Source organism: Salarias fasciatus, chromosome 3, assembly GCF_902148845.1.
Source record: "Salarias fasciatus chromosome 3, fSalaFa1.1, whole genome shotgun sequence".
NCBI lineage: Eukaryota > Metazoa > Chordata > Actinopteri > Blenniiformes > Blenniidae > Salarias > Salarias fasciatus.
The window spans coordinates 23592204-23661445 of record NC_043747.1 but is presented as its reverse complement, the minus strand read 5'-3'; the positions used below and the strand labels follow the sequence as shown (position 1 = coordinate 23661445).

At 46.3% G+C, this 69242-nt stretch overlaps 4 protein-coding genes across 5 annotated transcripts in view; all 4 read left to right on the top strand.

Annotated features, from left to right (window-relative positions):
- The window catches only part of LOC115385957 (tripartite motif-containing protein 16-like), a 10374-nt gene extending 382 nt beyond the window's left edge, over positions 1-9992 (top strand). Inside the window, exon 2 of the mRNA XM_030088086.1 lies at positions 7186-9992. Within this exon, the coding sequence (XP_029943946.1) occupies positions 7320-8966 (1647 nt within the window). The 5' untranslated portion in view covers positions 7186-7319 and the 3' untranslated portion in view covers positions 8967-9992. The remainder of the gene's footprint in view (positions 1-7185) is intronic.
- A 6348-nt stretch (positions 9993-16340) lies between these two features.
- Positions 16341-54114, top strand: LOC115385956 (tripartite motif-containing protein 16-like). Of its 2 annotated transcripts, XM_030088085.1 has the most exons (3): positions 16341-16438; positions 51373-52845; positions 53073-54114. In XM_030088085.1, the coding sequence occupies exons 2-3, from the start codon at positions 51547-51549 to the stop codon at positions 53121-53123; spliced, it is 1350 nt and encodes a 449-aa protein (XP_029943945.1). In that variant the 5' UTR covers positions 16341-16438; positions 51373-51546; the 3' UTR covers positions 53124-54114. The 2 variants fall into 2 exon arrangements, with proteins under 2 accessions (XP_029943945.1, XP_029943944.1); XM_030088084.1 differs by having other exon boundaries at positions 51373-54114.
- LOC115382525 (tripartite motif-containing protein 16-like) lies at positions 27884-29720 on the top strand. Its single transcript, XM_030084295.1, has one exon. It carries the CDS (start codon positions 28038-28040, stop codon positions 29718-29720), a length of 1683 nt encoding a protein of 560 aa, XP_029940155.1. The 5' UTR covers positions 27884-28037.
- Positions 54115-59895: 5781 nt separating the features above from the next.
- Positions 59896-62693, top strand: LOC115385964 (E3 ubiquitin/ISG15 ligase TRIM25-like). Its single transcript, XM_030088094.1, has 2 exons — positions 59896-59943; positions 61269-62693. The coding sequence occupies exon 2, from the start codon at positions 61440-61442 to the stop codon at positions 62622-62624; it is 1185 nt and encodes a 394-aa protein (XP_029943954.1). The 5' UTR covers positions 59896-59943; positions 61269-61439; the 3' UTR covers positions 62625-62693.
- Positions 62694-69242: the final 6549 nt, after the last annotated feature.

The following is a 69242-nucleotide window of genomic DNA, read 5'->3' as shown; positions in this document are numbered from 1 at the left end:
TAGATTTGACTTAAACGAGCAACGCTCTGACAAACCTGCTGCTTCGGCCTCCAAATCTGGCCCTTACCGCGACTGGAGGCCGCCATCTTCAGCCTGTGGTTATAGACTGCCATTGGCTGCGCTCCGTCACGTGACCGCGTGACGTCACGACGCACTGTGCCGGAGGAATAACTTTTTAATGAGGAAAACCAAGGGAGAAAGGGCTTTTCTCACCTGGGTTACAAATAACTGAACATTGATTCTTTTTTATTGGAGGTTTTATAGTAAAAGCAGATTCCCTGACGTGTGTTAAAACTCATGACAGACTGAGTTCAAATGAAGGCGACAAACTGATTCTAGTGAAACATCACTGGGAACCTCTAAGTTGGTAGGTGCGTTCACGATGGCAAAGCCAGAGGTAGACGGAGCTAGACGAAGCAGACGGCGCAGCCGTGGGGCGGAGTTATCAGTCTGCCTCCAACTCGGACAACGCGATGTTCTCCATGTTCGTGTTTCTCATGACTCCCACCGTGGGGGGGTGTTTACAGGCCCGTCGTCCGGGGTGTCAATTAGGGGGGCAATGCCCCCCGCCTGTGCCTCCTTGCCCCCCCCCCCACACCCCTCCCCCCCACACCCCTCCCTGGCTGTCAGAGGGGTAATTTATTTTTCTTATTAAAAACAAAAGAATTCATCATTTCTTTCGTGTGTCACATTGTGTTAATTCATATTCAGTTAACTGAAATAAATAAAATTTTAAAAAACAAAATAATTTTAAGTTACATGTGACACTTGCGTGCTGCTGCAAGTGCGGACCAGGCGTCAAGGGGGGGCAGACTGCCTCGCCCCCTCAGTCAAAATATAGTATTTCATTAAAAACATTAAGTTTTCAGTCTATTGTGTCCTTAAAAAACAACAGCAAACTCTGCTGGCTTGCTCAGATCAATATGAAGTGTTGTGCTATTCAAAATTCAAAAAAAGAGGAGACTCCAGCTCTGCTAAAGGTGAGAGCTGCATTCTATCATTTGTTTTTTTACTATTTGTGCTTTTTAGCAGTGTGGTTAATGATCATACAGCGCCTCTGATCTGTGGATTCTGTTTTTGTGTTGCTCCGTTACTTTTTCGGCACCGATGCGTCGCCCCCCCCCCCCCCCCCCCCCCCCCCCCCCCCCCCCGGGTTTAAGCCGCCGCCCCCCCCGACCCCCGTCTACACTGGGCTGGAGCCGGGACTGGGTGTTTATTTATGCAAATAAAGCGCGTTGTCATCACACTGATGACGAGTGGGCTGGGGTCCAATCCCCTGCCTGTATGAAGCAGAGAGGTGGGCCAGGTAGTCGCGGTGAGTTGCTCTGGAGCAGCTCACAGCGGCTCCCTCTGTGACTGATCTCGCGAGTTTTCGATGCCCTACGTAGGTCCTACGTGTCAGTGACGCCGGGCCAAATGTGGGCGGGGCGGCTCGAAAGTCTCAAAAGTCTGCCTCTGGCTTTCTCATGTCGAACGCACCTGGTGATTTCCACCTGGGCGAGCCTGATGTAATGTGATGTATTGACAGAAATACCTTTTCATTTTCAGTGTAAAATTAACTTTTTTGACTCATAAATACAATCAGTCATGTAAACTACATTTTCATTCCCTCATTTTTCACATTTTATCACAGCTAAAAATTATTTATTTACTTTATTCATCTCAATGCCCACTCCGCAATAAATGGTGCAAAATCTAAATGACTTGACGAACTCAAGCGGTGCAGGAGAGGGACTTCAGTGGAGACTCTTCTTCTGACTGTAGTGCATGTCTATAGAAAAGGTGTGTGTGTTGCAGTTCAGCTTTTTTTAATCATATCGAACTCCAGAGAAGCGGGTGTAGGAATCCTCCCTCTCAAGCAGGAAAGCTGGCCAGAGTGAGAGCTGAGCATATAGCAGGCATTCGGCTGGGAAGGAAGGCCGAACAGCAGGCAGAGTGGGTCTGAAGACTAGAAACAAGAAACTCGGTTAGCGAGGCACCGACGGCTGAAAACAATCACAAACTCTCAAAACTAACTGTTGGTGTGTTACGGTCCAGTGCTGATTGAGGACTGGGCCTCGCTTAAATAGAGGAGCCTCAGCAGACTCATTGTTTCCTTCACTCTTTATCTATCTTTCTGTCTTTTTGTCCCCCTGTCACGTCCAGCAATGTCATGTTCCAGTATCAAGAGGAGTTTCATACTATCACTCATTATACCAACACACACTGCCGGATATCCTGGATTCCAATAGGCACTCACATTTATAAAGTCTGGAGTGAGAAAATGTGGATAAAACTGATGAAATAGACAACATACACACTTGTTGAAAATGTATTCAGTTTGCACTCATTAGTCGCAGAAGTGAAATAGTTGAGTGTTAGGACTCGTGGTTACTTTGCCGTGACTGCTGTGTGTGTGCTCTTAGACACAGACTACGTTCACATGCAGCTAAAATTCGGGTTCAGGTCAATATCTGGGTTTCTGAAACATTAGGAAAACCAACTTAACCAAGTTTATGAGACTGATTACAACAAATTGGCTATTCTTGCAGACGGAGTCGCGTCATAGGTCATGTGACCGCCCATAGCAACCGTCCGCCATTTAGCTCAAGGGGGAAAACAACAGCCTCACGCAGTTCATTGTGCCTTGTGCGTTGCGGTTTTAGGTGTTATTGTATTGTAATTTTACATTTGTTCAGTGTGTGGAAGGTCTTGTCGGCTATAGATGGCCTACACATACCACGACGAGCTTTTTGGGGATAGTTTGGCCCGATATAGGACAAAATTGGACATCGTGGGTTTAAAAGTGTGCCCCTTCAGACTCCCTGCTGACGAGTATGACGGTATGTGGGAATTTTTTTTAGCAATTCTTCTGTGAAGCGGCACTGTCTGAACAGCCCTGTCTGCTCCGCTCCATCTGTTTGTGTACCTTGTGCAACAAAGTAGTATCATAGTATTGTGTACAAAGCGCCGGTCAATTTACGTTCACGTATAATTGTGCTATAAAAAACAGTGAACACAAGACATTTTCCTGAATTTATAAAACCTCCCCGGACAGGACGTAAAAAGTGGACATGTCCGGGAAAAAGAGGACACTCGGTCACCGTATCTATACAGCCCAGGTTAGAGGAGGAGAGAGTGCAGGAGGAAGAGGAGGACAGGGTTTGCAGCAGCTTGCAACCACAGTCGGGGCCTTTCTGGTTGCGCACACTGACTCGGTATCATATAAAATGATAGAGTAGGATTTTTCCTTTTATTGTTGGTGCAGCCGACCACACAACAACTTTTAACCATCTTAGAACTTCCCTCGTATTGTACGTCTTTACTCTGTCTCAGTGAGCGGAGACGATGGCTTTCCCCTTAGCACTGGTTGCTATAGGCGACGGACCCGGATGTTGGCCAAATGCCCGGATGTCTGTCTGTATGAATCGTGGGTGGTGCCTCAAGGTTTTCCGATGAAATCAGATCCAAAATTATTTAATAGTTATCTTTGATAATCATTAATTATTACTGATAGCCAAATGTATTAAGTTGAAATTCCAACATTATCGGTGTGGCCCGTGTGAGGCGGAAGAGCAAAAATGGTACTGCCCTTTTGAAGACAGCCAAGTTGACTTTCATTTGTATTTGTGTGATATAAACACACATTTTGATCCCAGGGTAAAACTTAAAGGGATACTTCAACATTTTGGCAAATTGGCCCATTTAGCACAATTCCTTAGTCATTTCAAACAGCATACTTACTTTTTGTGTGAGGGCGAGCTGTTGTTTATTCAGAGGTGAGTCGGGGAAGGTTTTCGGGACGGACACAATGGAAGTGAATGGTATTTTTGTTCCCCCTCGTCAAACTCATCAAATACACAATCCAACAACCCCCAAACACTTTGGTGGACACGTTATAATCCGCGCATTCACTACACTGTGGAACACCAACAAATAATATTGTAGCGTTACAACACTGAAGCAAATACTGGGAACTACTTTTTCTTTTGAAATCACTACGCCCAGATGCCATGTTTAGTAAGTAGTTCTTCCGTCTCAGCAATCTTCGCATAAACAACTCAATCTCGTAATTTTGCATTAATATTTCACAGCGTAGTGAATGTGCGGATTATAACGTGTCCACCAAAGTGTTTTGGGGTTGTTGGATTTTGTATTTGATGAGTTTGATGAGGGGGAACCAAAAATACCATTCAATTCCATTGTGTCCGTCCCGAAAACCTTCCCCGACTCACCCCTGAATAAACATTGGAGTCGTTTGACTTTCCTGCAGTGACGAGGTACAAAACTGTTAATTCTTCTAATGCGCATAATGACTACATCACGTTGTTTGTTCTGGATTCTACCAGAAGAAGTAGAATTAAAGCCGCAAGCGGCATTGGGCGGGACCGAGCCTACCCGCTGGCCCACAACTGAGACGTCAACCCACTTACATGGAGTTGTTAGCGTCTCCCATCCACTGACATGTAGCTGTTCGCATCTGTCATCCACTAACATAGAGTTGTTACCATTTCACTTCCACTAACATGTAGCTGTTAGCTTCTCCCATCCACTAACATATAGCTGTTAGCATCTGTCATCCAGTAACATGGAGTTGTTTGCATTTCCCATCCATTAACATGTAGCTGTTAGCATCTGTCATGCACTAACATGGAGTTGTTAGCATGTCCCATCCATTAACATGTAGCTGTTAGCTTCTTCCATCCACTAACATAAAGCTGTTAGCATCTGTCACCCACTAACATGGAGTTGTTAGCATGTCCCATCCACTAACATGGTGCTGTTAGCATCTGTCATCCACTAACATGGATGTGTTAGAATGTCCCATCCACTAACATGCAGCTGTCAGCATCTGCCATCCACTAACATGGAGTTGTTGGCATGTCCCATCCACTAACATGCAGCTGTTAGCATCTGTCATCCACTAACATGGAGTTGTTGGCATGTCCCATCCACTAACATGTAGCTGTTAGCTTCTCCCATCCACTAACATATAGCTTTTAGCATCTGTCATCCTCCAGCCTTGAGTTGTAAGCATGTCCTATCCAATAACATGGAGCTGTTAGCATCTGTCATCCACTAACATGAAGATGTTAGCATGTCCCATCCACTAACCTGGAGCTGTTGGCATCTGTCATCCACTAACATGGAGTTTTTAGCATTTCCCATCCACTAACATGTAGCTGTTAGCATCTGTCATCCAGTAACATGGAGTTGTTAGCTTCTCTCATCTGCTTTTGACAGTCACTGAATGAAGGCACTGAGTATGAGTTTGATTGACAGCTGCTGTCAGCTGTGTAACTGCACTGGACGCCCATATATGGTCATGTCAGTTAGAGTGGAGAGAGGAGAAAATAAAAGGTTCTGTTTGCGAAACAACTGCTCCTTGTTCCTTTCCTGTTTGGCAAAACTGAACAAAAAAATTTCACGTTTGACAGAAAAATTAGTTGTCTTTCAGTTGGTGAGGCTTTCAGAGCAGTCAGACTTTTAGTTTGGACCGTAGAGGCCTCAGTTTGTGAGAAGCGCCAGATTTTTCCCCATCCGGCTCCATTATAACTGAGAGCCAAAAAATGCAGAGCGCACACCTTTTCATACCTGTGAAAACGTACATATATCTTGATATTTTCCCTACTTATGTTACATCATCTTGTTCGGGAGAACCTGGTGAGGCTTTACGTGTGCTCGGTTTGTTGATAGGAGTCACGGTATAGCCACAATCTCCAGTTGTTCGAGGTGCTGAAAAAAGGCGACTTTTTTCCCCATTACGGGGAAACGGATGAGGGCCGGAGCAAGATAGGATTTCAGACTTCCAACTTTGAGCGCTAATAAAATCCACACCGTGAGACTTTTGACAAAGTTGTTCACAACTTTTGTAGAGAAATGTGTCCTCTATCACATCGTGTGACTCTTCTGTCTGTACAACAAACGGTCTCGGAGGAGATAATTTTTTCGTGAGGAGTGATTTTGAGCAAAATTTTACTTTGAAAGGGAAATGGTGGACTTCCTGTTGGATTTAGGTCAGGGGTGTCAGTGCGTGAAATGTAGATCTTGATGAGACGAACGTGTGAGTGTTGGTTTGATCTCTCTACGACATCCGTGCGGGCCGTAGTGACTGTTTTAGACGTGGGGGGTGGGCCGACTCGGGAGCAGGTGGGGAGCATAGGACACAGGAACCGGTGTGCTGCGCTCCTAGCAGCCAGCAGCAACAGGAATGGGAACAGGGCTGCACGCCAAACAAGCAACAAATGGTTTTGCATTTTATTTTGGTAAACAGACACATGAAGGAGCAGAAGAAGTACATCCAGTTAGCAAAATGGCCGCCATCAGCGTGCTAATGTTTTCTAGGATGGAAAAGGGATCTAAATCGTAACTGAAGACCGACTTTGGGATCTGTATCATGAACCAATTGGACACAGGTGCAAAAAACACACCTCTGTTCCAGGAGATGTATCTCATTTCAGGAATATTTAACTTATTGATGACTCTTCACTTTTAGAGTTGAAGACAAAGATTTGTGCTTTCTCCTGCTTCCATTCTCCAAACTGTCTCATTCCTTGTTTCAGTCTCTATGAGGGCTCATGGTTACACGAAAGAAACTGTTCATTTGCTGTGACTGCTGGGTGTGTCTTGGAGCGGGCGCGCGCGCGCACACACACACACACACACACACACGACTTGAATAGACACCCAGACAGAATTGTGTGTTTGGTTTTGCTTTATCGTTAATAAGCATAATTTTTGGAATCTTTTGTGTCGTTAATGTTTCACAATCATGAATGGAAAGTTGACCTCCTCTGTTCAAGAACTCCAGAATCCTTCAGGTTTTACTGTCAAAATCTGGCAATTGTTAATAATCTAATTATGAATCCAAATTAATAGTTTACCAACTTTATTAGACTGATTATAACAAATTGGCTCTTCTAGTAAAATGTAGATGGTGCCCCGAAATTCTTTACTTAATAGTTATCTTTGATAATCATTAATTATTAATGTTAGTCAATTTTATTTAGTTGAAATTCCAACATTAATGGTGCGAAAGCCCAACATGAGAATCAATGAGATGAAACTCAGTTTTATACCTGAGGAAGCAGCTGAATGTTTACTGGAAACTGAAGTGATGCTGCTTGATTTCCTGCAATGAAAACCAACTCTGACAGCCCCTCCCTTCTCTCCCACACTGAGTCACTGCCTCTTTCTCTTTCACAGATCTCACAGCTGAGGGATCACTGTCGTCTCTGAGCTGCAGAGGACAGCATCTGACAAGCAGAACCAGTGAGGATCAGCGGCCCGGAAGCCGGAAGAGGGAGAAACTATTCAGTCGCTGTTGTTGAGAGGAGAAAATGGCAAAGAGAGGAGCTCAGCTGGACGCAGAAAAGTTCTCTTGCTCCATCTGTCTGGATCTCCTGAAGGATCCGGTGGCAGTTCCCTGTGGACACAGCTACTGCAGTGACTGTATTAAAAGACACTGGGATGAACAGGAGGACAGCGGATTCTACAGCTGCCCTCAGTGCAGGAAGAGGTTCAGGCGACGGCCAAAACTGAAGAAAAACATCCTGTTGGCAGAGTTAGTGGAGGATCTTAAGAAGACTGAACTCCAAGTTGCTGGACCTCAAGATGTGTCCTGTGATGTTTGCTTTGGGAGGAAGCTGAAAGCCGTCAAGTCCTGTCTGGTCTGTTTGGCCTCTTACTGTGAGGAACACCTCCAACCTCACTATCGATCTGCTGCTTTTAAGAAACACAGGCTGCTGGAGCCCTGCATGAAAATCCAGGAGAAGATCTGCTCTCTTCATGATGAAGAGACGGAGATTTTCTGTCTCACCGATCAGCAGAGTATCTGTTACCTCTGCACCATGGACCAACACAGAGGCCATGAAACAGTCCCAGCTGCAGCAGAGAGGAGGCAGAAGCAGAAGGAGCTGGAGGAGAGTCGACTAAACGTCCAGCAGGGAATCCGGGAGCGAGAGGAAGCTGTGAAGCGGCTTGAGGGGCGGATGGAAGCCGTCAATTTGGAAGCTGATGAAGCAGTGGAGGAGAGCGAGTTGCACTTCAACGACATGATCCGTCTCATCCAGGATAAGAGTAGTGAGGTGAAACAGCAGCTCAGATCCCAGCAGCAAACTGCAGTGAGTGAACTCAAAGAGCTTCAGGGGAAAATAGAGCGAGAGCTCAGTGAGCTGAAGAGGAAAGACGTCCAGATGGAGCAGCTGGTTCACACAGAGGACCACACCCAGTTTCTGATCAGCTACCCCTCAGTGTCAGTACTCAGTGAGCTCACACACTCCTACAGCATAAAGACTGCTTATCTAGAAAACTTTATGGATGTGCCAGTAGGTGTGTCAAACACCGTGGACGAACTACAGGAAATCCTCCTACAGAACATCACAGTGAAAACCACTAAACAGCAGTTGGTACCGCTACGCCCACAGCCAGAGACCAGAGAAGACTTCTTACAATACTCACAGAAGATCACACTGGATCCAAAATCTGCACACAGAGAGCTGTTATTATCTGACAAGAAGAGAAAAGTAACTTATACGGAAGAAGCTCAGCCTTATTCTTATCATCCACAAAGGTTCAGGAGGTACCTTCAGGTTCTGAGCAGAGAGAGTCTGAATAACCGTCATTACTGGGAGGTGGAGGTGAGAGGAGAAGGAGTTTTTGTCGCAGTAACTTACAAGGACACCAGCACAGCAGGGGGCTACACTGAATGTGGGTTTGGATCAAATTCCAAATCTTGGGCTTTATTTTGTGATGCTGCCAGTTTTAAATTTCAGCACAACAATAAACTAACTCCCGTCTCAGGTCCCTGGTCCTCCAGAGTGGGAGTGTACCTGGATCACACAGCAGGTGTTCTGTCTTTCTTCAGCGTCTCTGAAACCATGACTCTCCTCCACAAAGTCCAGACCGCCTTCACTGAGCCGCTACACGCTGGAGTTTGGCTTTATCCTGAAGAAGGAGATTGTGTAGAGTTCCTGAAGCCTCAGTAGAGGACTTCCATCAGATCTCCTTGTTTTCTGAAGGAGCCTCCACATTTTCTGAGCTGAGACGTTGAACAAACAGATGGTCGGCCGTCTTCTCAGAGACTTTCTACATAGACAAAAGGATGTGAGACAAGTGTGGAGAGACAGAAAGGATCTGAATTAGTGGAGACAATCATGGAGCTGCAGCCATCAGTCTCCTTACTGATGCTTTTCTAACAGTTGGACTCATTTTTAAAGCTGTCTCCACCTTTTACCACAGGATTTTCTTCTTCATGGACGTTGCAGCTTTTCCAGCTTTGGGGGACGTTTAACAAAGATTTGGGGCTTTTTACATGATTGTGTTGATGAATCTTTCTGTTTTGCTGATTTTGTTTTTTCTGTGGATTTACTAGTGACAAGGAAGCTGATAGTTTTGGGTTTTGGGATCTTCTTCTGGCACCAAGTTGCAGTGAATTTGATTCGATTAGCTGGAAATGTTTGATCAACTACAAAAACATATTAAGCACATTAAGGGTCTTCATTTTTGCCAATTGAGTTTTAAACTGTTTAAATACTAACCTTGTTCACAGTTAAAGAACAGTTGAAGTTTTCATTCAGTTTTTAATAGTTAGAATTGGTTTATTGGTGTAAATTAAATTCATCTCTGTGTTTTGATTTTGAAGTATTTCACTTATGATCACAGGTTTTCCTTCATTTATTATTTTCTCAACGATGAGAACAGTTCAGAGCTTGACAGTTTTGTTCATGAAGCTCATGGAGAAAATGTTCAGTATTTACAAAAACATGAAGAAAACATTGGCTGAGAAGATGTATCCACACTTTTGACGGGTACTGTTTATATTCATTTGCTTATGTTTGTCTTTGAGCCTCATGGTGTAAATGAGAACCGGTTCTCAGCTGACCTACCTGGTACATTCAAGGTGAAGTAAAAATTGTGAATTTTCACAAAAGATTTTGATCAAGTTTAAGAACTCATCCTGAAACTGCTCATGAAGACAATTTTTCATCAGTTTTTATAATAAAAATATTGGAACAATCATCTTCTGTCTCTGTCTTAATTCTCTGACAGCTGATAGTTTGAAGTTTCAGTGTTTGCGGCCTCAAGAAGACACAGCTCCACCTCCCCCATCCCCCAGGCCTCCCTGTTGTTACCATGGCAACCAGTGCAGGTGTGCTTCAACTCGGGTTGTAAATCTCTTTCAGATAATAATAATAATAATAATAGATTTTATTTGTAATGCACTTTACATTTAAAATCAAATCTCAAAGTGCTACATGAGACACAGGGTTTAAAAACAAGCGCAGGGTAAAAACATTACAATACAGCACACTTTAAGCAACATTATTGCTGGTATGCCTTTCTGAAAAGGAAGGTCTTCAGTCCTTTTTTAAAAGTGCCCACCGTCTGTGGGGCCCTAAGGTGGTCTGGGAGCGCGTTCCACAGACGGGGAGCTGCGGCTTCAAAGGCCCGGTCCCCCATGGTTTTGAGCCGTGTCCTGGGCTGAACCAGACGATGCAGTTGGCCTGACCGGGTCCGGGCAGAGGTGTGTGGTGTGAGCAATTCAGTGAGGTAGGTGGGGGCCGCACCGTGTAGACAGTGATGGGTGTGTAGGAGGATCTTATACTCTATACGGGCCTGAATGGGAAGCCAGTGGAGAGTGTGAAGGATGGGAGTGATGTGCTCATATTTCCGCACCCTCATCAGGACTCTGGCAGCGCTGTTCTGTACATACTGGAGCTTTTGGAGGCTCCTGCCAGAGATCCCAATGAGGAGTGCATTACAGTAGTCCAGCCTGGAGGAAACAAAGGCGTGGACAATTCGATACACATCTAGATACACAGTTTACGATCCGATTCAAACACGATATATTTAACACCAGAACGATTCGATGCAGTTCGATAGTGTAGGGACGATACGATTCGATGTGATTACATACAACTCTACAGTTGACATTTGTTGACGTATACATATATCTTATTTTGTAAAAGAAAGAATTCTATGAAAATAACCTTTTTTTAAGAATTTTCAACTTTGTAAAAGACCACATATATCCCCACGGATGCAGTAGACTCAGTTCTTAAACATTAATAGCCAAACACCTGTTATTAACTGTGGAAGATTTAGAGGTTAACACCTCTCTCCCACCTAACAAGTACACATGGAATAATCATTTAGAATCTTTCAGATTCTCTCCTAGTTGAAACCACTAGGTTAGGACACTACATCATGACTCACACAGTCAGACATGTCCACTCCTCACTTCAGGCGACATCTGAGCATTGCACCTCATCCATTCACACGACTCAAGCCAGGTTTACACTTGCACGATTCTGTGTCACGCATTGGCACGAATCGAGTCGCAAACAGTCGCAAACCACTCGTAAAGTGGCGTGGAGTGTGCGTAAACCCACCGTGACTGCGTGTCATGTCGGGACGAGAATTATGAAATGTTCAAAATTTTGGGCACGACAAAATATCGCAACCGGGCCGTGAACTATGCGCCAACTGTCCGTTAACTCGTTGGAACAATGTGGGAGGATGTGTGCCAGTCATGGCCTCCGGCGAGTACCCGGAAAATGGCCCCATGCGGGGGAATTTTGACACACTGTCGTTGCAGCATCAAGTGTAGCGCCTTTAATTTGTCATTGAAATTGACTGATGTCAGCCGTCCGTCGGGGCCCCCTTCAGCTCGGGGCCCTAGGCAGCGCCTTTTCTGCTGGTCTTCAACACAGAGCAGCTGCCAGGTACAGGCATCTTCTCTTCTCTGCAATGACGGTGTCTCTGGCATTCAGCATGTTGTCTGTTCCACAGCGCATCCAAAAATGACCCGGGGTTGGGGAAGCCCCCTTTTTATATGACGTGCGTAATTGCAGGCGCAACCACATCGTGCCAATGCGGGAAGCTCGTAAACTATGCGCAAACTATGCGTGAATGCGTCGTGCCAGTTCGCGACACTGACGGGCGCATTCGTGAACTATTCGTGAACTGTGCGTGAACTAGTCATGAACAGTGCGGGAGCCTGCCGGTTCGTGACTCCAGATTGGCACGCCTTGCCACTACAACATCATGGGAAAAAGTCATGCAAGAGTAAACCTGGCTTAAGGCACTGGTAAGTACCGTATTGGCCCGAATATAGTCAAAGTCAAAGGCTCCCTTGCAAGTGCGTTGGGCGGCGCCTATTAGCCTGGCATGCCAGACTGACCTCATATGTTACACACAGAGACAGTCTGGTACCGCGCCATTGGGGCTTCATTTCAAATAGGCTGATGAGAGGCGGGACTATTGAGCGGAGAGAACCAATCCAAGAAACGAGGCTGTGACACAACGACAATGCAACGTACACAGTGCTCCGTTGTAGTAGTTTTGTAGTCCAAAACATGGGATCATGGCATGGAGTTTTACATCCGTTTTACCCCCAAATTCAACTGGACGCTTAAGCGCTGCGTCACGCCGGCATCTTGTTCCTGAAGTCAATGCACACCGGGAGCGCAGCGCCGCGCCGTTTAGAAGCGGCGACCTGAAGCGAATCACCAGCGCTGTGGTGCGCGCCTCCATTCTGGTGATCTGTTGTAACACTGGTGCTTCTGGGACGCGGCGCAGTGCTTTGGCGTCCGGTGGAATTTGGGGTTAAAGAAAAGCCTTCAGAGCAGATTCCTGCTGTGGTTTCAGCGCCAAATTCAGTTCGTTCAAAACTTCAAACAGAGCCGTGGTAAAGCCTCGCTGTGTTGCGTCCACCACCATGATTGTTTGGGGGGGGGGGGGGGGGGGGGGGGGGGGGTGTATACTATGATGCATCGCTAACTCCCGCCTCTCGTGGACTGTGATTCGCCCGGCAGAAGTTTGCCGGGCAGAAGTCAGATGCAATTGGCGCGGTACCAGACTGTATCTCCGTGTATTCCTGAGCATGGAGAGATGGTCTGGCGTGCCAGGCTAGGCGCCTATCTCCGTTTCGTAACCCCAGGCCACACAGCTACTGTGAGTAGTGAAAGCTACAGTGGGGGGGGGTTAGACCTCTGGTAGCTCTGTGAGTCTGTGTACCGGAGTGATGGGCGTGACCTGGGGTGCTACCTTGGGAACAATAGTGTCACAATAGTCTGTCTAGGGGGGGAAGGGAAAAGAAGAAGAAGAAGGAAAAAAAGGAGAATTGGCAGCTTCTTTCAATTTTGCTCACCTTTTTCCTGCCTTTATGATCTACTTAGATCCAATTTCTTCCTGAAATTTCAAGTATATGGGGAAAATCTGTCGTTGACTGTGTTTGATGAGGAAGATGTGGCTCCAAAGGTCGCCGGTTCGAGCCCCGTTGACGACCCAAATATGTGAACTACTTCTAAGTGGATATTGTTAAACTTTGACATAAAACTAAGTTTGTCATGAAAATATTGTTCAAAACCGGAGTTGCCCTTTAAGTCTAAAAGTGACCAGCCTCATTTGCTCCGTCCATGGATGCCACAACAACTTTAAGAAGATGAAGCTTTCGCTTTCTCAAAATTGTTTAGAGCATGGGAAGCCCATATTTGAATGCTGCGGGCCAGCGTTCAGCCGAGAGGAGTGCTTCAGAGACACACAGGCAAGTGGTGTTTGTACTATCTACTACTAGACGTTGGAAAACATCATTCATAATCACAGTGAAATAAGCAATAACCAATTGATCGTATCATGTTTTTATATAATCTTAGTTGTACAAATTAATAAAATCAGCAACATAACAGGCTTCAGACTCACATTCTCATGGCTATGTCATGAATATATACTAAGTGGTGCATGGCAGTGCTGCTACAGCTACTCTGGCAATTCCTGCTTCCTCAACAAATCTAACTATGTCTTCTGGGAGGTAAAACAAATGTATATGTCTATGTTGTGTTTAAAACTCAAGGTTTTAGGTTAACAGTAGCTTGCAACCACCACAGGCTAACATGCTAAGCTATCGAACATCTACAGTGCAAGGACTTCATTCATAAATAAAAACCTTACCTTGTTCTGAATTTTGCAAATTAGCCATTTTCAGAAAATACAGCAGTTACAGGCTCAACTTGTAGCTTTAGCTGTAGCTCCCACAATAATTCAGTTGTTCTAAAAATATTGTCAATCGCAAATCTTTTTTTATAATCGTTAGACAAACTGTCATTATCACTTTACAAACAACCATGCACTACATTACAAAATTCTTATACACGTTTTTATACACCATTCACACACATCCCACCTTACAATATATGCAATGTACATTCCACCACCAGACAAGACAGATTATGTAAATGATTAACTGGTGGCCTGAATGATTTAGTTTTCTAAAAGTATAAAATGTAAAATGACTTATGACACATTGTTTGTCCTCAGATGCATCAACCAGTGATGTGGCCAGAAGTCCTGTGCCGCATCTTCATGTCGACCTACCAGCTGAACCTCCTGTTTCCGGTCTGCCTCTGTCTGATCAGGACTCTGCTGAAAGTCCTGTATCAGCCCCTCCAGTGTCATAAAGCCACACAGTGTTCAGGGCCATCAGTACTGCTCATCACTCTCCTACGCTCCGACCGTCTCAGCCTCCTGTACACTGGTCTCCCGCTGGAGTCTTAATTTTTTGGCTGATCAGCTGACAAAAGATTACATTAACACCTTTCAGCTTGATGTCCGAGATCAGGTCCTGATGATCCTCATGAAGCTCCGGCTGAACCTGCTGCAGGAAGACCTGGCTGAGAGGTTCAGTGTGTCCCAGTCTGGAGTCAGCAGGATCATCACTACATGGTTGGACATCATGGAGGAGAAGATCAGGTCCCGTGGCTGCCCAGAGAGACCATTCTTGCTACGATGCCACAGTGTTTTAAAGAGCATCACCCGACAACAACCTGTGTGACTGACTGTTCTGAGACCCCCCTACAGAAAGAAACCACACAACCTGGACTCTAGGGGGGAATCCTACAGTCAATATTATTGTCAAAATAATAAAATATAACCAGAAATCATCCGAAAGGTTCTTGAAGTATTGAATTTTAAAATTTACAGGTAACTTAAATTTACTCCTCTATAAATAAATGTTGAATAAATAAATAAATAAATACAGGTACTTAAAATTTACATAATTCATCGGACCAAAATATTTCACTGGTGGTGCACGACGACTCCAATGGGGCTTGTTTGTTTACAGCTCCTATAACTTCTGAGTTTGGTACTTTTATCAATTCTATGCCTGGTGGAACTTAAAGGGTCTATTTTTAAGTGCAAAAAGTTCTGGAATCACTGCCTTTAATACTGTAATCAAAATGCTGTCTAATGTGTTGTAAATTACCTTTTATATTTGAAGTGTGACACCTAGTGGACTTCAAAGGAGTAAAACATTTTCTGACAGAGTATTTTGTGATGTGTTTTGTCTCACTGTCTCACTAATCTAGTTACCACAGTACCAGGTCAAAATAGCAGAGGAAAATGTCAGTCAAAAAAATCAACAGGACACATATCTGAATCATTTATTTCATTAAATTTCAGAAGAAAGGAACAATGTTAACAAAAAGATCACTTGAAGCATTCACATTTCATTAACAAATTAAGCACAAACTTCCACATCCAAGTGCTTCATATTTGTAATCAGGGCTGGCAACAATAAAAGTACATAAGTAAAACTAAAGTTAACTGATTCAGTTACTTATAAAGCAAAAGTATCCACTTTTAAAAGTAGTTTATGAGTAAGAGGTAAATGTTATTTCACAAATTCTCAAATGACAGGACTAAATGAAGACTAGACGAGGTCTAAATTGGGACTAAAATAAATCCATGTAAGCAGACTTGGATGGGTCACTCAACCATCACATGACAATTCTGGCTAAAGGTGGTCATAACAAAGTAATTTTACTTTTACTGTACGTTTTTGAGCCAGATTTTACTTCAGTAGATTTTCAGGACCGTCCCAACCCCGCAATGCAAGAGCATCCCATGGTCTCCACGGCTCTCTGTCACTGTCAGCTGTCACCCACATCCGTGCTAAATGTGAAGAGGTCCTGGCCTGACTTGAGCTAGCACTGGCTTAAAAAATTGTATAGCCCTGTTACTGATTTAAAAAAAAAAAAAAAACAGCCGACTTTCCCACTGTGAAGATATTTGTAAGCTCCCGTGCTCTTGTAGTTCCTCCAGGCTGAACCATCCACACCCAGCGACAGCACAAAGTCAATAAAAATATCACCATACATGACTGGAGACCACTTCCGCATGTCATCCTCCCACTCTGTTAAAAGCCTCGGATGAGGTAGCGTTGTTCCATTAGAGCTTTTAAGATAGATTTTTGTTTTTTTCCCCCACACCATTTTCTGGTTTGTTAACACCGAAGTTGTCGCTAACTGGAAGTGCAAACACAAAGCGGAAGTCCCGCCCCTAGAGAAATGGGCGGGCCTGAAAAAGGTGAATATGAGCGCGCGCAGCAGCAGAAGCAGCTGGGTGACGGTCAGGACCTGACACATGTTCATCAAACAAGGATAAACGATCACAAAAGGTAACACGCTTTGAAACTTTATTGTAAATGTACAACGGACGCTAGAGGCATTCCGTCACCAGTTAACATGGTCACAGGTTGATATGGAACACCGGACTGGAGGCTAATGCTAACGCTAGCGCGACTCACCAATTCCACAGTTTGCTCTCTGCACAGCTCAGCTACAGACGGCCGCCGGCTCTGGTGATCAGCTCCTGTAGTCCGACATGCACTGCGTTTAGTTTCAGGATGATTAGACTTGATTTCAGCGAGCAACGCTCTGACAAACCTGCTGCTTCGGCCTCCAAATCTGCCCCTTACCGCGATTGGAGGCCGCCATCTTCAGCCTGTGGTTATACACTGCTATTGGCTGCGCTCCGTCACGTGACCGCGTGACGTCACAACGCACGGTGCCGGAGGAATAACTTTTTAATGAGGAAAACCAAGGGAGAAAGGGCTTTTCTCACCTGGGTTACAAATAACTGAACATTGATTCTTTTTTATTGGCGGCTTTATAACGGCAGATTCCCTGACGTGTGATAAAACTCATGACAGACTGAGTTCAAATGAAGGCGACAAACTGATTCTAGTGAAACATCACTGGGAACCTCTAAGTCGGTGATTTCCACCTGGGCGAGCCTGATGTGATGTAATGTATTTACAGAAATACCTTTTCATTTTCAGTGTAAAATTAACTTTTTTGACTCATAAATAAAATCAGTCATGTAAACTACATTTTCATTCCCTCATTTTGCACATTTTATCACAGTTAAAAATCATTTATTTACTTTATTGACATGAATGCCCACTCCGCAATAAATGGTGCAAAATCTAAATGACTTGATGAACTCAAGCGGTGCAGGAGAGGGACTTCAGTGGAAACTCTTCTTCTGACTGTTGTGTGACATGTAATCCACCAGGAGGCGCCGTGGATATTTTAGTTGAAGCAGAATAGATAAGAAGAGAGAGGGAAGGTTGTGTTTGTGCCATCATTCCAGAGCAGAGCCCAGTTCAGAACTGCTAAAGAAAGGACCTGACACCGGTTGAACCTGGGAAGGTGGTTTTGTGCCCGTTTCATGTCTATAGAAAAGGTGTGTCTGTTGCAGTTCAGCTTTTTAATCATATCTAACTTTTACAGATTAAAACTTTTCCAGGTTTCATTTCATTTTCTTTTAATTTTGGTCCTCCTGATGCCCTGGCTTGAAATTTGATACCTGGATCCAGAGTGGGTCTGAAGACTAGAATCAAGAAACTCGGTTAGCGAGGCACCGACGGCAGAAAACAATCACAAACTCTCAAAACTAACTGTTGGTGTGTTACGATCCAGCGCTGATTGAGGACTGGGCCTCGCTTAAATAGAGGAGCCACAGCAGACTCAATAGGCACGTGAACATGCGCCCGTATAATCCGCTTGTAGGCGGAGCTGATTGTAAATGCGTCATGTAAACGCGCGAGTGGATCCGCTTCACTCGGAGCGGATTGTATTTCGGATCCAATTGTACGAGGTGGTGTACACCGATCGATAATCCGCTCCATGTCTCATATAAACGCCGCCTGACAGCGGAGCAGATTAAACGGGGAATATTTGTTCCGCGCATGTGTTTCCTGGTACGTAGTGACGTGTGCAGTAAACTGGAAGCAGGACAGACCAAAACAAGCAGAAGTCACCGTTTTTCACCGTTTTTGTTACCTCGACAGTGACAAAAATAGTAAAAAAAAACACTTTTTAAAGGATACGTTCGGTTTAAACAGTTTTCACGTTGTTTATTGAATGAAGTACAACAATGTACTCACCCAGAAGGCTTTTCTGATCCAAACAGTGCTTCAGGAGAAAGTTAGATCCAAACTTGAGAGGCGCACATCCATCTACTGTTAGCCAATTGGGGCATGTATATAGCCGCTCCTAAAACAGCTTTAATCGTCCAAAAACTCATTATTTCACCAATATTTCATCATGGTCCGTACATGCCTCTCCTCCATGACAGCCCGGTGTCGCGAGATATGTCATATATGCAGATTTATGTTCGATTTGAATGTACTACTTGGCGTCCACGCGTATCTAGACACCTACATCTAGATATCTATGTCTATATGTCTAGGCAGTAGTGTGACGAGAGCTACAAAGCCGCAGTGTTGTTGTGTGTGTGTTTGTTCGACTGCCCATGTTAATTGCTAATGCTGCTTTTGCTAAAGAGAAAATCATTCAAAGTTCTCGTCCACAACATCTTTATCCGACAGATATTCGTCCATTTTCCACTCCACTGGAAGAAAAAGCACCGTGTTTAGCCTCAGGTTGCCCCGGAAACAATGAGCCGTACTGCACATGCACACGGCAGCCGTAAACAAAGCTTTCAGTTCAGAGGTCAACAAAACAACCAAAACATTTATCTCTGTGATATGCTTGAAAGAAGTCCAGAGGCCTTTGGCAGCGTGAGGATGTTTATTCCAAGAGCAGGTATCAGAAACATGCGTTAGGATCGGCAGTCGAAAAAACACACAACAACCACGCTGCGGCTTCCGTAGCTCTCGCAACACTGCTGCCTAGACATAGAGGCATAGATATCTAGATGTAGGTTTTTAGATACGCGTGGATGCTAAGTAGTACATTCAAATTGAACATATATTTGCATATATGACATATCTCGCGACACCCGGCTGTCATGGAGGAGAGGCGTGAGCGGACCGTGATGAAATATTGGTGAAATAATGAGTTTTTGGACGATGAAAGCCATTTTAGGAGTGGCTATATACATGCCCAAATTGGCTAACAGTAGATGTATGCTGATCACAAGTTTCATTCATCTGTAGGTCACCAGTTAACACCGGCACCAGTTAATTCGAAACATCCATCAGCAGGCGAGCAGAGCCCCGGCGCTCACACCGCGATGTGCCGCTTGGCGGGGCAGTGCTGCAGCTGGAGGAGCGCTCGCTCCTTGAGCAGCGTGTCGTGGAGATGTTAGAACATTATTTGAGCAGAAATCCAGCAGATAAAAAAAACACATTTCTCAGCGCCGAGGACTGCTAGCTGCAGAGCTACAGACCTGAAAGTCCCCCAAGAGACTTTGTGCGCCTGTCACAGGACGCTGTATAATCCCCTTCACCCAGGGTCCTTGTAAACGAGGATTGATCGTGGATCGCTTTGTATGCCGTCCATGTATACACGTGCGTTTAACACGATTGTTTTCAAACAGCTTGAAAAAACACCCATGTAAACTGAGACACTGTTTCCTTCACTCTTTATCTATCTTTCTGTCTTTTTTTTCCCCCTTGTCACATCCAGCAATGTCATGTTGCAGTATCCCAGCGTCCAGGATCAAGAGGTGTTTCACACTGTCACTCTTTACACCAAAACACACTGCCAGATATGCTGCATTCCAATAGGCACTCACATTTAATAAGTCTGGAGTGAGAAAATGTGGATAAAACTGATGATATAGACAACATCCACACTTGTTGAAAATGTATTCGTTGTGCACTCATTAATCGCAGAAGTGAAATAGTTGAGTGTTAGGACTCGTGGTTACAGGAAAGAAACTCTTCAGTTGCCATGACTGCTGTGTGTGTGCTCTGAGACACACACAGCCAGGGGGGAGGGTCAGCCCTTCCCCTGACCCTCACCGGAGGTTCGCATTTAAAACTGGAGCCAAATTTTAAAGCCCACCCCTGAGAGGAGGTAATGAACTGTGATTGGTCGGGTTTCTCAGAGACCGCCCCAGCCACGTGGGCTCTCCTCCCTCCCAGGGCAGTTCTGCCTGGGCCTCCGAAGAGGAAGGTAGGTCTTCAATTCTTCAACACCTCCACCTTCTACGGCTGCACAGCAACAAACATTAGCAGAGACCGGCTAACAGGAAAGAAAGAGCAACCACATGGCTAGCTCTGAGCGGCTGGCTGCTCCAGAAAGACTCTTCCTCTAAAGACAACAGAACGTGGTAACTATCTGGGCTTCCGCATAGACAGGTTTTGCCAAGCGTAGAACTTTGTTTTTATGATGTGTGGATTTAATTGAGATTATTTTCCGGTTCTGATGAACTGAGGATAAGTTAACGGGCTGTAAGCTAACGATCACTTCGTTTCATCCAATGCCGGGTTTGCAAGTTAATCTTTGATAATGAACAGTAATACTTCAGCCTCCAGCATCACACCAAGCATCACATGGTTAATCCAACATGTTCCAGCTGGTCTGAGGCGAGGGACAGCACAGATCATGTGGACTCATTTTGAATTGGCTCCACACTCATACAAACACGACTTGTATAGACACCTCGATAGAATTGTGTGTTTTGCTTTATTGTTAATAAGCATAATATTTGGAATCTTCTGTGTTGTCGATGTTTCATAATTATCAATGGAAAGTCGACCGCTTCTGTCCAAGAACTCCAGAATCCTTCAGGTTTTACTGTTAAAATTTGGCAATTGTTAATAATCTATGATAATCCAAATTAATACTTTAACCAAGTTTATGAGACTGATTACAACAAATTGGCTATCGTAGGTGGTGCCTCGAGGGTTTATGATTAAAATCAGGCCCAAAATTATTTAATTCATAGTATCTTTGATAATCATTAATTATCACTGATCACCAAATTAATCAGGTTCAAATTCCCACATTATCGGTGTGGCCCATGTGAGGCAGAGAGTAAATAAGGTACTACCCTTTTGAGGACAGCAAAGTTGGCTTTCATTTTTATTTGTGTGATATTAACTCACATTTTGATCCCAGGGTGAAACTTCAGTTTTCACATCCACCGTTTGCCACTGCTTCAGCAGTAGACATTTAACAGTACTCACAAAAGTACAAATTCTGGTGAAAATTATTTAATTCACAAACTTAAGCAATTTGTGAGAAACTGTGTGATGAATAACTTTCAGCCTCAGTTCCACGAGAGTCTACTGTGCTGTGAGATCAAGATTAACCGGCTCTGCAGAGACAGACTTGACTAATAATTAACATCCCAATGCAAACTAGAAGCTAAGCATTGATTCCTATGGTCCTCTGAAGCTCCCCTCCACTCTTTCACAGCAGGCCACCGGCCCAGTGAAACCTGCGAGGTGTGAAGCAGCCAATCAAGTATGAAAATACTTCACCACAGCGCAACGCAAGTCCTGTGCAGTTTTAAAACTGGCTGTTATTTTTCAATCCCAACTTGAGTTAAATTTCAGAAACAAGTCCTAACTGATCTGCGATCTTGTGAGTGTACGTTGTAATTCTTAAAGCGATACTTCAACATTTTGGCAAATTAGCCCATTTAGCGCAATTCCTTAGTCATTTCGAACAGCATACTTACCTTTTTGTTTGTGAAGGCGAGCTGTTGTTTATTCAGAGGTGAGTCGGGGAAGGTTTTCGGGACGGACACAATGGAAGTGGATCGTATTTTTGTTCCCCCTCGTCCAAACTCATCAAATAGGGCTTGGGATCACGCTTTGCATTGTGGGGAGTGGCGGACATGCTGGCCGCTCACGAGTGTAAACAAACACGTAACAAATCCAGACAGGAGCAGGAGAAGACGTATGATAACAGCTGCAGAAAGCAAGAAAAAATGCTGAAATGCTGGGAAGGGTCGATATGTATCAACTTACGCTTAATAAGGAAGCCAGGAGCCGTTATCTGGAAAAAAATTAGCAGTTATTAACGGTTTGAACGGCTATCAACTTACTGTATTTTCTTCGTTTGTGTTGTTTGCTGTGTTTATAGGATATATTTAGAAATGTTCTCCTTTAATATTTGTATTTCTTCCTTTTATTCAGTTTTTCTGTTTGCACTACTGTTATTTGTGTTCATTTGAGATTATTTTTACAAATAACGTGTTAATATGCACATTTTTTCATGTCAAACATTTTGCAAGTTTTACACACACCCTTTTATGTAGTTTTGAAAAACTACTATTTATTCTATATTATTAACTTTATTTTCTCCTCTTGATATTATTGTTTATATTTTGTTTGCACTACGGTCATTTTGTTCATTTTGACAGAATATATTTGGCTGCAGCACATTGTTACGAGACACTTAATATCAATAAACACCAAAAAAAAAAAAAAAAATCTGAAATACATTTCAGTGTGTTTATTTAAAAAATTAGTGGGTAAGGATACCACAGACATTTATAGCTCCACTTAACAGGCATTCATTACAGCATGCTTGGGCTCATGCTTGTCAGCGCGCAACATACAGTAATTTTATCAAGGAATCTTATCAAGGAAAGTCAGATCCTCATCCTTGCAGGGAAAAACCATATGAATTGTTGCTTTCACAGATAACATAGTGTATTTGTTGCGGAAGATACCGATTACCCTTTCGACATGAATGAGGGCAGTTTTTCTGGTGCTCTCTCCATCCCTTGCATCCAGCTGACAGCGGAATTTTGTGAAGACAGGAATGTTTACCTCCACGCATATAAGTCCCACATTAGAATGCAATGAAAGGTTAAGTTTGGTCGTCTTACAGCCGCAATCCAAGCGAGACGGCGAGATTTTGTCAGTGCAGAAACTTGTTCTCCTTGATGGCGCTTTCAAGCAGGAAAATGATAATAATAAAAAGAAAAATCCGTTTTGGATCTTTTTAACCTGGCGATTGTGTGTTCTGCTATCACAACTGACAACATAACATCTGGGCATGGTGGAATTGTAGATTGAAAAAAACAGTGAATGTGTCCTGCACGAGCGAGGACAGCACGTCTGTACACAGTGCGTTCGCGATCCAAGTAAACAATGGGAGAGAGCGGCCAACATGGCCGCGACTCCGAGTGATGACGTCACGATCCCAGGCCCTATACACAATCCAACAACCCCAAAACACTTTGGTGGACACGTTATAATCCACACATTCACTACGCTGTGGAACACCAACAAATAATATTGTGGCGTTACGACACTGAAGCAAATACTGGGAACTACTTTTTCTTTTGAAATCACTACGCTCAGACGCCATATTCAGTAAGTAGTTCCATTTTAGCAATCTTCGCATAAACAACTCAATCTTTAATTTTGCATTAATTTTTCACAGCGTAGTGAATGTGCGGATTATAACGTGTCCACCAAAGTGTTTGGGGGTTGTTGGATTGTGCATTTGATGAGTTTGACGAGGGGGAACAAAAATACCATCCACTTCCATTGTGTCCGTCCCGAAAACCTTCCCCGACTCACCTCTGAATAAACAACAGCTCGCCCTCACACAAAAAAGTAAGTATATTGTTCGAAATGACTAAGGAATTGCGCTAAATGGGCCAATTTGCCAAAATGTTGAAGTATTGCTTTAAAAGAATACTCCGAAGATTTTGGACCCATGCCCTATCCCAATCATTTAAAAAGTGAGATAAGCTCATAAATATCTTTTTTGTGTCTTTGCATCCAGTGACTGGATCCCAGCTGTTGGCATCGTAGTTAGCTTAGCTCAACTGCGGGAGGTGAAAAGGAGACAGAGCCAGACTGACAAAAGTGGACAAAATACTCCTTCCAGTGGTCCAGGGGACGGCGTATTAGCATGTGAAGTAAATCCGAATGGTTGTAAAACATTTTAAAAGACGTGTTTTCTTTTCAATCCGTTAAAATAACATTTTGATGCACACAGATCTGCACAAGCATAGTGCTCCGCGGAAGGATATACCGGCGCACAGCGGCTGAGTCTATGGCTTCTACTGCCGACTGCCAGTCTTGCGATACGCTTTAAGTTTAGTTTTGTCCACCATTACTCCGCCAGATACTTAGCAGCAGCAACTGAGCAGTACCGAGGATGGAGCTTCCAGAAAGTAAGAAAAGACCAGCTTCTCGCACTGCCACAACTCCAGCACAGACCCCACCAGGCAAAAGAAACTTAAATTTTTCTCGAGCGCTACGAAAAGAGCGAGGAAGGAGTTCCCCTCTTCTGTGCACGTACATGGGCACAAGCCACAGACACAAGCGTTTCACTAAGCTGCAGTTACGCCCAAGGCCTGCAGGGGTCGGTGTTTCGCATAAAACGAGCAAACTACGCTATGCTCCTTTAATATTGTTCTATTTAAATTCCCTTTTAATTTAAAAATATTGGGGCTGCACTTAAGTTATTGAAAATAATTATTCCTTGATTGATTTAGTTTAATTGCATTTGCACTGCTGCTTTTCATACTGTTCTATTTAGAAATAAATGGCTTGAATTTGCTGTATTGATTGATGTTTTAGAGGGTTTAACCTGAGCAAGGCCTTACCACAGTGACAGCCATGCAGGCGTGGCATGGTATTATTTTATAATATACTGGTATCGGATCGGTACTCGGTATCGGCCGATGCCAACAGTAAAAGTATCGGAATCAGTATTGGGAGGCAAAAAATGGTATCGGAACATCTCTATTGAGCAGGTTGTCTCTTATACATATCTTGGTATCCAAATGGACAACCAGCTCAAATGGAATGCACATGTTGAAGACTTGTTGCCAAATTGACCCAAAGAATGCATTTTTTACGCAGGCTCAGACTTTTTGGTCTAAGTATGGAAGTCATGTCGACCTTCTATGATGCAGTGCGAGGCAGTATCATTAGGTATGGTATGGCAGCTTGATTTGGGACTGTCTCTGTCCAGCTGGGAGCGAAACTAGCAAAAATGGAAAAAACAGCCATGAAGGTAACTGGCAAGAAGGGCTCTCCATCTCTTCAGATGATCTTTGAGAAGGCTGTGCTCAGTCTGCCTAACAGAGTACTATCTGATCCCTCTCACGCTCTTTTTTTCATGTATGAGCCGTTACATTCTGGTAGACGCTTTAGAGTGTGTGACACCAAGAGGAACCGTTTGAAACTTTTCTTGATTCCTGTTTCTATTGCATTATTGAACAGCCGGCATAATGTGAACAGCTCTAACTCGGGCGTCGGTTACCAGCTATTGCAGGACTGACATTCCTGCACTTACTGTGCTGTGTTGCTTCATGGGAATGTGTATTTTACATGCCAGTGTTCTTCTCGAAATTCTGTATTCTGCTTCTGTGGTTTTTGTTAGAGGTCGACCGATTCATCGGATTGGCCGATTCATCGGCCCGATAGGACGTTTTACAAACTATCGGAATTAACGCAAATGGATAGTGGCCGATGGCTGTTTTTTTTTTTTTTTTTTTCGGCAACGCGAACTGCTCCTTCCCTCGCCTGCTGCTCTCTGTGTCTCTGATCACAGAGGGGAGGGCCTGCTCTGCACACACAGCGGGCATGGGGCAGGGAGGGGGAGGGAGGGAGAGAGAGAGGGAGGGAGGGAGGGAGGGAGAGAGGGAGGGAGGGACGGAGCATGAGCAGCGCAGCAGTACCAGAGACGTAGCCGCTGTGTCTCCCAACTGCGTCGAGACGGCCATGCACGCAATAGAAGCTGCAGAAAGCCATACGCAGAAATCCTGGCCCAGAACTGTGATGACCATGACCATGCCTCTCTCACTTCTCGGACCACAGTCCAGACTGCAGCCAGAACTTCACCAACAGTGAGACCTCCGACTGTCACCCTCACAGCTCTGACCGAAGCTATGACTGCAGTCGAGGCGACAGTGACAACTTTGACAGCTTTGACAGCTCCAGACACCGTCAGAATCCTCACTCCTACAGTCAGTACGACTCTCACACCAATGGTCACTCTGACCCCTCCCACGACTAGGATCACTACAGCCCTGAACCACGAGCAAGGCACAGATGCCGATGCACGAGGGTTCACTCCTGGAGGAGTCCAACATGGTGTTGACAGTAGTAGCATGACATTAATCCACAGTAACTTGTTTCTTGTGGCTTGGCAGACTTGAGTTCTCAGCAACAGCAATAGACTGAGAAAGGGTTTAACCGGCATTTAGACCCGGGTCTTTCAACTCTGCAATCGACCCAGGTTTTTACCATGTTGCTGCTACCGGCTTTTAGTGGGAGGGATACATCCGGGAACTTACATGATGACGTCGACGCAGAGTGGCTACGTTAGCGCGCTAGTTGTTGTTTCTGGACACAGCGTGAGATATCCTTTGTCAAGATGACCCAGCACTGGCAAGATAGCAAGACCAGAGAGCTTCTCCTGATCTGTGGGGAAGCGGAGATTCGTCTACAGGTAACGGGGGCTGTGTTCCTCTGCATTGTTTACTTTCATTGTGTTCCGTCACGTTGATGATGTCATCAACGCGGGACACCATCAGCAAGGAAAAACGCAGCGACGCGGCTCGCCAGTAGGCGGCTAGACCCGGGTCTGCATGCAGTGGGAAAGGAGTCGAGAAGCCGATTGTTATCGGGTCGAAAACACGGTTCGATAGACAGTTACACGAAAGAAACTGTTCATTTGCTGTGACTGCTGGGTGTGTCTTGGAGCAAGCACACACACACACACACACACACACACACACACACACACACACACACACACACACACACACACACACACACACACACACACACGACTTGAATAGACACCTAGATAGAATTGTGTGTTTGGTTTTCCTTTATTGTTAATAAGCATAATTTTTGGAATCTTTTGTGTCGTTAATGTTTCACAATCATGAATGGAACGTGGACCTCTTCTGTCCAAGAACTCCAGAGTCCTTCAGGTTTTACTGTCAAAATGTGGCAATTGTTAATAATCTAATTATGAATCCAAATTAATAGTTTAACCATGTTTATTAGACTGATTACAACAAATTGGCTCTTCTAGTAAAACGTAGGTGGTGATCCAAAATTATTTACTTAATAGTTATCTTTGATAATTATTATTGTTAGCCAATTTTATTAAGTTGAAATTCCAACATTAATGGTGCAAAAGCCCAACATGAGAATCAATGAGATGACACTCATACCCCTTTCACACTGGCCAAAAAACCCGTTTAAACCCGCTCATTAACCGGGTCCTCACGGCAGTGTGAAAGTGTTCACTCGGCATGAGACCCGGGTTTTTCAACCCTGCAATCGATCCGGGTTTTCAGCGGGTCGCTGCTATCGGCTTTTTAGTGGGAGGGGGGAAAGGGAGTGTGAAAGGCAGACACGAGTCAACGTGGTAACTTACGTGATGACGTTGACACAGTGTGGCTACGTTAGCGCGCTAGTTGTTGTTTCTAGACGCAGCGTGAGATTTCCTTCGTCAAGATGACCCAGTATTGGCAAGACAGCGAGACCAGAGAGCTCCTCTGGATCCGTGGGGAAGAGGAGATTTGTCTACAGGTAATGGGGACTGAGCTCTAGTGCGTTGTTTACTTTCGCTTTGCTCCGTCGTGCTGATGATGTCATCAATGCGGGACACTATCGGCGTGGGAAAACGCAGCAACGCGGCTCGCCAGGAGGCGGTTTCTGCAGGCAGTGTGAAAGGACTCAAAAGACGATTATTAGTGGGTCGAGAACACGGGTCGACCCGCTAGTTGCAGTGTGAAAGGGGTGTCACTTTTATACCTGAGGAAGCAGCTGAATGTTTACTGGAAACTGAAGTGATGCTGCTTGATTTCCTGCAATGAAAACCAACTCTGACAGCCCCTCCCTTCTCTCCCACACTGAGTCACTGCCTCTTTCTCTTTCACAGATCTCACAGCTGAGGGATCACTGACGTCTCTGAGCTGCAGAGGACAGCATCTGACAAGCAGAACCAGTGAGGATCAGCGGCCAGGAAGCCGGAAGAGGGAGAAACTATTCAAACAGTCGCTGTTGCTGAGAGGAGAAAATGGCAAAGAGAGGAGCTCAGCTGGACGCAGAAAAGTTCTCTTGCTCCATCTGTCTGGATCTCCTGAAGGATCCGGTGACGGTTCCCTGTGGACACAGCTACTGCAGCGACTGTATTAAAAGACACTGGGATGAACAGGACGACAGCGGATTCTACAGCTGCCCTCAGTGCAGGAAGAGGTTCAGGCGAAGGCCGAAACTGAAGAAAAACATCCTGTTGGCAGAGTTAGTGGAGAATCTTAAGAAAACTGAACTGCAAGTTGCTGGACCTCAAGATGTGTCCTGTGATGTTTGCTTTGGGAGGAAGCTGAAAGCCGTCAAGTCCTGTCTGGTCTGTTTGGCCTCTTACTGTGAGGAACATCTCCAACCTCACTATCGATCTGCTGCTTTTAAGAAGCACAGGCTGCTGGAGCCCTGCATGAAAATCCAGGAGAAGATCTGCTCTCTTCATGATGAAGAGACGGAGATTTTCTGTCGCACCGATCAGCAGAGTATCTGTTACCTCTGCACCATGGACCAACACAGAGACCATGAAACAGTCCCAGCTGCAGCAGAGAGGAGGCAGAAGCAGAAAGAGCTGGAGGAGAGTCGACTGAACGTCCAGCAGGGAATCCGAGAGCGAGAGGAAGCTGTTGATCGACTTAAGGGGCGGATCATCGGCATCAATTTCGAAGCTGATGAAGTAGTGGAGGAAAGCGAGGTGTACTTCACCGAGATGATCAGTTTCATCCAGGATAAGAGTAGTGAGGTGAAACAGCAGGTCAGATCCTATCAGGAATCTGTAGTGAGTGAACTCAAAGAGCTTCAGGGGAAAATACAGCGAGAGCTCAGTGAGCTGAAGAGGAAAGACGTCCAGATGGAGCAGCTGGTTCACACAGAGGACCACGCCCAGTTTCTGATCAGCTACCCCTCAGTGTCAGCACTCAGTGAGCTCACACACTCCTACAGCATCCAGACTGCTCCTCTGAAAGACTTTATGGATGTGCCAGTAGGTGTGAGAAACATCATGGTGAATCTGTGGGACATCCTGCGAGAGCACATCACGCTGAAAGCCACTAAACAGCAGTTTGTACCGCTATGCCCACAGCCAGAGACCAGAGAAGATTTCTTACAATACGCACAGAAGATCACACTGGATCCAAACTCTGCACACAGAGAGCTGTTATTATCTGACAAGAAGAGAAAAGTAACTTATACGGAAGAAGCTCAGCCTTATTCTTATCATCCACAAAGGTTCAGGAGGTACCTTCAGGTTCTGAGCAGAAATCCTCTGATGCACCGTCATTACTGGGAGGTGGAGGTGAGAGGAGAAGGAGTTTTTGTCGCAGTAACATACAAGGACACCAGCACAGCAGGGGGCTACACTGAATGTGGGTTTGGATCAAATTCCAAATCTTGGGCTTTATTTTGTGATGCTGCCAGTTTTAAATTTCGGCACAACAACAAACTAACTCCCGTCTCAGGTCCCTGGTCCTCCAGAGTGGGAGTGTACCTGGATCACACAGCAGGTGTTCTGTCTTTCTACAGCGTCTCTGAAACCATGACTCTCCTCCACAAAGTCCAGACCGCCTTCACTGAGCCTCTATATGCTGGAGTTTGGCTTTATCCTGAAGAAGGAGATTCTGTAAAGTTCCTGAAGCCTCAGAAGAGGACTTCCATCAGATCATCAGATGAGTTGAGTTAGTGGAGAAAATCATGGAGCTGCAGCCACCAGTCTCCTCCCTGATTCCTCAACTGATGCTTTTCTAACAGTTGGACTCATTTTTAAAGCTGCCTCCACCTTTTAAAACAGGATTTTCTTCTTCATGGACCACAGGAAGCTGCAGCTTTTCAGCTTTGGGGGATTTTTAACAAAGTTTTGGGGCATTTTACATGATTGTGTTGATGAATCTTTCTGTTTTGCTGATTTTGTTTTTTCTGTTGATTTACTAGTGACAAGGAAGCTGATAGTTTTGGGTTTTGGGATCTTCTTCGGGCACCAAGTTGCAGTGAATTTGATTCGATTAGCTGGAAATGTTTCATGAACTACAAAAACACATTCAGAGTCTTAATTTTTGCCAAATGAGTTTTAAACTGTTTAAATACTAACCTTGTTCACAGTTAAAGAACAGTTGAAGTTTTCATTCAGTTTTTCATAATTAGAATTGGTTTATTGGTGTAAATTAAATTCATCTCTTTGTTTTGATTTTGAAGTATTTCACTTATGATCACAGGTTTTCCTTCATTAATTATTTTCCCAATGATGAGAACAGTTGTTCATGAAGCTCAGGGAGAGAATGTTCAGTATTTACAAAAACATGAAGAAAACATTGGCTGAGAAGATGTGTCCACACTTTTGACTGGTACTGTTTATATTCAGTTGCTTCTATGTTTGTCTTTGAGCCTCATGTTGTAAATGAGAACCGGTTCTCAGCTGACCTACCTGGTACATTAAAGGTGAAGTAAAAATTGTGAATTTTCACAAAAGATTTTGATCAAGTTTGAGAATTCATCCTGAAACTGCTCATGAAGACCATTGTTACTCAGTTTTTATAATAAAAACATTGGAACAGTCGTCTCCTGTCTCTCTCTGAATTCTCTGACAGCTCATAGTTTGAAGTTTCAGTGTTTGCGGCCTCAAGAAGACACAGCTCCACCTCCCCCATCCCCCAGGCCTCCCTGCTGTGTGCTGGGAGGTGTGCTCCAACAGTGACTCGGCACTTTTCAACCTTTGGAGCTGCTGCCTGTTTGGAGGCTTTTCAGTCACTTCTAGATTTTTGAAACAGTTGAATGTTCAGCAGTCGTTTGTCTCATGGAAACACATTCTCGGAAAGTATTCAGTGTTTTTCTTGTTCTTTCATAGAAAGAAACTGAGTTGCGCTTTTTTTTAAGGACTTAATTATTTTTTTTCTTTGTGCCTATTGTGAAGTTGTTTGTGTTGTATGGGATCACAGCTCTACCCAAACTCGGAAAAACTGCTCGACCAGTCGTTAAGATGCAAAGGAATAACTCATTCTATTTCATCCCTACTGACCGCCGGAGGCGGTGCTTAAAGCACTAGAATGTTCCCTTCGCGCATGCGTAGTTCGAGTATGTATACCAACAAAGTCACTCGTGACCCCTGGGTGACCCAGGAACTGCTTAAGTTCAGGGCTACACCCACCACTCGCCTCCTTTTTTCTTCTCGCGTCTGTTCGTGTACACCTGACGGGACGAGCCTGTACGGCGTTGTGATGCACCGTCGCTGGGAGCCTTGTGACCTTCGAGGTCGGAGCTGCTTTGTGCCCTCCAAAGGCTGTGACGTGTTGCGGTCCCGTTCATCTGGTTCGGTGGTGCTGCGCGTCGCCTGTGGTGAGAGATTCATTCATACCTCCGAAGGACGGTAAGGTTGCTGAATCTACTATTCCTCATGGTGAGTGCGTGGGGGAGCGGCTGCTCCCCCCCGGGCTTGTTTACATGACGGCCAGCGGCCGTTGCGGCGTGGTCGGTGGTACTTGGGGCGCAGGGACGCTGCTCGCGTTCCTCGCCCGGCTTCAGGAAGCGATTGGCTGGTGTGATGCTGTGCTTCTGACTGTTGTGGAGCCGCATTGAGCCCCCCCGCCGTGCGGGGCTCGCTGAGACCACTGGCTCGGCTTCTGATTGCGTCGATGAGCGTGGCGCTGCAGCGTGCTGGGTGCTCCCGCCCCCGCCGCCGCGGAGCACGGCGCTAGCTCGGCTAGGCGGCTAGTCAGTGAGGTATGTTGTGTGTCGGGGGATCAGCCTCCTCTTCCACCGGCCGCTGCGTTCTTCTGATTGTTACATATCAGCTGCTCAGGCAGGTGATGCCGCTGCTACCAGGCGGGTGGGTCCCGCCGTTCCCGCGGCCGCTGCGGTGGCCTCAGTAATAGCATGCGGCTGCTGGTGCGTGTCTGTGTCACGTGCACCCCCGCTCCGACGGGGGACGCCTCTGCTAGCAGGCGGAGGGAGCCGCCGCGCTCCTTCTCCGCTGGTAGCCTTCTCTGGCGTCTATATTGTAGTGTGCAGGCAGGGGTGTGTCTCTATTATTTGAGGCCTGCATGCCCCCGCCCCCGCCGGACCGTGGGCATACATGCTACTAGGATGGGGCTGTGCACGCGACACCCCCTCCCCCCCACACGCTAGCCTGCTGTGATTCTACACTAGCCTGCTGTGGTTCTATACTAGCCTGCTGTGATTCTACACTAGCCTGCTGTGTTTCTACACACGTACATGTCTTGGTGCGTTATGCTGGTTGCGGTGTTCTGCTGTTGCGGCGCCTGTGCTGGTTGCGGTGTTTCCGCTGTTGCGGCGCCTGTGCTGGTTGCGGTGTTTCCGCTGTTGCGGCGCTTACGCTGGTTGCAGTGTTTCCGCTGTTGCGGCGCTTACGCTGGTTGCGGCGTTTCCGCTGTTGCGGCGCCTACGCAACGCCGGGTTACGGCGTTTCCACCAGGTTGCGGTGTTTCTGCAACGCCAGGTTACGGCGTTTCCACCTGGTTGCGGTGTTTCCGCAACGCCAGGTTGCGGTGTTTCCACAACGCCAGGCTACTGTGTTTCCACAATGCCAGGTTGCATTGTTTCCGCGACGCCAGGTTACGGTGTTCCCCCGGATTGCGGTGTCTCCGCCAGTTGCAGCGCCTCCGCTGGTGCGGTGTTAGGCTATTGCACTGTCTGCACTCTTTGTGCAGTGGACCGCTCCGTGTTCTGCGCGAGCGGCGGTATAGCTTCTGTTCTTGGAATGCTAAGTAGCGGACGTTGCTGGGCAGCCGGCATCCAGCCTGCCGCCCTGTCCTTTTTCCCGCACCTGTTGCTCGGTGTGTGGAGCCGCTCCCGCGGGAGCAGCGGGGCGATTGTTTCCCCCCCCCCGCACCCACTTGGTTTGCCGTGCAGGCTGCGTATCAGCCCCTTCCCTCGGCTTACCGCACCACCGTCCCGGGCACCTGATACTCTGACTAATGGCACCACTGCGGAGCAGTGAGGAGCAGGTGTCCCTGGTCGACTGTTTTTTTCCATTGTGGTGCTGCCCGGCTGCTAGCTTGACACTCTGCGTTTGCCGTGCAGGCGGCGTATGCCCCCTTCCCTCGGCTTATCGCGCTAGCATCTCCTACTCCGGGCGCCCGGTCCTCCGACGGGCTCAGCTGCAGTTGCTGTGCAGGCGGCGTATGCCCCCTTCCCTCAGCTTCTGCGCTGCTATAATTCTGACCGGCTGCGTGCGCGCGGCAGTGCGGTCAGGCAGGAGGGGAGAGAGCAGTCGCCTGGTGGCCGCTCTCTCTGCTGGTCGTGGATGGTGTCTGGTTTGGTTGTGCGGGCGGTGTGCGCCCACTTCCCTCCACCTCCATGGACAGGATATGATATGAGGTGGGAGAGCTGCGTGCTTGACGACGGACGGCTCTCACCACGATGTTGCCTGGGGAGCCCCCCCTACAGGCGGATGATGGCCACGACCACTGTTCCAGTTGTCTTGGTCCTGTTCACCTCACGGAGGCGCTGTTGTACGACCTGTGCATGGCCAGTGGCTACATGCCCTGGGCGCAGCGGGCCGGCTGCCTGGCGCTGGTCTCTTCTGCTGCTGGGGGTGCCCCCCGCCCTCCCCCCTTCTGAGGGCCGGGGGGTGTACTCTGGGTAATGTGCCTGGCGCGGCTGCGGCTGGCCTTGAGCATATGCCAGATGTGGGGCCGGCTATAGCGTCCCTCAGCTGATCTTGCTACCATTGTGCTGGCCTATTGCACGCACCTGCCCTGGCTGTCGGGTGGCGCGGTGGCAAACGGTGGAAGGAGCTGTCGAGCTTCCCTTCCTGGATGGCCTGGTCTTCTGCGTTGCTTCGCTGACGGCATACGCCCCCTTCACTATTGGTGGTGGGTGTGCAATACACGCCCCGCTGCTGTTGGGTGGTGCCACTTTGGGGGCTTTGAATTAGGGAGCTGCTGGGCAGCCGTTCCCTCTCCTCGACGTGGCTTTAGCTGGGATCCTGGCCGGTGGTTAGCGTTTGCTGTGCAGGCGGCGTGGGCTGCCTTCCTTCAGCTTACTGCATCGTTGTTGTCCTACTGCCTTCTGGGTGCTGTTTGCACAGCCCCCCACCTCGCCCCGGGCGGTGGACCTAGGGGCAGCTGATGGAGGGGGGCTGCCGGGGGCAGCCATCCCTCTCCAGGGTGTGTTTCTGCCAGCTTGCTGGCCGGTGATTGAGGTTGACGGTGCAGGTGACACACTCCTCCTCCCTCTGCTTCGTGTATGCTGCTGTTTCTTCTGGCCTGGTACCGCTCCGACAGCACAGCAACAGTGGTGCCGCTGTGCAGCTGTCCCCTCTCCCACGTACGGCCTCAGCTGGCTTTCCGGGGCTTGATCACGCGGCGTCCGCCCCTCCCCCAGCATGTCACACTGCCGTTGTATCGACTTGTTGCGTGCACCCACCATTGCCGGCGGGTGGCACCGCGGGGCAGGCAGACGGTGCAGGCGGCCGCTGAGAACTCCACCTGGGTTCGCTCTCTGAGCTGCTGGCCCGGTGATTTGTGCTGCGCCCCCACTCTGGTGGGTGGCGCTACTGTGGGGCTGATGGAGGAGGGGGCTGCTGAGCAGCTGGTCCCCCTCCTGGACGGAGCTCTGTTTGTGCGCGCCTCGCTTGGCTTGTCGGCATGATCTTTGCTGATTGCGGTAGGACTGACGTTGGCTGGCTCTCAGTTAGGGGTCGCATGTGCTGCTTCCCCTGCTGTAGGACCCCGCGGTGGCAGTCGCCACGCGGTGGTTGTTGGTTGGGCGCTGCCAGTGGAAGCACTGTTGTATTGCACTAACCTTATCTCCTGACCCTCTGACCGACACTGTGGGGGTCGGTTCGGCTGTATCCGCCCCTGCCTCATTCCCAGCAGGTGCTGTCTTGTGAGACAGAGGGGAGTGGGGGCCGCCATGTGGCCGCTCCCTCTCCCGGATGTGGCTCCGCTGCTTTGCTGACGCGGTGATGTTGCATCGGCTGTGCGGGTGGCGTGCGCTTCCTTCCTGCAGCTTATCGCTCTGGCCCCGTCTTGTCCTACCGAGCCGCGCTCCTGGTGTCGGCCTGGAGCCTCTAGCAGGTGATGGCCGTGCGTCGCCTTTTCCTAGGCTTGTACGGACCCTGCGTGTGGTGTTACATGGCCCGCTTAGGGCGGTGGCCGCGGTGCCCGCCGGGGGGTCCATTCCCCTACTGGGCCTAGCATCAGCCAGGCTTTGTTGGCAGGCCCGTCTGGTATGGCAGGCCTCCCAGTGGCGTTGTGGCCGGTTGGCGTCCTGTCTGGCCGGCCTGCAGGTCATGTTCCTGCAGGGGCCTCAACGCGCTGACGGACTCCCTCTCCTGTTGGGATCCTACGCCAGGGGGGTGGTGCCTCCATGGGGGATATGTGCACTGGGGGGTGCTTAGGAGGTGGCCACTTTCCTCCTAACCCCACGAGTGCCGCTGGCCTCTGGGCCACGAGGCGCTCGTGCACTCTTGGCCGCAAGTCCTTCGGTGGACGTTCCGCCGGCCCCTCTTCTTGGTCGACGCCCATCAGGGTGCTTCAGAGGGGCTCACACGCACACAGTGCTGCTGGTGGCCCCCTGCTGGCCGGCACGGGCTTGGTTTCCTCTGCTCCGCCGGTTGTTCTGCGGCAGCCCATGGCGCCTTCTCAGCAGGAGGGTTCTGCTGTCTCGGCGCGGTGGCCGGATGGGGCACCCCCGTCCTCACCGTCTCTGTCTTGCGCCTGGCGACTGAGGGGCCCGACTCGCTGCTCAGCAGCTGTCTGAAGCCTGTTGGGCGAGCCGCCTCGGATGCTAGGGTGCCCTCTACTGGCGGCTGTCTGTTAGTGGTGGAGGTTGGTTGCACGGTGGGGCGACAGCCATGGGGGCAACCCGGTGCCCTGCCCAGTCCCCGCAGTCCTGGGCTTTGGCGGTCTTTGGACGTAGCCCAGTCCCCGTTCACCCTGGGGGTGTATGTGGCGGCGGGCCAGCCCGCCATGCATGGTTGCAGGCAGCGCAATTGGGGACCACACTCTGGTGTGGGCTTTACTCAGGGGGGCTCTGAGGCTTACCCCCCCCTGGGGGCCACGGGCACCCACCTCGGATCTACGTCTGGTGCTGGAGAGCTTGTCTGCCTCCCTTTGCACCTCTGGCAGCAGCAGGGCTGCAGTATGTGTTGCGTAGGACGACGTTATGCTGGCCGTTACCACGGCGTAGCGTGTGGCTGCGCGCTCTGTCTATTCGCCCGGCATGCCTCCGGTGGCGCCCGGATGGAGCGGGTGGCGCGCCGGCCAGGGCTCTTGTGTCCAGTCGGAGCTCTGAGAGGCTACATGGATGCTGTGGCAGATGTGCGGACATCTGACCAGTTTGTTGCCCACTACGGTGGCCCGAGTCGGGGCTCTGCTCTTTCCAGGCAGTGCCTGTCCCGCTGGGTTGTGGACGCCATTTGCCATTCTATCGGGCCGCTGGGCGGCCTCTGTCCAAGGGTGTGCATTGCCACTCCACCAGGGCGGTGTCCACGCCAGGGGTCGCCCTGATGGGGGTGCTCCTGGGCGGGCTATGGGCTTTCGCCGTTGGGACGATGCCTGACACCTTTTCCAGGTCCTCCAGGTTGGCTATTGTGCCTCCGCATCCACTGCGGTTGGTATTGGGCCCTGCAGAGGCTTTTCAGTCTCTGGGATTCCTCGTGACCAAGTTGGCATACGTCATTCCAGTGCTTTAAGCACCGCCTCTGGCGGTCAGTAGGGATGAAATAGAACGAAAGTTACGTATGTAACTACGGTTCTATGAATCCCGGATGACCGCCAGAGCACTCTGTCACTCGGAATCCTCGTGGTTACGCGAGAAGATTCCGTAGGAGGCGAGTGGTGGGTGTAGCCCTGAACTTAAGCAGTTCCTGGGTCACCCAGGGGTCACGAGTGACTTTGTTGGTATACATACTCGAACTACGCATGCGCGAAGGGAACATTCCAGTGCTTTAAGCACCGCCTCTGGCGGTCATCCGGGATTCATAGAACCGTAGTTACATACGTAACTTTCGATCCTTCTTCTTTCATGTTTATTTTCCTTGATTATTTTCAGTATGATCATTTGAACAGACCTCTCAAGATAAACAGAAACATGCATCCAAACTAACAGGGTTGGTTTTGGGAGTCTTTAGAGGTGGAGCCTATGTCATAAAATTCCCCCTTGTGGGATTAATGCAGGATTTTCAGCTTTCAATAACTCCGCTGGTCCACCCTGCCATGGAGAGGAGCGCCGTTTCAACACGCTGCTGTAGAGCAGCTTCAGACCCAGCGGGGGAAACGCAGCCACTTCTGAAATGTAAATACACTCCAAAGTTTAGCAAATGATTTATTTAATCAGTGCTGTGAAGCCAGCAGCCTAGAAAATAACATTAGCTAAATAGAGATTAAATACAGACAGTGGACATTTAGTCAAGCATTTTATTAAAACTTCTATAAACTGTCTTTAGTTTTGTTCAGTGTATTGTTGATTATTGATTTTCTCCAGCCTGGTCTCTACTGCAGCCAGGAAACGGCAGATTTCTGTTAACTTTCAGGATCTCCGCCGTGATGACGGCCGGTCTCGGTCCAGCAGCACCTGGAGGCAGGCAGCCAGGGGCTGCCCGGGTCCCGGTCCTGTTCAGTCTGGGGTCCTGCCCTGCACCGGGTCTGGTACTGGGTGTGTGTGACTCGGTGGGACCTTCACCGCTGTGGGGAGGAGACCGGGACGCGGTGCTGTCTGGCTCTGAGACATAATTCAACGAAACAATAAAAATCTGAGCTGTATAACGGGAGTCAGCCACATTATTTGTGCAACGCGAGACCCGTCATACGGTGAGCTCACCGCTCAGATTTACACCCGTTTGATAAATGAGGGCCAGTGAGTGTATCCCTCCAGCCATCTGTGTGCAGAGCACTGAGGTGTGGCGTTTGAGCAGAGATTGTGAGTAATGTGATGTCTTTAAACTTGTTAAGGAAATTATTTAATCATTTCCTGTGTTTCTTTTGAGTGGTAGTCATCACACCAAACACACTGCTGTTCTGATTTAATTATATTACTTAAAGGTACAGCATCACGGTTAACATTTTACCAGTCATTGTGGTTTACAATATGCTGAAGATATAACACAGCACCTGTCTGTTATACAGGACTTTGAGTGTTGACTGTCACTGTTGTTAAGTTTAAGTGGCCTTTTGGTTTACTAGTTTTTTTTGTCATTTCTTTTAGGGTACTGGTTCTCAGTGGACTTTGTGCAATATTTCCTGGCAATGTGCAGTCTTTGAGTTTTAGCTGATTAGGAGTGGTGGACAGCGTATGGAGTGACCCTTTACTGAGACGTGATTACTCGTGATGTGTAACCGTCTTTCTGGATTGCATTGGAGTGTCTCAGGTCCTATTTATCACTTTGTGTCATCCACTGGCATTTTAGTCTGTTTTATACAGACACACATCTGCACTTTTGCACATCTGTATCCGATATTGCGTAGCCATAGCCCACCTATTGTTCGACTGGGTTTTAACCAGTTCATGCTATAATAAACTTTCATTGATTTCTGTGAGCTGTTTGCCTCCAGTCAGAGCCGGCCCGTGGCATAGGCAGTATTGGCAGAGGCTCAGGGCGCCGTCCATCAGGGGGCGCCAGCGCCACTGTGCCAGCAGTACAAATGGGAAAGAAGAAAAGGTCTAACTTTCACAATTTTTCTAAACAGTAGTTTTACTCTTAAGCGAAGACAATTAATTAATTCCAGTAGTTTACCATATTAGTTACTGAGTCGTCCGCGCCCCCCAGCTGCTCGCCCCCCCCTCCCCCCTCCCTCCCCCCTCCCTCCCCTTCCCCTCTCCTTCCTGATTCACTCCATGACTGTTTCTGGACGTCCCCTCAGCGTGTGAACAGATGTCAAAACGACCAGAGCTGTCCCGGTAACCAGGCAAGAAAAAACGAGAAAACGAAGAGGAAAAACGAGAGAAAGACAGAGGTAATGCTGCATGAAGTTATGTCTCTGTTGCAGAACGTGACATTAACCTGGATTAAGCTACATGGCTGCTAGTCACTAATCAATAAATAGTATCAATAATGGTCAGGGGCCAAAAGTATAATCTGTTTTTCTGACCAAACCAACAAACGAAAAAAGGAAAAAATGGCTCAATTTTCCTTTTTTCGTTTTCAACAAAAAACGAAAAAACGGTTTTTTTCTTTCTCAATTCAAAACCAAAAACAAAACCAACACAAGCAAATTACAGCCGAATTTTGTTTTTTGGATTTCAATTTTTCGTTTTTTCGTTTCAGGTCTAAAAACGAAAAAACGGAAGCACGTGACCCCTGACGTCACGGGTCAAATGGACTCCCTACCAAAATAAAAGCCTTACTCATCAATGGGTAATAAAAGATGATTTACGTTAAATAGCGTTTTCATTTTTGCACAGCATTTATTGCATACACTGCTAGGCTTGTAATAATGTTGGAAAACAATAATAATAACTATTATTATTATTATTATTATTAACAACAATACTTGTGGTGTAGCTGTCAAAACACTGAATGCTGTTATTAGAAATTTTATTTTTAAGTTTATTAAGCGACTCATGGACTCTGATGATAAAATTATTCAAGCTTCTGTCAAACCTGGGCAGAGCAGTGTCTGGTACACTTCTGTGCTCTGGAGACACTGGAGGGAGTGTTTATTTAGTTTATATGTGTCGTGCTGTTTTTCTGTTTTGTTGCTGTCTTTAGTATTTGTGTGTAATTTTATGGACCATTTCGAGTCTGGAATAAAGAATAAAGAAAGAAGAAAGAGGAGCATGCCACTGTTTATCCATGGGAGCATAACATTGTAAGATCCTTACGGCCCGAACACACTGGACACGGAAGCGTAGCTGAGGCGCCACACGCGCCGCGAAGTCTCCGCGCCGGCGCTTGGCTGTTCGTATTGGAGGCTATCTGCTGCCTGCGCTCTCTGCGCTGGTCACACATCGACTGTACTCGGCTGGATCCGTCTGCTCTCGGTTTTCCTCTGTCTCGCTCTGCCAGGATCGATGTGTGTGTTTTCAATCAATCAATCAATCAATTTATTTTTGTATAGCCCAGTATCACAACAACAGTTGCCTCAGAGGGCTTCAAGATGTTACATTTGTCGGTAAAAGTAAAAACAGTGAATAAGCATAATGGTAATATGTCAATATTTACAGTAACGAGACAGAACGAAGCAACCACCGCCTTCGACCCTCACATCCGGCAAGAAAAAACTCCAAAAACCCAGTGGGAAAAGAAGAAATCTTGGGGAGAACCACAGTATGGAGGGATCCCTCTCCCAGGGACGGACAGCTTTGGCAACAGCTAGCATGAGACAATAAGAAGTAAAGCCTAGGACAATGTTGAGGACAGTTCGTTGGACGGTCCAGCACAAGAACCACGGATCCCAGCAGTAGAACCGAAGCCAGTCCACGGGCAGGACCGACAGGGGTGTCCTCCCGGTCCGGACGGAGCTTGTTCATAGGCCTTCGTAATAGTGGAGTCAGCAACTGAAACTGGAGAAGACTCCCCCTCGAAGGGGGGGACAGCAGGTGAAAAGCAATGAACGGACTAAAGGGAAAAACATTCAGACATTAGAGGACAGGGCTCAGTGCACCGTACTTCCCACAGCATTCTAGCTCCTGGGGCAGCTTTGTGGATACTTAACTGTTTAAACTAGTATTTAGTTAGTATAGTTTAGTTTAGTTTAATTTAGTTTGGTTTAGTTTAATTTTGTTTAGTGTAATTTGGTTTGGTTTAGTTTAATTTAATTTAGTTTAGTTTAGTTTAGTTTAGTTTGGTTTGGTTTAGTTTGGTTTAGTTTGGTTTCCTGTAGTTTGGTTTACTGTAGTTTGGTTTGGTTTACTTTAGTTTGGTTTGTTTTAGTTTAGTTTAGTTTAGTTTAGTTTAGTTTAGTTTGGTTTACTGTAGTTTGGTTTGGTTTGTTTTAGTTTAGTTTAGTTTAGTTTGGTTTACTTTAGTTTGGTTTGGTTTGTTTTAGTTTAGTTTAGTTTAGAATCCCTAGCTGACCTGATCATAGGCTGCATCGAAGAGAAACGTCTTGAGCCTAACCTTAAATGTGGAGACTGTGTCTGCCTCTTTGACACCACTTGGAAGCTGGTTCCATAAAAATGGTGCCTGATAGCTAAAGGCTCTTCCACCTAGTGTCCATTTAGAGACTCTAGGAGTCACCAGTAACCCTGCATTTTGAGAGCGAAGTGCTCTGATTGGTTGATAAGGCGTTAAAGCATCTTGGAGATAGGTTGGAGACATCCCATTTAGGATTTTGTAAGTGAGGAGAAGGATTTTAAATCTAACTCTAAACTCGACTGGAAGCCAGTGAAGAGATTTTAGAACGGGAGTAATGTGTTCACGTCTTCTAGTTCCAGTTAATAATCTGGCGGCTGCATTTTGAACCAACTGAAAGTTTTTTAATACACTTTTTGGGCAGGCTGCGAGAAGGGAGTTGCAGTAGTCCAATCTCGCAGAAACAAATGCATGGATGAGTTTTTCTGCATCGCTTCTAGGTAGAATGTTTCTTATTTTAGCTATGTTGCGCAAGTGGAAATATGCTGTTTTACAAGCCAGGTTGATGTGTGCTTTAAATGAGATATCCTGATCAAATAAGACCCCGAGGTTCCTCACAGTAGAGGAGGAGGATACACTGACGTTATCTAAGGTAATAATCTGTTTGGATAGACACTCTCTCAGTTTATGGGGGCCTAGTATAATGACCTCTGTTTTGCCAGGATTCAGACGGAGATAGTTCGTAGTCATCCAGGTTTTAATTTCTCTGATACAGTCACTGAGTCTGTCTATTTGATTAGTTTGATCAGGTTTCATAGATAAATACAGTTGTGTGTCATCTGCATAGCAATGAAAATTGATATCGTGACTTCTAATTATGTTCCCTAAAGGAAGCATATATAACAGAAATAAAATTGGCCCGAGCACGGACCCTTGAGGAACCCCATAACTGACCTGGGAGCACGGTGAGGACTGTTGGTTAACGTGAACAAATTGGTACCTATTAGATAAATAGGATTTGAACCAGCAGAGGGCTTTTCCTCTGATGCCAACCTCACATTCTAACCTCTGCAGGAGAATATTGTGGTCGATTGTATCAAAAGCTGCACTGAGGTCTAAGAGAACCAGGATTGAGACTAGACCTGCGTCAGCCGCCAATAGCAAGTCATTAGTGACTTTAACTAACGCAGTCTCAGTGCTGTGATAAGCTCTATATCCTGACTGAAATTTCTCAAATAAACTATTGTCCTGTAGGTGGCGGTAAAGCTGTTTAACCACAACTTTTTCCAGGACTTTTGAAATAAAAGGCAGATTTGATATCGGTCTGTAGTTAGCTAGAATATCAGGATCGAGATTAGGTTTTTTCAGCAGTGGTTTGATTACTGCGAATTTAAATGACTGTGGCACATAGCCATTTTCTAGAGAGGTATTTATTATAGTTATGATCGTATTTAAGATAACTGGAAGGATATCTTTGAAAAGCTTAGTTGGAATTGGATCTAGGAGACAGGTTGAGGTTTTAGAAGACATTACAATTGAAGTAATCTCAGCCCCATTTACTAATGAGAAACTATCTAGTATTTCAGGTATTTCAGGTGGAGGCAGTGGCTGGATTCCCTGAGCTTGATCTGAGGAAAGCGCTTCACTGATTTTACCTCTAATGGTTATGATTTTATCATTAAAGAATTTAAGAAAGTCATGGCAGTTTAAAGATTCTGGGATTACTGGTTCCACTACAGTATGACTGGTTGTCAGTCTGGCTACAGTGTTGAATAGAAACCGAGGGTTATTTTTGTTTATTTCTATTAAACGAGAGTAATATAATGTCTTGGCTTTAAAAAGAATTTGTTTATAGCTTAGCAAGCTACATTTCCAGGCCTTCAGAGATTGTTCTGATTTAGATTTACGCCACAGTCTTTCTAATTGCCGAGTTTTTTGTTTGAGAACACGGGTTTCAGAATTAAACCATGGAGCAACGCGCCTGGGTCGATTGGTTTTCAGCTGCAACGGGGCCACTACGTCAAGGGCAGATTTTAGTGAGTGCATAGCACTGTCAACAAACTGATCACTATTATCACCACTGGTCAATAAGCTCATTTCTGTGAATTCACAAGATAATGCAGCAAATGCAGGCTGGATCAATTCTTTGTACCGAGCCACAGATTTTTCAGATAATGTCCGTATCAGCTGAATTTTATCTTTTTGAGCACAGTAGTCTTCAATCAAAACCTGAAAAGTAATTAAAAAATGGTCTGAGAGTATGGGGTTCTGAGGGAGAACATTTAGGTCACTGACTTCTATCCCATATGTTAAGACCAGATCCAGGGTGTGCTTGTGACTATGAGTGGATTCATCAACATTTTGAGTGAAACCGATACTATCTAATACTGCAATAAACGCATTACTCAAACTATCACCAGAATCATCCACATGGATGTAAAAGTCACCTATTATAAGGATCTTGTTATGAGTCAATACTATATTGCTTAAAAACTCTGAGAACTCAGTTAAAAAGTCAGAGTAAGGACCAGGAGGTCGATACACAATAATTAATAGCACAGCTTTTTGATTCTTCCAATTTGGACAAGTAAGCGTTAGTATTAAGCTTTCAAAAGAGTTGAATTTAACATTAGTTTTGGGTTTAAGAAGAAGACTGGAGTGGGAAATCACTGCCACACCTCCACCTCGACCTGTTGATCTAGCTGTTTGGAAATTAACATAGGTTGGAGGGGTACATTCATTGAGCCTCACATAATCATCTTGCTGGAGCCAAGTTTCTGTTAGAGCAAGGAGATCAATGTTATTGTCACCAATAAGGTCATTAACTAACAGAGATTTAGTGGAGATTGCTCTAATGTTTAGTAGACCACATTTTATGTATTTCCTACTGGAAAAGTTATTTTGTCTTGTACAGATGTTAAGCTTTTTACCCATTGACTGTTTTTTAATGCTTTGAGCACTTTGGACAGACTCAGTCTCTGTTAGCCTAGGTAAACCTCCATGCTTGACTTGTAAAAATCCGGGAGCAGGATTAGTGACGAGATCAACAAGATCAACAGAGGAGTGTTCTACACGACTGCTCTGCGCCCGGGGCTCATAGCTGGATTGTCAATTTAGAGTTCGAAGCCGATCAGCCATATTGTGAGCTAAAAGGGCTGCACCATCCAAAGTTGGGTGGATGCCGTCCCTGCGGATGAGCCCAGGCTTTCCCCAGAAGGTGCGCCAGTTGTTTAGAAAAATAACTCCGTTTTCCTCACTCCATCTAGACAACCAGCGATTGAATGATGAAAGTCGGCTATACATTTCATCATTGACCAAATTGGGCAGGGGACCAGAGAATATTACGGCATCAGACATCGACTTAGCCAATTCACACACCGAGGCTACTTGTAATTTGAGCACCTCTGATTGTCTCCGCCGGGCATCATTACCGCCTGCGTGAATCACGACTCGACGGAATCTCCTACCTTCCTGTTTTAAAAGCCTAAGGTTCCCCTCGATGTCCCCCACTCTGGCCCCCGGGTAACACCTAACCTTCACCGCTGGCAGCTTCACGCCTCTAACTATAGAGCTGCCAATCACCAGCGTGTCCAGTTCAGCCGGCGTGTCGTCGCTGAGGGGAGAGAACCTATTGCAGACGTGAAGCGGTTCTTGGAGTGCTACGTGGCGGTGCTTAGCACTAGCCTTCCTCCGGACTGTCACAAACCGGTCCTGGTCTTGTCCCGGCTGCTCGGGACACGCTGCGGGGCTAGGCTTGCTAACACTCCTCTCACTGCGGGAACGGGCTGCGAGCCCTGCCGCTACCTCGCTATAGCTAGCGCTGCCCTGCCCCTCACATCTGCGCAGCCGCTCCTCTAACTCGGTTACCCTGGCCTCCAGCGCTGTCAATACACTGCACTTTACGCAAATACCCCTATCGTCAAGGGAGGCAGGGTTCTGACTCAACATACGGCACACTGAGCAGGAAAGAAAAGAAGACAGAGGGGAGGACGCCATAGCGGTCCCGGCGGACCAAGCTAGTTAGCACGCTAAGCTAGTTAGCACGCCGGTGGCGCTAACGGCGGAGAAGAAATGTAATTCACGAGAGATCGCTTGGTCAATCGGGGGCGAAGTAACCCCGGGGGCGTAAATAACCCCGATTTTTGATTGCTTCGTGAATTAACAGTAATAGCAAGAGAGAGACAGCAAGCACTTCAGTCGCTCGCAGGCTTCAGCAAGCTTCACCAACACGGAAAACACTCACCGGAGTGACGTCAGACGCTCAGGCAGCGCAGAATAAGCCTGAAGCTTCAGTGTCTGGGTTACAGCATGGTAGTTTTGGTGACCTGTGGAGAGACTTTTTCTCCTCCTGTCCTCTTTTTTTCTGCATCACGCGAATCTCTGTCACTGAGTGTGTGTGTGTGTGTGTGTGTGTGTGTGTGTGTGTGTGTGTGTGTTTGATTGGGTGCATACGTGCATGTCTGTTTGTGTGTGTGTGTCCATCTCTCTTGAGATTAGACCCGGTGACAGACGGACGAGCAACACCGTAACTAATCGTCATTTAATTTATTTTATTTTGAAAATTAAGCGGATTCTCTTGCCTTTTCTGTTTCAGACTTCCTGTCTGGTCCGATCTGCTTGATCCAGCTTGACAGTTGCCACTCTCAGCGCTCGCGGTTCGCGTGAAAAATAGAAGGAAGCGGAGCGGGCGTGCGGCGCCACCGTGCGCATTGTGTCAGTCAGATAGATTAACATGGGAGGCGATCAGAAGCGCTGTGCGCGGCGCTACCGCGTGCGGCGCTTCCACGTCCAGTTGCGTTCGGGCCGTCAGTCCCTCAACTGAGTACTGGATTTTCTTGGCTCACTCTGCCATCTACTGGGCGAAAAAGAGAAACATTTCTCATCAGCACACGCCATGCAGCTGACATGTCACAAAGTTAAAATGACCCACATTTTATGATGAACAGACATGTCACACTTATCGAAAAGGTGAACACTTAACGATCTTGCGTCCGCGAATTAGATGTATGCAGGCCAGGCAGCAGACCTGTAATTATTATTATTATTATTATTATTATTATTATCATTATTATTGTTATAGTATTCGTAGTAGTAGTATTGTTGTGAATAATAATAATAATTATTATTATAGTTTTCCAACATTATTACAAGCCTAGTAGTGTATGCAATAAATGCTGTGCAAAAATAAAAACGCTATTTAACGTAATTTGTCTTTTATTACCCATTTATTAGTAAGGCTTTTATTTTGGTAGGGAGTCCATTTGACCCGTGACGTCAGGGGTCACGTGCTTCCGTTTTTTCGTTTTTAAACCTGAAACGAAAAAACGAAAAATTGAAATCCAACAAACAAAATTCGGATGTAATTTGCTTGTGTTGGTTTTGTTTTTGGTTTTGAATTGAGAAAGAAAAAACCGTTTTTTGTTGAAAACGAAAAAAGGAAAATTGAGCCATTTTTTCCTTTTTTCGTTTGTTGGTTTGGTCAGAAAAACACATTATACTTTTGGCCCCTGACCAATAATGTGGAGGGGCTTGTTGTTGTGGAAAATAATGTAGATCATGTAGATAACTACTGGTATTGTCAGCTTACGTTCCTCGGGGACATTTATACTAGATCATTTCAGACGGTGTTTACGTTTTCTTTCATTCTTTTTTGAATGTTTTATTTGCCATCTGGGTAGCTAACGTTGGCCCTGCTGGTAATAGTCACTTTTCCACCCATATCTTATAGTTGTGGGCTCATCATTAATGTTAGTTAAGAGTATCACAGGAGAGGGATGCTGCTGTGAATATCAGCACTGCTGTAATTCAGTCAGATGTGTATTTATAACATCAGTACTGCAGTTTACTGCTGCTTTACATTGTGCTATTCAGCATTCCACTGTATTGACAATAAACTGAACATCTAATTTGCAAATCAGAAACCAGTGCATTGTATATTATACATGCACTCCATAGTGAACATCATACATGTATACGTTTTTTTTTTTTTTTTTTTTGTAATTATATCATTTCATTTTATTCTTGAAATCATGTGTTTTTATAATCGGATACTCAGTGGAGTCTCATACTCTTTTCAGATGTGCTGCTGAAGTTTCTAAATCCCCCCTGGACCATCTGCCACATCTGCTGCTGCTGCCTCCACCTCAGCAACGTAGTCCACCTGGGGTGCAGCAGAATCAAGCGCTCCTCCTGGTGCCTCCACCTCAGCTACACCTTCATGAGAAGAGCCTGGCAGAACTTTACCCCAACATGTGGGCTGCACTGAGAATCTCTGCCACTCCTCCTGTTCCAGTGGCTTCTGCTGAAAGAAGCTTGATGTTTGATTTTCTGTACAATTTATACTTCATGTTAGGTATTCATATTGTATTTCATATATTCATTTAAGTTTGTAAGTTAGTATATTTATCTATAACTTATTATCCTGTTGACTATGCTGATTGGGAATTATCTTCCTTCAAATAAAAAAATTGTCAAAGACAAGTCTATCAAGTTTCTTGTTAGTATACAGTATACGCTGGCAATGCAAGGGGGCGCCACCTAAAATCTTGCCGAGGGCGCCGGACTGGTTAAGGCCGGGCCTGCCTCCAGTCCTGGTTAATCTGGACGACCACCTGACTCTGTGGTGAAGTTGGGAGAGCACCTCTAATAGTACAATTTACACCATCCTGCACATTACTACACATATGTTTCTAAATTTAACAGTTCACATTTGAAACAACTCTTACCATCAAAAAAACAGTCATGAAATTTAGCTGTTAAAGCTTCAGTTTTATGTACAACATTATTAAACTAACAATATGCTACTTAAAGTGTTATATCTAATGTTTGAGTTAACATGTCTCAGTTTAATGTTAACTCAACTTTCAACTTAAATTTTGTCAAACAATCATCCACAACTAAAATATATGAAAAAAATCAAATCCAGCCATGTCTCTCCTACCAGCTGTGTCTTCAGGCTGATCAGGAGCTGTGACTGTGTCCTCCTGGGAGCAGGTAAGAGCCAGCAGAGCTGCCACCAAACCTCTCCAGACCAGAGTGTGCAGGTGAATTCAGTCTCCTACCAGGAGGAGATGCTGGGAGTTTTGGTTCCATCCACTCTTGGCTCTGGCTTGTAATCTCGACAGCCCCCTGCAGGTCTGGAGTGGCTCTACCGGTGCACCAAAGTGCATCCAGAGAAGTGGTACTAAGATGGGGAAGGTGTAGCTCTAGGGGTGGACGAGACACAAATTTCACGGGACGAGATGTCTCGCGAGATTGAGTCCACGAGATCGAGACGACACGAGACCGGGGGGGGGGGGGGGGTGTTTGGTGCCGAGGTGTGGGGGGCAGCGCGGTACTCACATGCAGCGTCGAAGCATGGAGTTTCTGGTCAGAGTGCCCCTTGTACGGCCACGTTGCCCTCCGCTCTACACAGCGCCCTCGGCGGCCGCCTAGTTCCCCTATTCCCATTCAAACCGCGGCGCACAGACGACGCCATGACTGCATTTGCACTTCATGCCACTAGGTGCGCTGTTTGCATGTTCAACCTTATATTACACAGACACCACAGAGGAAGAAGGGCGCCGCGGCCGCTGCAGGCTCTCTCTGCATGCTGTTAGAAAAAGAGTGTGAGCCGGTAAGACATATCATTATATTGTCTTTGACAATTTTTTTATTATAGATCATTGATGCGATGCACCGTTTTTTCAATAAAAGAGAAGAACTGAACAATCGTTTCCACACATTTTCTTTACGTCGTATCAATTAAACTGTATCACATGTAGTTTGTGTACTCAAAAGACCAAGATTCCTTGCAGATAGAACATGCGCAGAACAGTATTTCATGTCCCTTTCGACCGGGTTTTTAAATATGAATAAGAGCACATTCAGGGTTTTGCACGTGTTTATATGGCTGTGCGCCATGTAATGTATCATTCCGTCAATATTCCAGTTAATAAAGAGTTGTTGCCTTTATATAAACGTACTTAATCTCGCGGCATTCGATCTCGCGAGATCTCGCGGCATTGCGATCTCGCGAGATCTCGCGGCATTGCGATCTCGCGAGATCTCGTCCCATCCCTATGTGGCTCTGTTCTATTTTATCATATCATGAACTGATTTTTGTTTGGAATAGTATAACACACTTTGTGTTGTTTTTTAAATGGACTGGACGACACTTAGACTACACGTACATGGCACTTTCTGCACTGCTCCAGCAGAACCCAAAGAGCTTTTCACTGCATTATCTGATGCTCAGAGACTCGAAGCTTCCACGGTGCATTTCACACTGGGGCCTTCAGAACAGATCCGCCTGAACCAATCCTCCTCTCAATAACTATTTTATGTCTACAAAAAACATCTTATTATACAGATATGCATATAAAGAGTTCTTGCATAGCAGATAGATACTTGTGCAGCCACAATAAATGCCTTTGCTGAAGTGCACAAGTCTGCTACTACATCTGTGCACATACGTACAATAAGCATCAATAACTTAATAAAACAGCAATATTATTTAGGAAAAGAGGAACATTTTACTCACCAAAATCCATCCTCCTTTCCTTCCTCAAAAAGAGTTCAATTGCTCTGTCATATAGATTATCTGTGCATTTCAGTTCCATCAGCAGATCTTTCTCGATTGCCATCAAGCAGCGCAGGAGAGGGACTTCAGTGGAAACTCTTCTTCTGACTGTGGTGCACGTCTAATCCACCAGGGGGTGCTGTGGATATTTGAGTTGAAGCAGAATAGATAAGAAGCAGAAGGAAGGTTGTGTTAGTGCCATCATTACAGAACAGAGCCCAGTTCAGACCTGCTAAAGAAAGGACCTGACACTGGTTGAACCTGGGAATTTGGTTTTGTGTCAGTTTCATGTCAATAGAAAAGGTGTGTCACGTTCCAGATTTTTAATCATAATCATTTAATCACTTTGACACATTAAAAATTTTCCAAGTTTCATTTCATTTTCGTTTTATAATTATTTTATAGTTCAGTGAGAGCTGGAAGAGTCAAATTCATCTTTACCTACTGACATTTAAAGACTGAAAACCAAAGAATCTGAGTCAAAACACTACAAAACACTCAAAGAATTGAGATGGAGACAGAAGACAGCTGTCTCTATATTTACTTGTTTGATTTTTTTTCTTTTTTTAATAAGTTGGGGGGGGGGGGGCTCTCCTGGGGGGGCTCTCCTGGCTTGTCTTGCACCATAGGGCTGGGTGACGGGGTGACCACCGTTTGCGGGTCGCCCTCTGGGAGGAAGTTCTCCTCCCCCTCAACGTCATCCGGACCCCTCTCCCTCCCTCTCACATTTACACACTCGTAGGGTTTTGGGAGGCGTGCTTGTCATGTTGGGTGTGGTGAGGGGGAATTTGAGTGGCTTCAATCACTGCACCCTTTGGTCTTATCTGTCTGCAGCTGTGGGGGGTGTCTGGATGTGGGATTCAGTTTTCCCTTGCCTTCTGGGGGGGTCTCCCACAGGACATGTTGGATGGCTGACGTGGGAATGTGAGTATGCTTGACTGTCTGATGTGAGTGGGAGGGTTTGGGAGGATCTGGGCTCTGGGACTGCCGCCAGTTTTCTGGGCCCTGACCGCCTCTCTGGCCTACGTCTGATCTTGTCAGTGATCAGAGGTCATATTTGCATGATCACAGTCACATTTTCATGATCACGCTGATCTTTAATCACTCTTCATATTCTGCATGTGGACTCGTCACCTTGTTGTCTTTTGGAGTGTCAGACTAATGGCTATCTGTTTTCGGTCTCTCCTGATGCCCTGGTTTGTAACTTGATACCTGGATCATCAGCTTAACTACCAGCTATGTTCTCTAACAAAGGATGCCCTCTGGTATATCTCTGTGCAGGTATAGTACCTGCTCTACTGGAGTGTTGGTTCCAATATGAAGGATTGTTGTATCTTCACTCTCGCTTCCTTCTCTCCACTCTTCTTTGTTCACTTGTTTGTTTGTTTGTTTCCTTCACTCTTTGTCTATCTTTCTGTCTTTTTGTTCCACTGTCACGTCCAGCAATATCATGTTCCAGCATCCAGTATCAAGAGGAGTTTCACACTATCACTCATTACACCAAAACACACTGCCGGATATGCTGGATTCCAATAGGCACTCACATTTATAAAGTCTGGAGTGAGAAAATGTGGATAAAAATACACAATTGTTGAAATTGTATTCAGAAATAGTGCACTCATTAGTCACAGACATGGAACAGTTGAGAATCAATTAGATGAAACTCAGTTTTACACCTGAGGAAGCAGCTGAATGTTTGCAGGAAAGTAAAGTGATGCTGCTTGATTTCCTGCAATGAAAACCAACTCTGACAGCCCCTCCCTTCTCTCCCACACTGAGTCACTGCCTCTTTCTCTTTTACAGACCTCGCAGCTGAGGGATCACTGACGTCTCTGAGCTGCAGAGGGCAGCATCTGACAAGCAGAACCAGTGAGGATCAGCGGTCACAGGACCAGGAAGTCAGAGGAGGGTTTGGCTTTAAACCGGCTGAGCAGAAAGAGAAACTATTCAAACACTCGCTGCTGTTGAGAGGAGAAAATGGCAAAGAGAGGAGCTCCGCTGGACCCAGAAAAGTTCTCTTGTTCCATCTGTCTGGATCTCCTGAAGGATCCAGTGGCAATTCCCTGTGGACACAGCTACTGCAGCGACTGTATTAAAAGCCACTGGGATGTAGAGAAGAACAGCGGATTCTACAGCTGCCCTCAGTGTAGGAAGAGGTTCAGGCCAAGGCCAAAACTGAAGAAAAACATCCTGTTGACAGGGTTAGCGGATGAGCTGAAGAAGTCTGAACTCCAAGTTGCTGGACCTGAAGATGCAGCCTGTGATGTTTGCTCTGGGAGGAAGCTGAAAGCCGTCAAGTCCTGTCTGGTCTGTTTGGTCTCTTTCTGTGAGGAACACCTCCAACCTCACTATCAATCTGCTGCTTTTAAGAAGCACAAGTTGGTGAAGCCCTGCATGAAATTCCAGGAGAAGATCTGCTCTCAACATGATGAAGTGATGGAGATTTTCTGTTTCACTGATCAGCAGAGTATCTGTTGCCTCTGCACCATGGACCAACACAGAGGACATAAAACAGTCCCAGCTGCAGCAGAAAGAAGCCAGAGGCAGAAGAAGCTGGAGGGGAATCGACTAAGCGTCCATGAAAGAATTCAGGAGCGAGCAAAAGCTGCGAAGCTACTTCAGCAGCGGATGGATGCCATCAATGTCTCTGCTGATGAAGCAGTGAAGAACAGCGAGGAGAGCTTCAAACAGATGATCAGTCTCATCCAGAAGAGGAGTGATGAGATGAAACAGCAGCTCAGATCCCAGCAGCAAACTGCAGTGAGTGAACTCAGACAGCTTCAGGGGAAAATTGAGCAGGAGATCACTGAGCTGAAGAGGAAAGACGTCCAGATGGAGAAGCTGGCACACACAGAGGACCACACCCAGTTTCTGCTCAGCTACCCCTCAGTGTCAGCACTCAGTGAGCCCACACACTCCTACAGCATCCAGACGACTCCTGTCAGATACTTTGAGGATGTGGCAGCAGCTGTGTCAGCGAGCAGGGAGAAACTGGAGGACATCCTGGGGCAGAACATTACGCTAACAGCCACTAAAGAGCAGCTCTTTCTACTACACCCACAGCCAAAGACCAGAGCAGAGTTCTTACAATACTCACAGCAGATCACTCTGGATCCAAACTCCGCACACCGAGAGCTGTTATTATCTGACAAGAACAGAAAAGTAATTTATACAGAAGAGGCCCAGCCTTATTCTTATCATCCAGAAAGGTTCAGGAGGTATCTTCAGGTTCTGAGCAGAGAGAGTCTGAATGACCGTCATTACTGGGAGGTGGAGGTGAGAGGAGAAGGAATTTTTGTCGCAGTAACTTACAAGAACACCAGCACAGCAGGGAGCTCCAATGAATGTGGGTTCGGATTAAATTCGAAATCTTGGGCTTTATTTTGTGATTCTAACAGTTTTAAATTCCGGCACAACAACAGACTGACTCCCCTCTCAGGTCCTCGGTCCTCCAGAGTGGGAGTGTACCTGGATCACACAGCAGGTGTTCTGTCTTTCTACAGCATCTCTGGAACCATGACTCTCCTCCACAAAGTCCAGACCGCCTTCACTGAGCCGCTACACGCTGGAGTTTGGTTTTATCCTGAAGAAGGAGATTCTGTAGAGTTCCTGAAGCCTCAGTAGAGGACTTCCATCAGATCATCAGGCGAGCTGAGTTATTGGAGAAAATCATGGCGCTGCAGCCATCAGTCTCCTCACTGATTCCTCAGCTGATGCTTTTCTAACAGTTGGACTCATTTTTAAAGCTGCCTTCACCTTTTATAACAGGATTTTCTTCTTCATGGACCACGGGAAGCTGCAGCTTTTCTAGCTTAGGACAGTTGACAAAGATTTTAGATTTTTTACATGATTGTGTTGATGAATCTTTCTGTTTTGCTGATTTTGTTTTTTCTGTGGATTTACTAGTGAAAAGGAAGCTGATAGTTTTGGGATTTTCTTCTGGTACAAAGTTGCAGTCAATTTGATTCGATTCGCTGGAAATATTTTGTGAACTACAAAAACACATTCAGGGTCTTAATTTTTGCCAAATGAGTTTTAAACTGTATAAATACAAACCTTGTTCACAGTTAAAGAATGGTTGAAGTTTTCATTCAGTTTTTTTTACAGTTTAGATTGGTTTTTTGATGTAAATTAAATTCATCTCTGTGTTTTGATTTTGAAGTATTTAACTTATGATCACAGTTTTTCCTTCGTTTATTTATTAGTAATTTCTCACCTATGAGAACACTTCAGAGTTTTGTTCATGAAGCTCATGGAGAGAATGTTCAGTATTTACCAAAACATAAAGAAATCATTGACTGAGAAGATGTGTCCACACTTTTGACTGGTACTGTTTATATTCAGTTGCTTCTATGTTTGTCTTTGAGCCTCATGTTGTAAATGAGAACCGCTTCTCATTTGACCTACCTGGTACATTAAAGGTGAAGTAAAAATTGAAGAAAATCAAGGAGAGTTGTAAAAAAATATTTTGATCAAGTTTAAGAATTAATCCTGAAACTGCTCATTAAGACCATTTTTACTCCGTTTTTATAATAAAAACATTGGAACAGTCGTCTCCTGTCTCTCTCTGAATTCTCTGACAGCTGACAGTTTGTAGTTTCAGTGTTTGCGGCCTCAAGAAGACACAGCTCCACCTCCCCCATCCCCCAGGCCTCCCTGTTGTTACCATGGCAACCAGTGCAGGCGTGCTCCAACAGTGACTCGGCACTTTTCAACCTTTGGAGCTGCTGCCTGTTTGGAGGATTTTCAGTCACTTCTAGACTTTTGAAACAGTTGAATGTTCATCAGTCTTTTGTCCCAAGGAAAGAAATTCTCAGAAAATATTTTGCGTTTGTCTTTTTCATTTGTGCAAAGCAACAAACTGATTTTTGCTGTGTCTTTTACAGTAAAAATCATTTCTTTTCGGAGCGGCTTGGGGGGATTTTGAGTTTTACCAGGTAAAGATGAGTCATACTATTTCAGCTCTCAGTGACTCATTGTTGCTTAAGTCATGGCACACAGCCTACTTTCTTCCTTTGACAGGCTACCAAATCAGTCATGACTCCTCCTGCTGGCGTCTGAAATAGTGAGATTCTGCAGAGAAGCTTGCTTCTGGCAGTGTCAGATGTAAACAATGAAACAGTAATTCTACCCAGTGGTAAGCAGAACTAAGCGCTCTAGAGCTTGTTACACTCATACAGTCTGTGGTTATACTACAAGATTATTGTGTGGGGTGAATGGAGGGCTGTAGAGGGATAAAGGAGGCTGGTAATGTTTAACTCACTACAAAAATACATTTAAGGGTTGAAATTTTACCTGACTGAGTTTTAAAGGGAGGGAGATGTTCACATTGCAGACGCCATAGCTTGAGCTTCCCTGGCAGTGGGATTGTTTGACTTCCAGCACGTTGATGATGTCCTGCCTTGGTTTCTCCACTTGGTCTTTGCCCCTGAGGCTGCATTAAACCATCTGCCTGGGCTTTCAACGGGCTGCTCAGACACCACTGCTATTTGGGTTTTCACCAATGCAGAACTTCATATTTTTCAGCTCACTGAGATGCTCTGTCTGATGTCACCCAGGCCCACGTCATGTTCTGCTGCAGCTCTGAAGTAAGCCACCCTGCACGCTGCTGATGTGGTCGGGTTGGTCATGTCATCCATACAAGCTCAGGCAGGCAGAAGGCAGATCCTGTTCTCAGTTTGGTTTCCCCCTGCCCCCCTTCTTGAAGCTCAGATAATGACCTCCGAGGCCATTGTAAAAGCCAGTAGTGAGACTGTACAGCTTGGCATGATGCCAACATCTGCATGGTGCCAGTCAGTCAAGCCCAGTAATATCTCAAACTAAGTCACTTTATTTTCATTTGATGCTTGAAGATACCAGGGTGTACCCAAAAAAAAAACGGAATTTGATTATAACTTTTTATTTATGACATTTCAAAATAAAACACCACCGTCGCCTTCAAAATAGTCTCCATCCGCATTAATGCAGCGCTCCAGCCGTGTCTCCCACTTCACCAATGCGTCGTCAGACCCGCGCGTAAAAGTGCCATTTTTTGCCGGCTGCGATTTTCCTGTCACCTCCTCCACATCTGTAAACCGCTGTCCCTTCATCTCTTTCTTCAACTTGGGGAATAAGAAAAAGTCACTCGAGGCTACATCTGGCGAATAAGGCGGATGGGAGAGGAGATTCGTCTCATTCTTCTCCAGAAACTGCGTGACGCGCAGCGCCGTGTCCGCTGGCGCTCTGTGGTGGTGGATCAACCGGGCTCCACTCCGCCACTACGCGGGCCGCTTCCTCCTCACATCCTCACGGAGCCGTCTGAGGACTTCCATGTAGTAGTCCTGGTTTACAGTCTGACCTGGAGGGACAAACTTGCTGTGGACGAGAGCCTGGACAGGGGAAAAGCAGCTCAGCATTGTTTTCACGGCTGAGCGTACCTGACGCGCGGACATCTGGCCCTTTTTAAACCACCCGAACCACTCATGGACCTGATTCTTCGCCAGAGCATCATCCTTGTAGGCTTGCTGCAACAAGGTGAGTGTTTCTGCTGCTGTTTTTTCCCAGCAAAAAGCAGAATTTAATGTTTACGCGCTGCTCTGGCTTTCCGGTTAATGTCGCCATTTTGGAAAAAATCGCAGACCTCCTCTGCACTCTGTTGCTATAAATAGCGCCTGACAGGCGTCAGTGTAGCTCTCGGAGCTCAAATTTCTCACAGATGTGCACGAGGCTTACCTGCAGCACATCTGACAGCCAGAAGTCGGAACTCATTATTATTATTGTTTTCTGACCAAATTCCGTTTTTTTTTGGGTACCCCCTCGTATAGTTATTATTTTTCTTTTTTGAATTATATCTACTTGACTTTGATACCATTTAAAATCATATTCATGTCATCATCGGTTTTTCAGCAATATTAATACTAATTTAGATTATACCTGCTCCATTTGTGAACCACTTCATTTAGTTTATTTCACACAGCATTCAATCAATTTTACAATCTAATTTAAGTTATTCAGTTTTAACAGGTTTTAGGTACTTCATCACTACAAGTGTGACTTTTTTCAGCCCTTGATTCATTTTTCATTCCATCCCATGAATGTGTAGCTTGAAAACCTGTTAGTCTCACTGTTAATGTACAATCAGACTTGCCAGTAGTGAAGGGGTTGAGAACATTTCTCTTTTAATTATCAACACAAAAAACTACAAGAAGAAAAAACTGCATTTCTGTGCAAAACTGAAACAAGCACCGCAGGAATGCCAAAACTAACACACATGTTAATATCAAGCTAAATGTCTTTTTCAGTTCAAAAATGAATAAACAAGTAAATAAGCACCTCTATAGATTCCTTTGGTAAACAAATTCATGAAGATCTCTGGAATCAAAGTCTCATGAAAACCTACTCCATCTTCAAAGTGTGTCAGTGTGAAACACGATACACAGAGAAATGGCATCTTGTGTCTGTTGCCGTTGTTTTGAACTTTGCCTCAAATGGTTTGATGGGCCGGTGATGCAAGTGTTCATTTGTGAGTCCCCCGCCATCCTGGTTCTTCACTACATTTATCAAGGAGAACGTAGGTTCACAGTGGCAGGTTGAGCCAAACATCGACAGAACGTGAAGCGCTATCTTCTTCAGCAGAGAGAAATTAGTTGCTGTTATCATCTCTGTCCAGAGGGTGATGGCGTCACAACACCAGCTCACAGTGTTGCTCTCCCTGAAGCTTCAGACTTAGGTTTTTCAGATGAGATGTTTTGTCAGTCAAAATGCCACAGCTTCCATTTCTCTAGAATAAGCAGCAAATCCACGAACCGTAGAGTCTCTGCTGTGCATTCTTCAGTTCTTCAGGATCAATGTGGAGTTTGCAGTCCAGGTCAGGTCTTCACTGATGTAGGTGCCCAGGCACCATCTCTACCCTGTCCCCACTGAATGTGATGGGCTATGTGTCTGCTTTACACCTCCTGAAGTTGACTATAAGTTCCTTCCTCTTGGAGGTGTTGAGGGTGAGGTTGTTGGTAGTGCACCGGTCTGACAGTCGCTCCACCTCCATCCTGTAAGCAGTTTCATCTCCTCCAGAGATGGGACCCACCACCTTGGTGTCATCTGCGAACTTGGTGAAAGTGATGTTCGGGTGGGTGGGGGTACAGTCATGGGTGTAGAGGGTGTAGAGTAGGGGGCTTAGCACACAGCCCTGTGGAGAGTCAGTACTGGTGCTCAGTGCCGATGACGGGTGGGGTCCTACTCTCACCCTCTGGGAGTCTGTCGGAAAGTCTAAAATCTAGGAGCAGATGTTAGTCTGCTCGGGATGATGGTGTTGAAGGCCGAGCTGAAGTCCAAGAAGAGCAGTGTCACATAGCTCCCTCGCTGTTCCATGTACGTCAGCGTGGTGTGCAGAGCGGTGGCGATGGCGTCCTCTGTAGACCGGATGACTCTGTAGGCAAACTGGTGTGGGTCGAGAGAGGGTGGAAGGCATGAGGTGAGATGACTCCATACCAGTTTCTCAAGGCACTTCATTATGATGGGCACGAGTGCCACTGGCCGATAGTTGTTGAGACTGCTGATATTGTTCTTTTTCAGCAGAGGAATTATAGTGGAAGTCTTTAAGCAGGGTGGGATGGAGCACTGGGTGAGGGACTGGATAAAAATGCTGGTGAAAACCCCAGCTAGCTGGTCTGCACAGTCTTTCAGCATCCTCCCTGTCACACCGTCAGGTCCAGCAGCTTTCCGGGGTTCACTGCCCTCAGAGTCCTCCTCACGTCCTCCACCTGCACAGTGAAGGTCTGGCTGTGGAGGAATTTTTCCTGTACTGCGGGCCCTGCTGGTGGCTTGGTCTCGAAGCGGGCAAAGAAGCGGTTAAGCTCCTCTGCCAGCGACACGTCCTCAGAGATTGTGGTGGTATTGCTGGATCTGAAATTTGTGAAGTTCTGGACTCCTTGCCACACCTGCCGGCTGTTGTTGCTGCTGAAGTCCTCCTCGATCCTCTGCTTGACCACGTACGTGGGAATGAAGCCTAAGAATGCATGCTCATTTCTGTGAGTTCAGCTTCCTGCTGCAGCTTCAGCTCATCCATCTCTGTTCACGAGGGATCTGGCATCTGAAAGAAAAACGCTGGGCAGCGGTGGCTTGTGTGGCCATCTCCGAAGTTGTGCGAGGGCGCCGGCCCAGCAGCCTCGCTTTTGTTTTTTTCTCCTTGCGCCGTCTCCTTCGCCTGATCTACGGGGAGCCCGGTGTTTGGGCTATGACCAGCCAGTGGTGGGGCAAGGGTCCTTAGAAAAAAAATTCACCGGGCCTCCCATCCGTGCACACCGAAGAAAAATTTTTTTGCACACAATTTTTGAGACTGGGCAACGATTAAATTCCTTGATCGTGAGTAATTGCACCCCAATCCTGGAGTTAATCATGATTAATCAGGATAAAAATGGCTCATATGAAGTCTGCCAAGGCCATTCAAAATGTGTGTGTGTTACATAAATAAGAAATAATTCCTCAAGAATGATTTTCTGTTTATTCAGTTATACATGAATAATCAGCAGGCATCACAGGTAACCAATAGGTAATTTGACACAGTTCCGTGTTCATGTGTCATCAACCAAGTCACAACCAAGTCATAAACAGACAAAAAAGGGAATTTTCTTATGAGCGCACACTTCCTCAAACTTCATCATATCTCCGACTCTCAGACAGAGAAGGCAGGATAAATTCAGTCACGCCGAATTGTGCCTCATCCTTATCTTTTGTGTTGCCCTGAAAGCAATTGTTTTCTGTCATAAGTTCATGTGATTAAAAAATGGTTAAATATGTTTTAAAATGTTTTAAAAAATTGTTAAAAAAGTGTAAATATTGATCCAGAGATCTTCTTGGTGCAAATTTCATCATTATTTATGCATGTTGTATAAAAATACGGAGACATGATCGTACTTACGATTTTTCCGCGTCACTTCCGGTTTGCCCGCGCGACTTCCGGTTTCAGTTTCGATCGCAAACGACACCCATGTGGAGCTGAGCAACATGTCTGTGATGATCTAATGCCATCCACTTTGAATCTTGAACAAGGCAATGCCGTAAGTGTGTGAGTTTGTTGTCATATGGCTTACCTTTTAAATTTTTGTGTTATTTCATGATGATGAGAAGATTTGTGCAGAGCTGATGCTCTTTGTTTTGTGATGTATTTGTTGAAGGAAATGTTCTTGTATTTTACAGTTTTTACCAACTGGAGAGAATTAAAGTTTCAAAACGCTCCCTGTGGTCCTAGTTCTTCTCTCGCGGTTTAACTCGGTGTCATATCGATGACGCTACATCTTTATTAAGCCAGATTGTGTGTTGAAGGAAAATATACTTTGTTTGCATGTTTTCAGCGCCTGAAGAAAGCCCAGCAGGAGAAACGGTGCACCGGCAAAACACGTAATTTAAGTTTGAGTTTCATTTTTTTTTTCTATTTGCGCTCCTGATTTCAGTTTGTGCCTTATACCAGCCTCGTGATTTTTCTGATAATTTGGCCAAGTTCAATATGGCAAATAATGAGGAATAGACTGTGTTTTACCGCTAAAAGCGTGTTTTTTTTTTTTTATGGTCAGCAGGAGTGTGCTCTCATGGCGCAGGACAGGTTCGCCTTGTTCACACCCCCACAGTGTTGTTCAGTCAGACTGGGCCAGGCAGACATCCACACTAAAATATATCAAAGTTGTTGCATAGCTTGCATGTGCAGACATAGCTCCCAAACCCACCTTTGAAAAGCAAAGATTAATGGCGACATTTTTTTTCATGCATTACCGCGCGATAAGAGTCTCGCGGTAATGCAGCACGCTACCGCCGTTAACGGCCCAGCTGTAATATGTATACTGAAAAACTTACAACTCCTAATCTCTTCTATTAGATCCAGGGACCAACAGAAGTCCTTGAAAGCCCTGGCTTATCAATAATTATACAATAAACCTTGCGGCTCGCCTGATTGACGCAGACATCGCTAAAGGCTGATAGGGCCGTGCGGGGCCCCCCAAGGGGGTTTGCTACGTCGTCGTTTCATAATTGCATCATAAATGCCGATTGTTGTCGTTTCTGTGCAGCACTTGTATTAACACTTGGGGTACCCAGTCTCTTAGGGGCCTCCTTGTGGGGGCCCCCTAAAAGCCAGGGCCCCAGGCAGCCTGGTTTGCCTGTTGGCACGCCCCGCCTCTGTGACCAGCGATATGTTGTGCACATTTCTAAAGTCCTTGATTATGCACTGTTCACTCCATAATCCAATGTGGAAAAGATCCTGTTGGCTGTAGTTGATAAATGCCCAGCAGGTCGGGCAGAGAAAAAACAAACACACAAACAAAAACAAAAAAACACACTGACAATGACAGGAGCTCTGTGCCACTGCATCTATGCACGCCGCCATCGTTGCACCAGGTTCAGCACAAAGGCCTTGCTTTGGTCGGAGGGAGAATGAAGGCAAACTTTTCTGTCAATTCTTCTTTGAATTGCCGATTTTCACGGTCCACTTTACTTTTCCCAATAAACTTTGAACAAGTCATTTTTGTCCAAACAAAACTCCAACAGCTGGCAGAATGTAAGCATGTCTGCTCTAAAAGTGAAAGTGAAAATTAAAAATGTCTCAGCAGCAAGTGACGAAGGAACAGGCTGTCAGTTAATCATCAGCATGTGGAAAAGTACCGTATGAATGAACTCTGCCTGGAGGGCCACCCCTTTCTCACACTCCGTCACTGCCTCCTCCTCTTTCACAGATCTCACAGCAGACGGATCACTGACGTCTCTGAGTTACAGTAAAGCTCGTCACCTGCAGAACCAATGAGAATCAACGCTCACAGGAGGAGGAACCAGAGGAGGGCTTCGCTATAAGCTTGCTAAGCAGGAAGAAAAACCATTCAAACACATGCTGTTGTTGAGAGTAGAAAATGGCAAAGAGAAGAGCTCAGCTGGATTCAGAAAAGTTATCTTGTTCCATCTGTCTGGAACTCCTGAAGGATCCGGTGGCGGTTCCCTGTGGACACAGCTACTGCAGCAGCTGTATTAAAGGACACTGGGATCAACAGGACAACAGGGGATTCTACAGCTGTCCTCAGTGCAGGAAGAAGTTCAGACAGAGACCTGACCTTGAGAAGAACTTCCTGTTAGCAGAGCTAGCGGAGGATCTGAAGAAGCCTGAACTCCAAGCTGCTGCAGCTGATCTCTGCTCTGCTGGACCTCAAGATGTGTCCTGTGATGTTTGCTCTGGGAGGAAGCTGAAAGCCGTCAAGTCCTGTCTGGTCTGTTTGGTCTCTTACTGTGAGGAACACCTCCAACCTCACTATCAGTCTGCTGCTTTTAAGAAACACCAGCTGGTGGAGCCCTCCAAGAAGCTCCAGGAGAAGATCTGCTCTCTTCACGATGAGGTGATGAAGATTTTCTGTTGCACTGATCAGCAGAGTATCTGTTACCTCTGCACCATGGACCAACACAGAGGACATGAAACAGTTCCAGCTGCAGCAGAGAGGAGGCAGAAGCAGAAGGAGCTGGAGGAGAGTCGACTAAACATCGAGCGGAGAATCCAGGAGAGAGAGAAAAACATGGAGCTGCTTCGGCAGCAAGTGGAGGCTATCAATGTCTCTGCTGATGAAGCAGTGAAGAACAGCGAGGAGAGCTTCACCCAGATGATCAGTCTCATCCAGAAGAGGAGTGATGAGGTGACGCAGCAGCTCAGATCCCAGCAGCAAACTGCAGTGAGTAGACTCAAGGAGCTTCAGAAGAAGCTGAAGCAGGAGATCAGTGAGCTGAAGAGGAAAGACGTCCAGCTGGAGCAGCTGGCTCACACAGAGGACCACACCCAGTTTCTGATCAGCTACCCCTCAGTGTCAGCACTCAGTGAGCTCACACACTCCTACAGCATCCTGACTGCTCCTGTCAGATACTTTGAGGATGTGGCAGCAGCTGTGTCAGAGAGCAGACAGAAAGTACAGGACATCCTGAGAGAGACAAGGACAAACATCTCACTGAGAGCTGCTGAAGAACTTGCAGCCAGAGACCAGAGCAGACTTCTTCCAATATTCAAAAGAGATCACACTGGATCCATCGTCTGCATACAGATATTTACTATTATCTAACAGAAACAGAAAAGTATCTTTAACATGGTGTTATGGCAATTTTATTTAATAAAGGGCATCCGCCGGTGAGTTCGTTTTGGTATCTTTTATTATGCTGTACAGCAGGAGAAGTCACGCAGTCAACAGAGTAACAGAGTGAGTTCTGCCCTCGCAGGGGCGTGCAAGCCTCTAATAACTATCTGCTACGTTCACTCCCAGGGGCCTTGACTGCACCCAGCCGTAGGCTGGACACAGGAAGACTCCCACGAGTGCCGCAGCTGCTACGCTAAGATTATCAGGAAAAGTAAATTCTAGACAAAGCATTCATGGTTCCCCACACATCTGAGTGTGTGAGCTACGGTTGTTTACAAAAATACCTCTGCGAGCACTACAAGTGAGAAAAAGCATGCATACATGAGAAATTTCCATTACATTCCCCCCTTTTGATTAAATCAACCACGGTTTAATCAACTTCAACACATGGGAGATGCCAACAGACACCCCACATCAGTCAATCAACCCCAAATCATCAGCATCATCATCATCAGAATCATCAGAAAGGTGAGCGAACAAGGATGCAAACAGTTCAGTGGAATGAAGCAAAGTATAATGAGCCAAAGTAGCTGTGAACATGCGAGCAACCAGACAACGGACCAGGGGAATAATGCAGCAGGAGAAAACCCCCAGAATCGACAGGAAAATAGCAAGCATGCCAGCAACCTTAGTAAGCCAAGCTCGCCAGCTGCCCTCAGTCAGCCATCCCAGAAGTCCCATCCAGACAAGGGGACACCCGTTTCCTGAGAGCTCAATTCAGCAAGCAGAGAAGACAGCTGAGTGTCTACGTTAGTCATGTTCTCTGAGATGTCAGGAACCCAGGAGCAGTGCTGATCACCTATGAGAGGGCAAACCCCCCTTTCTTTTCAAGAAGGAGGTCCAGGGCCACTCTGTTCAGCAGGCCCAGGACACACAGCCTTCTGCTCCTCCATGAGGAGGTCAAATCCATCAGTAACAAGACTAGTGAGGCTCTCATGCTCTCATGCTGGTTATGAATGGTGCCATGCTAAGGGAAGACACCTCCTTAGAATGCTGCTGAAAAGGAGAGGGAAAGGGTAAGGGTAAAACTAAGGCTAAGGCTAAGGCTAAGGGTAAGGGTTAGAGTGAGAACCAAGGATGTTGCAGCTCTGTGCCAGTGCTATTCCTGCCTGCATGCAGAAATGTGTAGAGAGAATCCTGGAGATAAACAGAAACAAGGAATGGTAAAGTCTTAGCGGATGCAGCATAAGGCTTAAAGCACAAACAGTACAGTTGGCATCATGTGACTCTGGAGCTACCGCAGGGGCAGCTCTCCACCACAGGCTGTCCTGGAGTCCTGTGAGGTCCACCATACGTCTGCAACGAAGCAGGGGGGCCACTGTGGTTTGGGGCAGCAGCACCCTCAGGAGCAGGCGTGGAGAGGCGGCCCTTCAGCCAGGAGGGGAAGGGCCCTGTGATGGTCTGTCTGATCTGAAACAGAGTCAGCTCCACGAAGTCCACCATCAGGTGGTCACAGGGTACTCAGGTGGCGTTCCCCATGGCGTTCTCCTCGCCTTGCCTTGTGAGCTGCACACACCAAACACTCTATAGTGCTGTTCTGCCACCACTGAGAACTTCCCAGAAAACCACAATGATGTGAGCTGTTGGGAATGATAAGGCCTGATGTACCATTCCCCCCTCAGAACCACCATGTACACCAAGAATATATCACATCAGAATGGGTTAGTCTGTTAATCGAAGCTCCGAGCGAGAAAAAAAAACTGTCCTCATTCCCCAGAAAGTTGGTGAGAGTGTAAAGGAGGGGCTGAGCAGTCTGAAGAGACAGCTCCATGAAAACAACCTCAAACACAAGCTGCATGTTATCAACATGTCCTTCAACGCCGTCCATTCCCCCGGCGTGAATCCCAAACAACCTGAGCCTGGTGGTCAAAACAGCGCATCGTGAAGCAAGCTGCTAATATAGAAGGAACATTATCATTTTACCAGAACTATCAGAACCATAACATCACAGTTTGTTCAATATCAGAAACAACGAAATGACAGGTCGAGACAGAAAAGTGAAGGAAGACTGCAGGGCCCGGGACGCGTCCAGTGCATCTGGAGTCCAGGAAACCTGCAAACATGCAGTCAGAGACCTAATGGGAGCAATAAAATCAAAATCATTTGGAATAAACTGTCGACAGCAGGAATACATTCCCAGGAAAGAGACAACCTGTTTCCTGGTGAGTGGATTTGGTGTGAAATCAGGTGTATCATATGGACCGTCCGTCTCAACTAAACACCTTCAGCAGTTATTCACGCCATAACACATCCAATACCTGTAACCACCGTCATCATCCAGGACGTGTCAATGTGACACTTGGCCTCAGTGTTACTCAGCAAGGTTTAGCTGAGCTACATAATCTTTGTTCAGTCCACAAATATTCCAGCTAAAACAGATGGAGGTGGAAGTTCCATCTGTGTCAGTGGATCTTGAAACTGACATTTGATTGAGGGTTCTTGTAGCCAATCATAAACAAACCTTCACTTAAAGGTCTAATACATGATTTTCTCGAAAAGACGAAGCCCCAAGTCTGTTACTCACTTTTTGAACAACGCGCATGCGCCAGACCATCCGCCCGGCTCTCCTGCTTCTCCCAGGAAACGCGGAAGTGTACGAGCGCGATCTCCGCTTCTCCGGCGTGCACGGCTCTGTTTACAGTTTCTGCGATCCGCCTCGCTCATAAATAAAGCTTTTTTCCCGAAACAGTTACAGTTTCATTATGTCAGACTCGCCATCGGTAAGTACTAGCTCAGAAGCTCACCGGCTACATAAACACTCTGAATGCGCAAAAGGGAGAAGTTGATTGGGCGCAAGCACGGAGAACCGCCTTACGAAAGCAGCTCGTCAGAATGATTGACAAAAGGACCCACCAATTATTTAGGTGATCCACCCGGAAATCAAAATCATGTATTATACCTTTAAATAAGTTCTCTTGTGTGTTTAGCATTGGTATATTTTCTCCATAATACGTACAGATAAACATAAAGTTCACAATATTAAAGCATGACATCTTAAATAATTTCACTAAGACGATGAGCCTCACAGCCTGTGGTCAGAGCCACAGCGCTATGGGGGGAGAAGTGACCCATAAGGGAGGCAGCCTGCTGCCTCTTCTTTCTCCCTTTATCAGGATTGATCAGTTCTGTTGACCCACTAATATTTCTCCCTTGAGAGTGACGAGACACAATCATCACCATTTGAAAGTTGATAAAATAACTTTGGGAATTCCAATTACCTCTCTTTTTCTCTGTCTGTGTGGTTTTGTAAGTGTCCGTGTGTGTGTGTGTGTGTTCATGCTCTGACCTCGGCGATCAGCCAGCAGTCAACATGTCGTCATCACGTCGGAAGTTTCCACGTTCGTAATCAAAACCCCATCGCCTCCACAACCTCCTCAACCGCCAGCCGCCCCGCCTCCAGCCTCTGGAGCAGCTCCCTCCATTATTGTGTCCACTGCTTCCACAGCCACAACAGTTTCTCCCTCTCCCCTGCATTAAAAAAAGTCTCAGCAGAAAGAGAAGAACAGAATCACCACATGTCCTCACAGGCTCAGGAAAAAACAATTTCTCCCTAAATCTGTGTCAATCTGAGTCCCTCTAGTTGTGTGTGTGTGTGTGTCTGTACTTCCCGCTGCTGTGAAGCTGCTCCCCTCAGGTCAGCGCGGCGCGGCTGGCAATGGAGGATCGGGATTGTGGATCGGAGCGATGGGGGTACCTGCAGGAATTTTCTAACAAAACAAACAAATGCTTCCCAGACAGAAAACAAAACAAAAACACATTAGTATATTATTTTGTACTAAACTGTCTGATCGGTGCATCTTCAACCTCACATCATCAGCTCACTAGGCTGTGTGTGATGCTGTCTCTCAGGCCTCTGCAGTTGTTTCTTGTTCAGCTGTCCTCAGCTCCTCAGCTGATAAAGATGCAGCTACTGAATGAACTGTTTGTTTTACAGTTCGCTTTGGAGGGTCTGAAATAAAAAAAACCCTCTCAAGATTAAATTAATAAGGTTTTACATTCTGATCCTAACAAAGTGAACTTTTGTTCCGTTTGTTCTTGAAAACACAATTTCATACGTGGTTATTCGAGCATGCTCATTGGAACATGTACTTCAGCGGAGGTCTTACGATATGCTGAGAGAGATGGCGAATATTGGAGGGTTGGATCAGCAGTCGGCTGAAATCACGCGTTGTCGCACGAACCGTCCCAAATCATTCCATTGCCCATCGCGGGATTTGGCAAGGGAACTTTGGAAATATTTGTGAGAACCTGAAACATTAAACAAAGACATCTGGACAGTAGACAGACATACAGACGCTGCGCACTGAGTCCTGTCAAAAAAATGTTGATATAATCAAATCACTGTCAAAGTCCTGGAAAAAAACATTGTTCATAGTCAACATCACGTCCTGTATGCACAGTGCATATAATATGCACTGGGGTTTGTCTGAAGTTTTAAATTTGCGGTTGATGTGAGCACCATCTCCAGTTTGATCATCGACTGTCAGTCAGAGTCATCGGGCAAAGTTTAGACAATAAGAACATGTCGCATCTCAGTGGACATGGAAAGCTTTCTTCTATTACCAGGAGTCAACATCCAATTCACCGTCCCAGAATCAACCAAGTTTATAAAAATAAACTAAAATAAAAATCCCACAGGTTTCCGTGTTATCTTGAGCGTGAGCATGGGAAACCTCAGATGTACATCAGTAATTGTGCATGAAATACAATTAATCAATGTGTTGTTTTTTTGTATTCTTTTCAAGCTCTGCTACTCTATCCTGACCCTGTGCAAGCTGTGTATCAGTGCAAAGCGCTTCTTCATTGCGGTTAGCGGGTTGTGTGTTGTTTTGCGTACGTCACCCATGCCATCAGTGAGTGGTGATTTCATCTTCTCAGTCCGAATGTCCTCCGTCAGTCGGATGAGAATTCAGCGTGACCCGGTGTCCCCCCTTCTTGTGCTCCTCTGCCTGGTTCTCCACACCATCGTCCATGTCCACAGTTCTTATGTGGGCAGTTACGGACCCAGTGTCCAGTCTGTCCACCAGCTTCACCCTGGCGTCCTCCGTCCCCGTCAGGGTGGTTCTTGTAGCTTGAGCCCTGAGGAGAGTTGCTTTGGAAGAACCATGAATGATGTTGTGCTGTTGGCTCGGTTTTTACTTCCATCATTCATCCAGGATGTGGTGCTTTCCAGCGCCGATGTGTTGGGAGTGTCTGACAGACCAGACCACTCCTTCAGTAGGAAGTCGATGCAGAGGTGGAGTTCGACACGTCAGAGAGGGTGGGTGTAGAGTAGAGCAGAGGCCATGGTGGTTGGATGGATGTTTGAAGGGGAGGAGTCCAGTCACTTTCCTCACACATCCGACGTCCAGTACGAATCAACCTCAAAAGAGAGCAGATGGCACGGAGACACATGTATCTGTAGTAAAACCTTTTCATGTCCCTCATGATGTTTTCTCTCCCTTTTCTCTCCCTAAGCGGATGTCCCTCTGCTTTCTATCTCTGCTTCCAGCTTCACTCATCCAAAGTGACTTCTCAATCTTCTTTTTATCCCTGGTTTTCCTGTTTCCCAGTGAACATTTTAGCAGAACCAGTCACTGTCTCATTCTCAAACTTCCCCCCTTTGGGGAACCCAAACCATTCACTCAATTCTCTCACACGTCCCACACACTCGGGCCCATACCTTCCTGACATGTCATTACATATTGGGGTGTCTGGAGGACTCTTCTCTTTAACAGATCTGTTACCCATTTTCAATTGGACGTCTCCAACGGCCTTTTCGCCTCTACGGTCCCAGCCCAGACCCGAGGGTGCAAAAGTGCTAAAAAACCCTCTCCAATCTCTCTCCCACTCCAAACACTAAACACTCTGGGAGAATTGAAGTTTTATGCTGTGTATTATAGTGACCGGCACTACATCAGTCACTCGCCCTCCAACCAGTCCAATATGGAAAGAACTCACCGGGTGCTTGTAGGAGTTTCCCCGAAAAGGAGGGAAACCAGTTCGTGGATCCTAGCGGTGGTCCGGACGGTAGGCTCAGACCCAGTCCCCATAGAGTCCGTCAATGGTGGCGGGGCTGCAGCAATTTGTCCGCAGGATGGCCAATCACCAGGTCTCTGTCCTCCGCCGGATTCCACTCGTAGGATCCTGTTCGTGACGCCAACTGTTATGGCAATTTTATTTAATAAAGGGCATCCGCCGGTGAGTTCGTTTTGGTATCTTTTATTATGCTGTACAGCAGGAGAAGTCACGCAGTCAACAGAGTAACAGAGTGAGTTCTGCCCTCGCAGGGGCGTGCAAGCCTCTAATAACTATCTGCTACGTTCACTCCCAGGGGCCTTGACTGCACCCAGCCGTAGGCTGGACACAGGAAGACTCCCACGAGTGCCGCAGCTGCTACGCTAAGATTATCAGGAAAAGTAAATTCTAGACAAAGCATTCATGGTTCCCCACACATCTGAGTGTGTGAGCTACGGTTGTTTACAAAAATACCTCTGCGAGCACTACAAGTGAGAAAAAGCATGCATACATGAGAAATTTCCATTACACATGGCAAAAACAGCCTAA

Excerpts from the sequence above, each read along its gene's own strand:
- LOC115382525 (XM_030084295.1), top strand. The coding sequence starts at position 28,038 with ATGGCAAAGAGAGGAGCTCAGCTGGACGCAGAAAAGTTCTCTTGCTCC.
- LOC115385956 (XM_030088084.1), top strand. The coding sequence starts at position 51,547 with ATGGCAAAGAGAGGAGCTCCGCTGGACCCAGAAAAGTTCTCTTGTTCC.
- LOC115385964 (XM_030088094.1), top strand. The coding sequence starts at position 61,440 with ATGGCAAAGAGAAGAGCTCAGCTGGATTCAGAAAAGTTATCTTGTTCC.